This window comes from Muscardinus avellanarius (assembly GCF_963383645.1).
Source record: "Muscardinus avellanarius genome assembly, chromosome: 14".
Classification (NCBI taxonomy): domain Eukaryota; kingdom Metazoa; phylum Chordata; class Mammalia; order Rodentia; family Gliridae; genus Muscardinus; species Muscardinus avellanarius.
Window position 1 is genome coordinate 69,102,362 of NC_137800.1, and position 72,089 is coordinate 69,174,450.

The 72,089-nt window shown below is 40.6% G+C and overlaps 1 protein-coding gene across 1 annotated transcript; it reads left to right on the plus strand.

The window, feature by feature from the left end:
* Window positions 1-25,496: 25,496 nt before the first annotated feature.
* SMIM13 (small integral membrane protein 13) lies at window positions 25,497-48,664 on the plus strand (the record flags this gene model as incomplete). The annotated part of the gene is made up of 2 exons (XM_080710810.1): window positions 25,497-25,572; window positions 48,477-48,664. 2 exons carry the CDS (start codon window positions 25,497-25,499, stop codon window positions 48,662-48,664), a joined length of 264 nt encoding a protein of 87 aa, XP_080566936.1.
* Between the last annotated feature and the right edge of the window lie 23,425 nt (window positions 48,665-72,089).

The following is a 72,089-nucleotide window of genomic DNA, read 5'->3' on the forward strand; positions in this document are numbered from 1 at the left end:
TAATAGAAAACAGGGAAGAGATGGAAAACCACGTCATTCTAATTCCAAAGTCTATGTTCTTAACCTCCAGGCTCTATCATCTGAGTAAGTGCATTCAGAGAAATTAATATAATGCTGAGTGAGCACTGTCGTACTCACAACCAGACATGGATTGAGCAACCTCTGTGTACATGGAACTGTGTGGAATCCGCAAATAAACCACATTTGATCACTGCTCCTCAAATTCACAAACCCTGGAGACTGGGGTGAGGCGACAGACAGCTGAGCTAATAAAAATCGAGCTGTGGGGAGTGCCAGAATGGTGCTACACATCACTAATGACAGTGGCTAAAGAAGGGAACACTAATCTGGGGAGTTAGGGAAGGTCTTTTTCTTTTGGAGAATGGGAGCTGCAAAGCCATTGAATGATGAATAGGATTATTGAAAAGATATGTTTGGAGCTGGAGACTGAATCCAGGTGTATTCTACCTCCAACTTACATCCCCATCCCCCCTTTTTGAAAAATTTGAAACACAGTCAAAATTTTTTTTTATTTTTTTAACAGAATAAAAGACGAAACCACCTGATCCTCTTAATAGATGCAGAAAAAGCATTAAAAATACCATACCCTTTCATACTAAAAAAAAAAAAAAAAAAAAAAAAAACAACACTGAAGAAACCAGGCATAGAAGGAAATTTTTGAAGAACCCAAAGCTAATATCATACTGAATGGAGAAAAAAATGAAAGAATCTCCAGTAAAATCAGGAATAAGATGAAGATGTCCACTATCACCACTGCTATCCAGCATAGTGCTCCAAATTCTAACTAGAGCAATACGTCAAGAGAAGGAATCGAGAGGAATACAAATAGAGAAAAAAGAAGTGAAATTATCTGTATTTGCTGATGATATCTCATACTTAGAAGACTCAATAAAATCAAGTAAAAAAGCCGCGAGAGTTAATAAGCAGACTCAGCAGCTATGTAGCTGCTACAAAAAACCAATAATATACCAATCATGAATCCACTGAAAAATAAATATGGAAAAAAATCCATTCATGATACCTTCAGAAAGAATAAAATACTTACGTGTAAATCTAAGCAAAGAAATAAAAGACCTTATGATGAAAATGATATAAAACTGAAAAAACAAATAAAAGATCTCAGAAGATGGAAAGAAAGACTTCGCCTATTCCTGGAGAGGCAGAATAAACCTCAAAATGGCTGTATTACCAAAAGCGATATACAGATTCAGTGAAATTCCTGTTAAAATACCATCATCATTCTTCACAGATATAGAAAATAAAACACTCCTAAAATTCATATGGAGAGCCAGGCGTGGTGGCACACGCTTGTAATCCCAGCATTCGGGAGGCAGGGACCAGAGGATCACGATTGGACAGCCTCAGCTACTTAGTGAGGCCCTCTGCAACTCAGTGAGAACTGGTTTCAAAATAAAGAATAAAAAATAGGGCAGGGGTTGTAGCCCAGAGGTTGAATGCCCCGGGGTTCCATCCCTAGACCCACAAAAATAAAAAATAAAAAAGACTGAAAAATAGGACTAGAGGTGTAACAATGTCCCTGGGTTCCATCCCTGGTGCTGAAAAAAAAAATTCATATGGCAAACAAAAAAGACCCATAATAGCCAAAGCAATTTGAGTGTGAGTGTGGTACTGGGGATTTCCAGGGGCATTCTACCTTAATGCTACACCCCCAGCCCTATTTTACTTTATTTTTTTGAAATAGGCTCTCTCTAGGTTGGTGAGAGTCTCACTACTTGCTGAGCCTGTCCTCAAGCCTGCAATCCTCCTGTCGCAGCTTCTAAAAGTACTGGGGTTACAAGCATGCACCACCACACTGGGCTATAGCCAAAGCAATTTTTTTTTGTGGTACTGGGTTTTCTGGAAACCCTTCTACCTCCAGGCTACACTCCCAGACGTATTTTATATTTTTATTTGGAAACAGGGTCTCTTAAACCAGCGTAGCTGGCTTCGAACCTGTGTGACCCTCCTGTCTCCGCCTCCCAAGCTCGGGGATTACAAGCGTGCGCCACCACGCCCCGTAACCAAAGCAATATTTAGGAACAAAAATCACTCTGGAGACATCATAATACCTGACTTCAAACTATACTACAAAGCTATAGTAATAAAAACAGCATTCTATTGGCACAAAAACAGACGCACGGATCAATGGAACAGAATTTTTTTATCTTTGACAAAGAGGTCAAAAACAGATTCTGGAGAAAATATAGCCTTTTTAGAAACAAATGATTCTGGGAAAACTGGTTAGTCATATTTATAAAAATTGAACTAAACCCCAACCTCTCACCCTGCATGAGAATCAACTCAAGGTGCATAAAAGATTTAGAAAATACACCAGAGTCTTTACAACTATTAGAAGAGGGCATAGGACCAATTCTCCAAAACACAGGTACCAGTAAAGACTTTCTCAGTAAGACTTCCAAAGCCCAAGAAATAAAAAAGAAAACCAATAAATGGGATTGCATAAGATTAAAAAGCTTCTGTGCAGCAAAGGAAAGTACTGAGAACCTAAAGAGAGAGCTTACAGAATGGGAGAAAATCTTTGCAAGCTACTCCTCAAACAGGAGATTAATATCTAGAATATATAAAGAATTTTATTATTAGTAGTATTATTATTATTATTATTATTAGTAGTAGTAGTAGTAGTAGCTGTTGTTGTTGTACTAGTGATTGAACCCAGGGGCATTCTACCTCTGAGTTGCACCCCAAACCCTTTTACATTTTTATTTTGAAACATGGTCTCACTAAATTGCAAAGGGCCTCACTAAGTAGTTGAGTCTGGCTATGAACCTGTGATCCTCCTATCTTACTCTCCCAAATACTGGGATTACAAGCATATGCCACCATGCCTGGTTTAGAAAGAACTTCAAAAACTCAATGCTAAAAAAAAAGAACTCAATAAAATATAGGCAACACATCTGAATAAAACACTTTTCAAAAGAAGAAATAGAAATGAACTGGGTGTGGTGGTGCACACTTATAGTTCCAGCATTTAGAAGGTTGAGATGGGAGGATCACCATTCGAGGACAGCCTCAGCTACTTAGTGAGGCCCTTTGCAACTCAGTGAGACCCTGTTTCAAATGAAAGAATAAAAAATAGGGCTGGGACTGTAGCTCAGAGGTGGAATGTCCCCGGGTTCTATCCCCAGTACTGAAAAAAAAAAAAGAAAGAAAGAAATGGCCAATAAATATATGGAAAAATGTCCAACACCATTAGCAACCAGGGAAATGCAAATCAAAACATCACTGACAGCTGGGCATGGTGGCACAGGCTTGTAATCCCCACGCTTGGGAGGCTGAAACAGGAGGATCACACAAGTTCAAAGCCAATCTCAGCTACTTAGTGAGGCTCTCAGCAACTTAGTGAGACCCTGTTTCCAAATAAAATATAAAATAGGTCTGGGAGTATAGCCTGGAGGTAGAAAGCCCCTGGGTTCCACCCTCAGTACCACACACAAAAAAAATTCACTGACATTCTATCTAACCCCAATTAGAATGGAAATCATCAAGAATACAAAAAAAAAAAACAAACAATAAATGCTGGCAAGGATGTGGGGAAATAGAAACTCTTATATACCATTGGGAGGATTGCAAATTAGTGCAGCAGCTGCTATGGAGATCAGTATGGAGATCCCTTAAAAGACTGGGAATAAACCCACCATACAATCCAGCCATATCACTTTTGAGATTTTCCCAAAGGAAGTGAAATCAGATTGCTAAAGGGATACATGCATTTCCATATTTATAGCAGCTCAATTCATGATAACCAAACTATGGAACCAGCCTAGGTATTTATCAACAGACAAATGGATTATAAAATCATTACAAATGATGGAATTGTACTCAGACATTAAAAAATAACAATTATGCTATTTGCAGGAAAACGGGTGGAGTCAAGAATATTATGCTTAGTGAGTTGAGCCAGTTACAAAAAGTGAAGGGCCAGTTTTTCACTCATACGTGGAAGCTAGAGAGAATCTGAGAAACAGAAGACCTTGGATGAATAAGGGAAACACGAGTGGAAGGGAGAGGGGGATGTAGGGAGAGAAGTGGGGAAGGGAGAGGAAGAGGGAGAATCTGATGATAACTATTCAAACAATCCTTTGTTCATACATGAAGTTACTTGCATTGATGTGAAGACTATCTTACTGGAAGGAGGCAGCGGGTGGGAACTGGAGGGAAACGAATACAGCATGTATGTATGTATCCCTCTGAACCTCACTATGACGTATGTAATTATAATTCATCAATAAAATAGATGTATAGTTTTTGGAACTGGGGATTGTATTCATAGACATTCCACCTCCAAGCTATACCCTCACCTCCTTTGTTTTGTTTTGAAAGAGTCTTGCTAAGTTGCTGAGCGAGGGTCTAATTTGCTGAGGCTGGTCTCTAGGCTGGGATCCTCTGGTCTCAGCCTGGGATCACAGGTATGTGCCACCACGCCCAGCAATGAGTAGGATGTTACCAAACAAGATTTAGGTGACCACATTATAATACAGTTCATTTGGGGCTTCAGGTTGTCCCTCTTGACTATATGGAAACACATAGTAGCTTATGTGTGATGTAAGGATAGCTGCATTTTGAGGCTTTTTTTTTTTTATGAGCCAGGCACCATGGTGCTTGTTATAGTTTGGATCTAAAATGTTCCCCAAAGATTCACATGTTAAAGACTTGGTCCTTCATGCACCAGTTGCAGCTGCCTCCAAAAATTGGCAATTGCAACAGAGGCAGAGGTTGCTATCCCTGACCTTGCCTTCAGGCCGTCCTGCGGAGTCCAGGTTAAGGTCATAATGCCAGTCCATGTCAACTGCCATTGTCTTTTCACCAGTCCCTTAAAAAGAGCCTGGGATTGCCTTTGGCTCAGCAGTAGCAGGGGTCAACAGCCTTTGACCTCTGTTGCCATTTATCTCACCATGTGCTGACATCACACATCCTCTGGCTCTGTTTAGGTTAGGCATTTTGCCAGCTCAAGCTTGGCAGATGAGCCCCAGTTCCCAAGATAACCAGTTTTGCACCTCTCTGATTACACCCTGATCACAGCCCTGAGTTGTTCCTGGTGAGCAAAGAGCCACTATTACGGCAGGAGGCAGCCCTGCCCTGTGCTCAGTGGCAGGCCCAGATGAGGCTCCTTGTAGTCTGTTCCACTAATAAGCCAAACATGAAAAGGAGGGAGGAGGGAAGAAATGGGACAGGAATTGGGTAAGTGCTAACTGGATGATGTGTGCATGTATGCCTCTACCATTTTGTACTCCAGTAAGATGTATGACTACAATGCACCAAAAAAAAAAAAAAAGTAACAAACTCAAGCCGAGCGTGGCGGCGCACGCTTGTAATCCCAGCATTAGGGAGGCTGAGACAGGAGGATCGCGGTTCACGGACAGCCTCAGCTACTTAGTGAGGCCCTTTGCAACTCAGTGAGACCCTGTTTCAAAATAAAGAACAAAAATAGGTCTGGGAGTGTAGCCCATGGGAGTGTATCCCAGAGGCAGAAGGGCTTCCAGGAACCCCAGTACCACCAAAATAATAATAATAATAATAATAATAATAATAATAATAAGAAGAAGAAGAAGAAGAACAAAAATTAGAGCTGGGCATGTAGCTCAGAGATAGAATGCTCCTGGGTTACATCTCCAGTACCACAAAAAAGAAAAGAAAAGAAAGAAAGAAAGAAAGAAAGAAAAGAAAGAAGGAAAGAAAGAAAAAGAAACAAAGCTCAGCCAGGCATGGGGGTGCACATCTGTTATTTCAGTACTTGGGAGACTGAGACATGAGGATCACAGGTTTGAGGACAGCCTCAGCAAGTATTGAGACTCTCATCAACCTAGTGAGATCCTGTTTCAAAATAACAATAAAATAGGGCTGGGGGTATAGCTCCAAGGTAGAATGCCCCTGAGTTCAGTCCCCAGTCACACACAGACACACATACATACAGACACACAGACACACACACACACACCCCTCCTTTCCAGTACTTAGGAGGACCACTTTATTTTATATCTCTTTGAGAGAATCCTGCTACTTTGGCTATATGAAACTAAACAAAGAGAATGCACCGCGCAGCAAACTTTACAATTCTGTTTTGTCAATCGTCAGCACAGAAGCTTAGACTCACGCTTTGGGACCCCTCTCCCCAGCCGACTGTCCCCTCCCACTGCCTCTGCCTCTTCCAGCCCACAGTGACTGTGCTTTCAGTAACAACAAGCAGCTTTTAACACTAGTCAGAGCAAAATGCAAGTCAAGAAGCCAATCTACCCTTCCCTCCAAACTATACGTAGCAACGAATATAAAAGTCATAAGCAAAATATCTTAATATCCATGCTAGTGATTCTGGTATTAAGCGCGAGCATTGATTTAATAATATAGCCTGCAGGCCTTTACTTTGAAAATAACTTCAAAATCGCCGGTGCTATACCATCTCAAATTAAATTACTTTTTATGTTGACATTTACTATCATTATTATGTTCTTAGCATGTGCTATCCATCGAATATATTTCTGGTTTTCCTCTCAGGTGCTCAATAGTACTGAATTTACTGACCTCTGATTTGGTATAGCCATGCAATTTGCTTTCATTAAGACAATGTAGCTGGGTGTGATGGCACACACCTGTAATCCCAGCTACTGAGGAGGCTAAGACAAGAGAATTGCAAGTTCCTGGCTAGTTAGGCAAGTGAGCAAGATCCTGTCTCAAAAGAGGAAGAAGAAGGAAGAGGAGGAGGAGGAGGAGGAGGAAGTGGAGGAGGAGGAGGAGGAGGAAGAGGAGGAGGAGGAGGAGGAGGAGGAGGAGGAGGACATGTCACCTGAGCCCAGCCTTTAAGAGGAAAGCTTTGCTTTCCCTTGCCAAGATGCTAGTAACTCTCCAGTGATGGACACTCCCTCCCCTGTTGATGACCACGTGGGAAAGAGCCCTGGGCAACCGCTATATGATGTACACACAGCAAGAGCTAGAAAAAAATTTTAATGTTTGAAGTTTTGGAAGCTTTGAAGTGGATAAAGTGGGTGGAGCTCGTGGCAAAACAAACTCTGGCAGTAAAAACAGAGAGAAAAAAAAAGGATGACAACAGCCTGTGGATAGCCTTTAACATAATGCCAGAAAAAGATAATTGGCCTGTTGAGTATAACAAAAACACTCACTCTCTACAAATTAGAACTAATAATAATTGTGCCAATCTTTTTCAAATGGCTTACTTTTCAGTCCCCTGGTGTGTGGTGGCAGATGCCTATAATCCATTACTTAGGAGACTGAAACAGGAGCATCCAGGTTTGAAGCCAGCCTCAGCAACTTAGCAAGACCCTCGGGCACTTAGTGAGACCATGTTTCAAAACAAAAAAAATAAAAATAAAAATAAAAAATGGCGAGAGGTACAGCTCGGATGTAGAATGCCCTGAATTCAACCCCCAATACAAATAATAGTAATAATACATAAGTGGCAAGAACATTGGAGACCATTACCTTTGAATTTAAGATTTAAAACTTCCCATTTTTAAACTTTGCTTCTAAGATCTCTTCTGCCCATGTTCTACAAAACTAACCCTCTTTGCATACATTTTATGTAAGAAGCTAACAAGGCTGAACTGACTTCAAGTATTCAACAAACTTATACCAAGCTTCACAGTGTCAAACTTACATTTTAGCACCCTCTGCTGGAGATATAATGTATATTTCATATAGGTGAATTCCTGAAGGCAGTTTTTGACTTGTGCCTTTTAAATAAAGGCTCTTGAGGAAGTTATTTAAAATCTGTGCTAGAACTAGGTGTGGTGGGAGTGATGCATGCTTGTAATTACAGTCCTTGAGAAGCTGAGAAAGGAGGATCACAGGTTCACGATCAGCCTCAGCAACATAGTGAGACCCTTTTTTCAGAAACTAAGAAATAAGCCGGGCGTGGTGGTACATGCCTGTAATCCTGGTACTTGTAACGCTGAGACAGGTAGAGGATTGAAGATTCAAGCCCTGCCTCATCAACTTAGTGAGACCTTGTTTCAAAAAGTAAAAAAGAAAATAGGAGTGGCAGCGTAACTCGGAGGCAAAATACCCCCTCCCAAATAAATAAAATTACTGCTACAAGTCTCTCCTTTAAACAAATGTCTTTATCACAAACGATCCACACACCAAAAGTATTTGTTTCCTACGGATACCATAGAAAAAGAAAATGAGATGCACATATAGTTGTTAATGTGTGCATAATTTTCACATTTGAAAAGTAGGAATGTAGCTGGACGTGGTGGCGCACGCTTGTAATCCCAGCATTTGGGAGGCTGAGACAGGAGGATCATGGTTCAAAGACAGCCTCAGCTATACTTAGTGAGGCCCTTTGCAATTCAGTGAGACCCTGTTTCAAACTAAAGAATAAAAAATAAGGCTCAGAGGTAGAATGCCCCTGGGTTCCATCCCCAGTACCACACACACACACACACACACACACACACACACACACACACACACACAAACACAAATTTTTTTAAGAAATCAGTGTTTATTTGGGGAAAAAAAACTTAACACTAAAATACCAACCTGATTGAAAAATTGGCAATTGAACTGAATAGTTACTTCTCAAAAGAAGAAATACAAATAACCAATAAGTATATAAAATGATCAACATCATTAGCAATCAGGGAAATGCAAACCAAAACTACACTGAGATTCCCTCTAACTCCATTTAGAATACCTAGAAGTGGTATTGCTGGATCATATGGTAGGTTCATTCTCATTTTTCTGAGGATCTCTGTACTATTATTCCAAAGAGGTTGCACTCATTTGCAGTTTCACCAACAATGTATTGGAATTCCCACTTCCCCACATCCTTGCCAGCATTTATTGTTGTTTGTGTTTTGAATGATTGCCATTATGCTTGGAGCTAGGTGAAATCTCAGGGTAGTTTTGATTTGCATCTCTCTGATTGCTAATGATGTTGAGCATTTTTTCATACATTTATTGACCATTTGATGTCTTCTTTAGTGAAGTGTCTAATTCACTTGCCCATTTTTTTTTTTTTTTTGGTGGTACTGGGGTTCCTGGAAGCCCTTCTACCTCCGGGATACACTCCCAGACCTATTTTTACATTTTTATTTGGAAACAGGGTCTCCTAAGCCAGCACGCGGCTGGCTTCGAACCCGCGCGATCCTCCTGTCTCTGCCTCCCAAGCGCGGGGATTACAAGCGTGCGCCACCACGCCCGGCCCACTTGCCCATTTTTTGATTGGGTTATTTGTCTTCTTAGTGATGAGTTTGTTGAGTTCTCTATATAATCTAGATATTAGTGCTCTATTGGAGGAATATTTGGCAAAAACCTTCTCCCATTCCGTTGACTCTTTGTTGAAGTTCTTGCTAGTTTCCTTTGCTTTACAGAAGCTCTTCAATTTAATGCAATCCCATGCATTGATCTGCCTTTTAGTTTCTTGTGCCTTTGAGGTTAGTGTTAGGTTTGTTAAGTACTTTGTATATTCACTTTATGTAATTGAACGTGATATCAGTAGAATAGTGGATGGAAATTAGGGGAGGAACATAGGGAAGGTAAGAAGGAGATTTGATGAAAGAAACAGTTCAAATAATGCCATGTGCATATACAAAGTTATCAAAAGCACTCAATAATATGTATGAGGAAGGGTAGAGATCAGGGTGGCATTTGAAGGAAATAGACCAAGCACTGTGTGCATGTGTATTTCTATCACTCTGACCCTCATTATGATATATAATTATGATGCACCAATAAACATACATTTAAAAAGGTAGAAAACTAAAAATGCACTTAGTGAAAATGAGAAGTTTGTACTGTTATGCTTTTCTCCCTCACAGCACCCCCTGCCCTACACATCTTGCACAAGCATTTGTACACACTTATCAGCTTCCAACCTTTCTGCAGTGTCTTCTGATTGATCTGTTAAGTCTCAGTCCAAATTATGTTATCGTCACTCATTCATTCACGGTGATAGACACCGTGCTAAGTGTTGAGAATTCCATTTTGAATGAAAGAGATATTACCATTGTCCTCAGGGACTTTACCATCTTATTGGAAAGCAGATTTGCCAAGTGAAGAGATTAATAATACTTAACTAGGAACCTCACATGTCCCTCACTGCTCTGTGACCTTGTAACAGGAAGTCCTAACTTAGGGAGGCCGAGTCAGAAGGCAGGATTGGGCTGAGATGAACGGAACTCAGTCCAGGGTTCTAATGGGCTCACAAGGCAGGTGGGCAGAGAAGGAGGAGCCTCCAGGATGAGAGACCAGCAGTTGCACCCGTCTGCACCCATAGAGAGCTCAGATAGTTCAACCTAGTAAAGACTAACAAGGTTCCAGAAGAAGGAGACCCAGAAGAAGGGGGAAGGGACAGACTCAGGGGACATGTAGGTCACAGTAGGGAACTTTGCTCTTTCATGTAAAACTAATGGAAAGTGGTAAAAAGGAGGATGCCTGTTTAGGGGAGGACACTATCAGGGCTGTGTTTGAAAACAAAATTACTCTTGCTGTGTCTTGGAGATGAAAGATCTAACCGGTAGTAACAAGAGAGGCTGAACGGATCTTACTGCTGAGTGTGACATTTCATTTTCTTTAAGTAGGCTCTGTCTTTCCAAATTCATCCTTCCATGTACTCTATCTTTCTATGAATACGTGTTCTCTGAGGACCTGGCCCACCATGCTCATTTGAAGTATTTTTGTTGTTGTTTTTCTTCTCTCTTCTCTGTGCACCTATGGAAATGCCATTCATTATTTTAAAATGTCAATGCAAAACCACCTCCTTTGGGAAGCTTTTCATGAATCCCCACTAAAAATAAATTCTGCTTCTACTTCTATACTTTTATAATACAAGATCTGCACTTCTATTGCAAGACATTTCCTACTTCTATTGCAAGACATTTCCTACTTCTCTCTCTTATGAGATTGTAAAGCATATGACAGTGTGCTCTTCATCGCCATAAATACCTCCCCCATATTCCCTAGATCATGCCTTAAACTCAATATATGCATTATACATTTTATCATACCCCCTTGATGCAAATTTCTAAGGACATGTTCACACACAGAAGATATTCATTTAGATATACACTCCTAAAAGAAGAATGAGCAAGAGGGTAAGGTTTTTTTTTTTTTTTTTTTGAGAGAAAGAGAGGAGTAGAAAGTAGATGTGGGGATACATAAGGAGGTGAGTTAGAGTGAGTGGCGAGTAGTGATAGGGTGAGTCATAGTGAGATAACCAGAAGACAACCATGTCCATAACCACACTGATTTGTAACTGAAGGCTCATTTCAGAGGACCTGTGTCTCCCACCACATTTAGAATAAGGGTTGCAAAAACACATACACAATAGTCACTAACAGATAAACTAATAGTCAGCCATCTCTTGGTATCCATGAAGAATTGGTTTCAAGATCCCCTCAGATTCCCAAATCCTTGGATACTCAACTTTATATAAAATAGTATAGTATTTGCATATAACTTAGGGACATCTTCTCTTAGTCTTTAACCACAAGAGGAAATTCTGTGCCTGACTTCATGTAATAAGTTGCAGTGAAGGCTGAGGTGCAATAAAAAAAAATATGGTATAAATAACCTGCATGTGCTGTGTATAAGGTATATATGAAACAAAACCAAATTTTATATTTAAACTTGGGACCCATTAAATACCTTGCTATGACTATGCAATATTACAAAATTGAAAAAAAAAATCTGAGTTCCAAAACTTTTCTGGTCCCAAGAATTTTATATAAAGAATACTCTGTGGGATGTAACTTGGAGGTGGAATGCCCCTGAGTCTAATTCCCAGTGCCACAAAAAATAAATCAAAAATTAAAAATAAATAAGGACACTCACACCTGGCTTTGTGGTGCATGCCTGTAATGCCAGTTACAGGCATAGGAGACTGAGACAGGGGGATTGCAGATTCAAGGACAGCCTCGGCAATATAGTAAGATTCTCAACAACCTAGCAAGACCCTGTTTTAAAACAAAAATTAAAATTTTTAAGAAGGATTGAGGGTTTAGGCTTGGAGGTGGAATGCCCTGGGTTCAATCCTCACTACCATTAAAAAAAAAAAAGAAAAAAAAACCCCAATACTCAGCCTATACCATAGGTAGCTGTTTAAATTGCCATGAGGAAATATGTTCAAAGCCTAACTATACATAACCAAACTGTGTGTGTGTGTGTGTGTGTGTGTGTGTGTGTGTGTGTGTGTGTGTGTGTTTGGGACCTTCTACTTCTGGGCTACACTCCCAGCACTATTCTATTTATTTATTTCAAAACAGAGTCTCAGTAGGTTGTGGAAGGCCTCACTAAATTCCTGAGAGTGGCCACAAATCTATGATCCTCCTGTCTCAGCTTCCCGAGTACGGGGATTACAGGTGTACGCCACCACGGCCAAACAACTTGAACCAACAAAGCTTTGTATTTATATGGATTTCCATGAAGTTAGAATGGGAGGAGAAAACAGAGTATTTGAAATAAGGATCTTTTGGGCTGGGCATGGTGGTGGTGCACGCTTGTAATCTCAGCATTCGGGAGGCTGAGACCGGAGGATCATGGTTCGCAGACAGTAAGGCCCTCTGCAACTCAATGAGACTTGGTTTGAAAATAAAGAATAAAAAATAGGGCAGGGGGTGTAGCTTGGAGGTCAAATGCCCCTGAGTTCTGTCCTCAGACCCGCAAAAAAAAAAAAAGGTTTTTTTTTTTTCCAAATAAGGTCTGGTTGTCATATTTCTGTTACTGTGATGAAATACCTAAGATAATCAACTTTTAAAAAGGAAAAGCTTTTTTGGACTCTGTGTTTCAGAGGCTTTAGTCTGTGGTCCCCGGGCTCTGTTGCATTGGCAGGAACACCTTGGAGTATAAACCTCCTATACTTATAAACCATGGGCTGCCACCTTCCCCTCCTTAGTTTTCATAATTTGTTAGAGAAGCTTATGAAACTCTGGGAAACATTTTATTTTTATTTGCTGGTTTATTAGAAAGGATATGAATGAATAGCCAAGTGGAAAAGTATGCAGAGCGAGGTCCAGAAGGGTCCTGAGCACAGTAGCTTCTATCCACAGAGTTGGGGTATGACATTCTCCTGGGTCATGGGTGTGTCCACCAATCTGGAAGCTCTCCAAACCCTACAGGGATTGTGGGGGTTTCATCCCACAGATATGATTGATGATTAACCCCATCTCTAGCCCTTCTCTCCTCCCCATGGGATGGGGATGGGGAGTGGGGCTGAATGTTCCAAACTTCTAACCATGGCTCTTCCTTCAGTTGACCGGCTCTAATCAGAAGCCCACCAAGAGTCATCTCATTAGGACAAAAAATGCTTTTATAATCAGGGAAATCCCAAGCCACGAAGAGCTCTGTTTTTGGAAGATAAAAAACTTAAAAACTTAGGACAAAAGATGTTCCTCGCACTTCTACTACTCAGGAAACTTCAGGAGCTTTTTAGGACTTTTATGTCAGAAACTAGAGGCAGAGACCAGTTATAAAGTTCTTATTTTGTCACAAATATCTTTTTAAATTCTGACAAACATTTAAGTATTAAGGTAAGTATAAATCATTGAACTGCTGAACCTCAGAGTAGCCATCATTTTCAAAAGATTTTTTTTAAAGCAATAAAGACTGGCGATGGATTATAGGTCAAATTGTGTCCCGCATAAAGATGATTCCTAGTATTTTGGAATGAACTTATTTGGGAACAAGATCATTGTAGATATAATTCGTTCAATTAAGATGAGGTCATAAGGGTGGACCCTTATTTAATCTTATATGATTGGTGTCCTTATAATAAGAAGAGGAGGAAGAGACACACAGGGAAGAGGACAGGTAAACAGCGGGGGGAAGACTAGGCTACCAGAAGGTAGAAGAGACAAGGGAGGTTCTTCCCCTACAGCCTTCAGAGGGAACAGGGATCTTGCTGGCACTTCAGTTTTGGACAGTCAGCCTCAAGAAAAATGCAAATTAATTTCTGTTGTTGTGGTAAGCGGGGTTGGTGGTGCAGGCTTGTAATCCCAGCATTTGGGAGGCTGTGACAGGAGGATTTCAGTTCGTGGACAGCCTTAGCTACTTAGTGAGGCCCTTTGCAACTCAGTGACACCTGTTACAAAATAAAGAATAAAAAATTGGGTTGGGGGTGTAACTTGGAGGTAGAATGCCCCTGGGTTCCATCCTCAGTACCACACAGACAAAAATAAATAAATAAATAAATTAATTAATTAATTAAATAAAGTGATTTGTAGTGCATTGTACCTTGTGGTTCTATCAAACTAATACGATACTAAACATTTCCCCTGTCATTCAAGATTCAAATTTAAGCTGGGTGTGGTGGTGCACACTTGTAATCTCAGTAGTTGAGAGGCTGAGACAGTCAGATCACAGGTTCATGGCCAGCCTCAGCTACTTAGTGAGGCCCTCAGCAACTTAGTGGGACCCTGTTTCAAAATAAAGAATAAAAATATAGGACTGGGGGTGTAGCTCAGAGGTAGAAAGCCCCTGGGTTCAATACCTAATAACACGCACACACAAAAAAAATTGAGTATGTGTTGTAAGTCATGTTTGAAAAATTATTTGCAGAAATAATGTAAGACCTAGGATGGTAAGTTTCTTCATTTGTCTGTGCCTTGCCCCAGGGATGTACTAATCCTGGATTTCCTTAATCCAATTTCAGAATTTGAATTTTTCTGGGTCACTGGGATCAGACAGAGCATCCCCAGGCTGCAGGTTTATTCTAGGTGCCCCTTATTCCGGTCCTGCTGCCCTTGGCAGCTCTGGTCACGTGATCCTTTGTCTCCCTGCGCTCTGGCCGGCTCCGCTTTGTCCTTGGTCCCCAGAGCAGGAAGCGCTGTTCAGTATTGCTGGGAAAAGAGCCCACCAGCCTTGCTCTCGCTTCTCCACTTCCCTTCCTACCTTCTCCCCAGCCTTGGCCCACTCGCTCCTCATTACCTTATTGGCTGCTTGAGATTTATGGAAAAATGTGTTTTCACACTGATTTTTGTGCTTTTTTTTTTCTCTCATTGTTCTGTGGTACTGGAAATTGAACCCAGGGAGATTCTTCCTCTGAGCTTCACTTTCAGCCCTTTTTATGTTTTATTTTGAAACAGAGACTCCCTAGGCTGCCAAGAATCTCACGATATTGCTGAAGTTGGCCTCAAACCTGTGATCCTACTGTCTCAGCCTCCCAAGTACTGGGAATGACAGGTATGTGTCACCACATCTAGTTTCATTCTGATTTTTAAATTGTATTCTGCCAGAAGGTTGGCCCAATTTATCAAGCATACCTTAACCCAAAGCATAATCCATTTAAAGGACACTAGCTTAGGTTGGGCATGGTGGTACACTCTTGTAATCCCAGCGCTTGGGAAACTGAGACAGGAGGATCTCACAGGTTCAATGCCAGCCCTCAGCTGCTTAATGAGGCTCTCAGCAACTTAGTGAGACCCTGTTTCAAAATAAAATATAAAATAGGTCTGGGAGTATAGCCCAGATGTTTTAAAAAAAAGCCCCTGGGTTCTACCCCCAGAAAGCCCCTGGGTTCTACCCCCAGTACCATAATAATAATAGGAACAATAATAATGATAAGGGCCACTAGCATAGACTATGCCTGCCTTTTATCTCTTAAATAAATTTTAGTCTTTTCTCACTCCCAATCTCTTCTCCAGTTTACAATCAGTTCAGTGTTTTAGAAATTCAAAATTTTATTTATTTATTTTTGCAGTGCTGGGGCCCAGTCCATGCTAAGCAAATGTTCTACCACTGAGCTACTCTCCAACCCTTAATTTAATTTTTATTTTATTTTATTGTTATTATTATTTTTTGTATTAGGGATTGAACCAGGGAATTCTACCCCAAGCTACACCCCAAGCCCTATTTTATTTTTTATCTTGAAATAGAGTCTCACTAAATTGCTGATGGTTTCACTGAGACTGACCTAGTACTTGCAATCCTTGTTTCATCTTCCCAAATATACCCACTCCTTAATTTATTTTTGATTGACTCATAATTTTACCTATTTATAGAGTATAATGTGATGTTTTGCAATATAGGTACATTGCGTAGTGATCAAATTAAGGAAATCAATGTATCTATTACTTTAAATATTTATAACTACTAGGGATGGAACCCAGGCGGCATTCTACCTCCGAGTTACCCCCCCATGACTATTTTTTATTCTTTTTGTTTTGAAACAAGGTCTCACTGAGTTGCAAAGGGCCTCACTAAGTAGCTGAGGCTGTCCGCGAACCGCGATCCTCCTGTCCCAGCCTCCCAAATGCTGGGATTACAAGCGTGCTCCACCATGCCTGGCTTAAATATTTATAATTTCTTTGTGATAAGAACACCCAAAATCTTCTCCTCTGGCTCTCTTGTATATACAATACAATATTGGGGTTTTTTTGTTTGTTTGGTTTTGGCACTGGGGATTGAACCCAGAGGGATTCTACCTCTGAGCTACACCCCTAGCCTTATTTTATTTTTATTTTTGAAACAAGGTCTCACTAGGTTGATGAGAGTCTCACTACTTGCTGAGTTTCCCAAGTACTGAGATTACAGGCATGCACCACCACACCTGACTTTACAATACATTGTTAACTGTTGTCTGTCTAGTGTGAAGTAAAACACCAGAATGCATTCCAGAACGGATTCCTTCTCTGACATGCTGGTTGGTCCACCCATCTCCATCCCCTTTTCTCTCTACTCTTCTTAGACTCTGGTAACCACTATTCTATTCTTAACTTCTATGAGATTTACTTGTTTAAATTACACATGAGTGAGATCATGTCTCATCTTGGTTCATTTTGCTTAATATAATGGCCTCTGGATTCATTTCTGGCTGCAAAGGATAGGATTTCTTTCTTTTTTAAAGCTGAATAATATTCCATGTGTGTTCACCCCCGACTTTCTTTATCCACTCATTCACTAATAGAATCTTAGGCTGATTCATTATCTTGGCTATTGTGAACTGTATCACAAAATACATAGGGAAGCAGATGCTTCTTCAGCATACTGACATCACACCTTTTGGATGTGTACCCAGAAATAGGATTGTTGGATCATATGGCAATTTTATTTTTAATTTTTTAGGAACTACCATATAGTTTTTCTAAATCAATATTTTTAAACTTGTCAGGTATAGTGGCACATGCTTGTAATCCCAGGACTTGGGAGGCTGAGACAGGAGGATCACAGGTTCATGGCCAGTCTCAGCTATTTAGTGAGGCTCTCAGCAACTTAGTGAGACCCTGTTTCAAAATTAAGAATAAAAAATAGGGCTGGATGTGTTCAATCTCCAGTTCCAGAAAAAATAAATAAATAAAAACTTAAACACAATCCTGCTTGAAAATAGATAAGTAGCATAATATAAAATAAAAATCTTCTGGGTGAGGTAGTATGAGATTCTATCCTAAAATAAAACATTTTTTTTTAAAGAGCTGGGGATGAGACTGGCATGGTGACACACACTTGTAATCCCAGCATTTGGGAGGCTAAAACAAGAAGATCACATTTGAGGAACAGCCTCAGCTACTTAGTGAGGCCCTTTGCAACTCAGTGAGACCCTGTTTCAAAGTACAGAATAAAAAATAGGGCTGGGGGTGTAGCTTGGAGGTAGAATGACCCTGGGTTCCATCCTCAGCACTGCAATAAAAGGGGGGCTGGGGATATAGCGTAGTGATAGAGCACACGCAGGAGCCCCTTGGGTTCAGTCTATAATACTGCAAAACAAACAAACAAAAAACCCAGTAACAACAAAAATCTCTCAATGATCTCACTGTGTGATCAGTCTGTACTTTGTCAATTTAGCAAAGCTGGAAATTCCCAGAGTTTCCTTTCCTGTATTGTTATGGGTGGCCTCCAGAGAAAAACATCCAGACTTAGTTTAAGCTGAATAGAAAGTCTTTATTAGCTACACTGCAAGGTGTTTAGTCCAGAGTGCAACTCCGTTTCTCAGGGCTCCTTTAATATGTCAAAAGCACAAGCTCAGAAGTAGGGTGTGGTGGCGCACGCTTATAGTCCCAGCACCCGGGAGGCTGAGACAGGAAGGATAGTGGTTCTTGGACAGCCTCAGCTACTTAGTGAGGCCCTTTGCAACTCAGTGAGACTCTGTTTCAAAATAAAGAGTAAAATATAGGGCTGGGGGTGTCACTCAGAGGTAGAAGGATCCTGGGTTCCATCCTCAGTACAACAAAACAAAACAAAACAAAAAACAGAACCCCCCACAAGCTCAGGGGTGAAGAGTTTAGGTTCCCACAGAACAGACAATCAACAGTTTCTTTTAATGGGTGAGCAAGTCAAGCAGAAAGTACAGAAACCATGAACAACATTGTGCAGGTGGTCAACTACCCATGTCAGTTCTTTCTATTGTCCACCTTTTGATTGTTTTAAGGATAGAAAGTTCCTAATAGCCTTTGTTTTGTTTTTTGTTTTTTTTGTTTTGTTTTGTTTTTGTAGATGCAAGCTAAGCAGGAGTTACAGAAGCCTAGCAAGGAACATTGGTTCTCAGGCTGATAAACATTAGTACCTTGGGGTCACCTAGGGTAACATCATGGTGTTACTGAACCTAAGGCCTAGGCTCACTTTATTACAGTATATGTATGTGGTTCAGTGTTGGATGATATCTGGGAGGTAGGTATAGCCTGTCAGGCACATTGTTGCTGATCTATAGCATCTCACTGATATGGGGGAGCACCCCAAATAATAGATCTTCCATGTACTGGGTTGAGTAGTGATGTTCCACCAAAGTCACATGCTTTAGCAACCTCAGAATACAACCTTATTTATACTGGATTAGAGTGGCCCTAAATCCAAGACTGGTGTCCTTCTAAGAAGATCAGGTGAACTGGGTGCGGCAGCACACGCCTATAACTCCACATTTGGTTGGCTGAGATAGGAGGATTACAGATTCAAGGCTACAGCAGTAATTCAGCAAAACCTTGTCTCAAAATTAAAAAAAATAAATAAATAAAAAGGGCTAAGAGTATACCGTGGGGTTAGAATGTCCCTGGATTTAATCCCCAGTACCAACCAACCAACCAAACAAACAAACAAAAAAGGGAAGGCCTTGTGAAGACATAGACACACGAGGAAGAAGAATGCCACATGCAGGCAGAGGTGGACATTGGGGGGATGCTACTTGGTCAAGTTATGTTAAAGATGGATGGCAGCCACAAGAATCCAGGAATAATTCTCCCCTAGAGCTCTCAGGGGGAGCATGGCCTGGCCACAACTTTGATTTTAGACTATTTCCGTTGTTTTAAATCACCATTTTTGTGGTACTTTGTTATTGCAGCCTTAGGAAATGAGTATGCTCCAGTTCCTGTCCCATCGCTTCCAGCTTCTCCTACGCATTACCTGCGGCAGGGAGGTAGCAGGTGGGGAGAGGCAGAGGTGGGTTTCAGTCAGTCTTTGCAGGGCAGGGTTGCCTTCATTAGTCCTATGTTGCCCTTACCTCTTCCACATACAACTTTCCTTCCCAACTCTTAATATAGGAGCTTTAGGCTCAATGCTAGAGACAGGAGCAGCAGCCTCCATGGGCTGACCCATAGACTTTCAGGAGTGCTTAGAATTTCACTTTTTTTTGTTTTATTTTTTGGTACATAGGATTTAATCCAGGAGAATTCTACTTCCGAGATATACCCTCAATCCTTTTTATTTATTTTTATTCTGCAACAGGGTCTTGCTAAGTTGCTGAGGCTGGCCTTGAACCTACAAATCCTCCTGTTTTAGCCGCTCAAGTATTGAGATTACAAGTATATATGCCACCACTCCCAGCTAAGATTTAATTCTTGAAGTAAATATCATTTCATACTACTCATAGGGTTCTGTTCATGGAGTTTCTGATTAAACCCTCACATGTTCTTCCAAAGGAAAGATGAACCGAAACCACGTCTATGCAGTTTCTCCCATTATATTAGAATATAAGACAAATAACTAGAAGTTATCAAAGGCCCAAGTGCAGAGTGCCCTTTATATATCTCATTAAATTCTCAATGCAATCGTGTAGAGAAGGTCCTACTATTATCCCTATTTTACAAATGTAGATATCAGAGATTAGAGAGATGAAGTGGTTCAACCAAGGCAGAATTTGAACCCAGAGTCATATTACCAAATAAGAATTCTCAACTGCTATATTAAATCTCTACTCCAAATTCCTTAGAACTGAAAGAAATTGCCTTTTTTCTGGAATCTTGAAGACCTTCATAACCCTCTGCGATGCTGTGGATACGCACTTCCGAGGTCCACGTGCTACCAGCTTGGTCCCCAGTGTGGCACTAATGGGAGATGGTGGAACCCTGGAGAGGTGGAGCCTATTGGGAGGATTTTAGGTCATTGGGGACCTGTCCTCAGAAGGGATTGTGGGACCTTAGCCCTTTCCTCTTCCTCTTTTGGCTCTGTGGCTTATGATGTGTTTTTGCTCTACCACACACTTTTGCCATGATGTGTTGTTTCCTCACAGGCCCAGGACAATGAGGCCAATTGATCATGGATATTAATCATAGTGGAACCCCTCCAACACTGTGAGCCAAGATAAAGTTTTTCTTTTGATAAGTTAATTACCTTAGGTATTTTGTTACAGTGATAGAAAGCTCACCTGTCCCCTGCCCCATGTACCTTTCAGTCTTTGCTCATGTCCCTTCTCTTAATCTTCCCTTTCCCCAAGAGCATGCCACTGTCACCTGTTTTGTGGTAAAATAGAAACAAAATCTCCTTTTAAGTCATATGACGTGGATTTGGCTGTCAGATCTATTCAGTACCTAATACCAGCTTTTTAATCTCTTAGCTTTGACCTCATCTATAAAATCTTATCTCATACATATGAAAGAATTTTAATACAGTCAGTTAGATATGTATTTGGCTTCCCTTTCTATAACCGAAGGTAAGAGTATCTTTTGTGTTGAAACTCAATGTTTTCTTTCTCCCTTACTCTTTTTTCTCTCTCTTTCATACACATGTGCCAAATAAATGCACAGACCAGGCATTTATACAGGTCATGCCTATAATTCTAGTACTTATAAGGCTGAGACAGAATTGCAGGTTCAAGGATAGCCACAACAATGTAGTGAGATTTTCAGCAATTTACTGAGACCCTGGTTAAAAAATAAATAAATAAAAAGGACTAGGAGTATAGCTTGCAGATAGAATGTCCCTGGATTCAATCTCCAGTAGACACACACACACACACACACACACACACACACACACACGTGTACATGCACACACGCATCCATATATACACAAATAACTGAAATAAATAAAAAAGTTTTTTGAATAATAGTTTCTACCCTTAATACTTGTGATATACATTGATGTCTTCTGTGCTGTTTCTAAGTATTGGCTACGATTCACTGAATTGACTTCATGACCCACAGATGGGTCAACATTGAAAAATACTGAGATTCATTGGGTTATTTTAGATCAGGAAGCATATTTTATTTTTTATTGCTACTGGAAAACGTGCCATGCACAAAGTAGGTGTCTTGGGAAATAGTTTTCCTAAGACTGGAGTTTTTTTGAGGGCAGGAATCTTGTCTTTGTACCTTGCATTTGGGGTGGAACTCAAGGGGCATTTGGCCTCTGAGCTACACTCCCTGTCCTATTTTGTATTCTTTATTTTGAAACAGGTTGCAAAGGACCTCACTGAGTAGCTGAGGCAGTCCGAGAACCATGATCCTCCAGTCTCAGACTCCCAAATGCTATGATTACAAGTGTGTACCAGCATGCCAGGCTAATTTTTGTTTGTTTGTTTCTTGAGGTGCTGGAGATGGAACCCAGGGGCATTCTACCTTCGAGCTATACTCTCAGCCCTATTTTTTATTCTTTATTTTGAAACAGGGTCTCATCGAGTTGCAAAAGGCCTCACTAAGTAGCTGAGGCTGTCCACAAACCACAATCTTCCTATCTCAGCCTCCCAAATGCTGGGATTACAAGCAGTTGCTACCACGCCCGGCTTACTTTGCACATTATGCTACCCATATGTAGCATAATTTTTTCCATAATACTTAAGAAAGCAAATTACTAAAATTTAGATCCATTTCCAGGCTATAGATATCAAACATTTGGTCAATATCTGACAGTAACCTGCTATATACCAATATATAAATGCAGAATTTATGTTTTCTTTCTCTATTTTAAAAACAGTATGAGATTATGATGAACGATCTTGCCAAGCTTACAAAATAAAAACAGGTGTGACATATGGAGGCCAAAATATAACCTTTATTAATAATAAAATCTATGTTAGAGAATTTATGATAATGCAAGAACAAGCGAGGCCTGTTAATTAATCCTTAAGTTGAAGTGACTAGGGTGGACTCCCTAGGCTGATGGCCTCCGTGGATAAGGCAGCTCAAATCCAATAGGAACCTGGGAGGAGTAAAGCTCAGGAGCCCAGTTTATTTCTCTTCAATGCACCAGTGACAGAAGCCATTTCTCTTTTGATTAGAGGCAGAGAATAAATGAGAAATTATGAGAATAGATGAGCATAGAAAGACCAGATATAAACCAGGTACAGTGGTACCAGGTACTCCAAGTAATCCCAGTACTTGGGAGGCCGAGACAGGAGGATTGCAGGCTAGCCTCAGCAATTTAGCGAAAGCCTGTATGTATGTATAATACATTTTATCCACTCATCAACTCAGGTTGATTTCATATCTTGGCTATCGTAAATAGTCCTGCAAATAAACACAGAAGTACAGGTGATGGGTATTTCTTTGCTTTTATTGATGTATACAGGGTTGCTGAATCATATTGTAGTTCTATTTTTAATATTATGAGAAGCCTCCATAGTTTTGCAAAATGGTGTTATTTACATTCCCGCCAACAATGTATAAGAGTGCCCTTTTCCCCACATTCAAGAGTTATTTTTGACTCTTTTTCTTATTGGCCTTACGTCTAATCCATTAATTAACCTGAAGATTTTCTTTCCAAAATATGTTACATATTTGTCCTTTTTCTTTTTTTCAATTCAAGGGATGGCCACCCTAATCCAAGCCACAACTTTTATGCAGATTACCATAAGGTTTTTGGATTCAGTAGGATTGGGGCATTTCTAGTAGGTTCTCCAGTATCTGGCTGAAGGAGTTTATTCTTTGGAAACCACATGAGTGGACATTAGAATCACCTGGGAGCTTTTAAAAACCAACGTACTTGGCCGGGCTGGTGATGCACGCTTGTAATCCCTGCGCTTGGGAGGAGGAGACAGGAGGATCGCGCAGGGCGCAGGTAAAAAGCAAGCCGCGCTGGCTTAAGAGACCCTGTTTCCAAATTAAAAAAAAAAAAAGTATAAAAATAGGTCTGGGAGTGTAGCCCGGAGGTAGAAGGGCTTCCAGGTACCCCAGTACCACCAAAATAAATAAATAAATAAACAAATAATAAATAAATAAATAAATAAATAAATAAAATAAAAACCGACGTACTTGGGCCCTACCTCCAGAGATTCCAATTTATTCAACCTGGGAACGAGATTGGCCATTTGTAATTTTTAAGTTTCCCTAGGCCATTCCTAGGCCATTCCTAGGCCATTCCTGTTGAGAAACCCTGCCAAGCCTCGGAGGAGCCGCCGATTTTGTTTTGCACACATTGCTCCTATTACCTGCTACTCTTCTCTAGGTCTTTCCATGTCTGGATCCTTCCTGTCCTTTAGGACTCAGATAGAATGTAGGCTCCTCGGGTAGGCGTTCTCTGATCCAATCTAAGATAGCACTTCCTGTCTTCATCACACTGTCCTATTCCTCTTCACTACGGAAACTTGTAAATTCTGCAAGATCCCTATGTAATGCATTATCAATCTTTCAACTGGAATATAGCATCTTGAGCATAGGCATCTTGTCTCTTTCATTGCTGTATCTCCACCACCTAGAACGTGCCTGGCACCGTTATTCAATATATGTGAACGAAAGAGAAGACAAAATCTTTCAACTTCAAGTTCTTCTTTCTTTTCAACCAGATTTTAATAAAAATGTGCCTTATTTATGCAATAGATTCGAATCATCCATGGAAAAGCATATTTTTTTTTCTAACTATATCTTAGATGCACTGGGTTCACTTTCTCTTCACAGATAATCTATATTAAATCTTCTGCAAAGGAAGAAATCATCTCTTACTGTATTTTCATATACAGTATTTGTTTACAATGCTGCCTCTTGGGAAATACAGCTCACACAGTGTGGCAGCCACGGCTAGGATATATTTACTAAATCAGGGGATTTCTGCCTAGGCTTTGGAGACAGAAGAGAAGGAACAGGAACTTGTAGACGGGTATAAAGATATAGCAGTGAGCAACAGTCACAAGAAAATATGAAGGCTCCGATTCCTTCTAAGAGAGGTATACATCCCTTTGTTTTCTGGGGGCACCACTTTCACGGATGAATCATCTGACAGAACCGTGTTGTCTTAATTTCAATGGAGGTAGGGTTACACACAAGTATCTTGTTTCACCAAAGTATGTTCAAGCCAGTGCTGAAAAATGTTCATCTGTGGGTCCTATGCTACTTGGTTTCAAGGAGGCAAACGAATCAAACTTCCATCTCAGGTAGGTGAATTAAGGGCACAGTAGACGGCCTTAAAATCACCCGTCGATCACTTTTGAAAAAATTACCTGTAAAAACGCATAACACAATTCTGTTGCTGGGGGAAAGATTCCATGACTCTGACCCCTTTAGCTGTCAGGGGCTCGGATACTTCCTCCAAAGTACCAAGGATCCAGCCTTCGCCCCTGGCAACAGGGCTGGGTTCAAGTGCAACCAGTTTTTCAAGCAACCGCCTCCCCTCTCCTCTCTCTGGTTACTGAAAACAAAGGACTCTGTGCAAGGAGCCGCGGTGGAAATCTCAGCGGCGTCTCCGCACAGCGCGGTAGGGGGCAGCCAACTACACCCGGGCAGAGGACAGCAGCCCAGAGCCCGCGGACAGAAGCTGCGGCTCCAGAGACTGCAGAGTCTGAGGGGACGCGGGGAGGGCGGGGGAGCTCCTGTCGCGGTGCACTCTGGGAGTTGTAGTCCTCGTGGGCCGCGCGCCTCGGCCTCAGCCCGGCTGCGCACTCCATTTCCCGTCGGCCCGCGCGGCTTGGCGGAGGCGAGCAGAGGGGGCGCTCGGTGATGAGCTGCCGCAGCGGGCCGGGGCTCGGGGCCGGGGCGCCGCAGCGGAGAGACGTTGACATCTGGGGACCCAGGGGACCCAGGGATCCTCGGACAGGCGGCGACAGCGGCCTAGTGGCCGCCGCGCGTCCTCGTGCTCGCCGTCTCCCTTGTCCTTAGACGCGCGGCGTCCGCCATGGAAGCGCATCCGGCCGCCGCCGGGGTCACCGGGCGCCGCGGCCCCGGCTGTCCGGAGCGATGACGGGATAGCGGCGCCCGCGGCCCACCTCCCGCCCGCGACCCCAGCGCCCCCCGCGAGAAGGAGGTCGGCGGCGCGCCCGCCTCCGCGCCGGCCCGCCCCCGGGGGGCGCTGCCGAGCGGCCCCGCAGCCCATGCCGCCCCGGCCCGCCGCGCCCCGCGCCCGCCGCTGAAGCCCGGCGCCCGCCGCCGCCCAAGATGTGGCACAACGTCGGGCTGACCCTGCTGGTGTTCGTGGCCACGCTGCTGATCGTGCTGCTGCTGATGGTGTGCGGTGAGTGCGGCCGAGGGGCGCGTCCACCCGGGCTCGGCTCCGCTCGGGGGCCACCTGCGAGGCCGGTGAGGTCCAGCCAGCCCACAGAAAAGGCGAGGACGGACGAGGGTCTGGTGGTCTCAGGACTGAGCGCAGGGGCTGTGTCCGCGGGCATCCCGGGGAAGCGGAGGGCGGGCTTCGGGCTGGGCGTCCAGGCTCTAGGTTAAACCAGACCCTGCTTCGCCGCCAGCGACCGCCCTCGATTGCCTTTCTGTTCTGGCCTGCTTTCCAAGGTGAAGTGATTGGCCAACCCCCACCCCCCTTTTATTTTAAATTTAATATAGGTTTTGACCTTAATGATAATGAGAGGTTTCACTCAGAACCAAGAAATTGTTTACTTCGAGTTCAGGCTTCAACTAAGTTCCAGTCAGAGATGTTGAGAATAGGCAGAAACGTCAAAACACGGGCTGCAGTTAAACTTCCAGGGTTAGGTAATCTAATTCTTAGCTCTTCTTAGTGGTGCTGTTTTGTGTGCTATGGGTATTTTCCTTTTGGGAATGAGAGGGCATTCAACTTTCTTCCCAAGGTAATGTTAGTGCAATTTTAGATTTTTTTTTCCCCCCTTAATACACTAACCACAGGTCTCAGCAATGAGGCTGGGCAGTTGTGAAAATCTGAAAAGTAAATGTGAGTTTATTATATTTAAAAAAACTAAAGTATGGGTTCGGGTTGATGCAGTAATTGGTCAGAATTCATAATACTACAGTTTATTTATTATGCAATTAATGTTTGATATTAGAGTTATGCTTGGAGTTATCTGCACTAATGTATTTATAAGTATTTAATTTTTTAAGTGATTCCGGGGATCAAATCCAGGGACTCACAAATGCTAAACACATACTCTACCATTGAGTTACACCCTCTAATTTTCTTTGGTTATTGTTGGTCTTCTTGTCACACCAGAGCTAAAGCTTCCAACTTAACATCTTCTTTTTTCTTTTTCTTTTTCTTTTTCTTTGGGGGGGGGTACTAGGGATTGAATCCAGAGGCATTCTACCTCTGAGTTACATGCCCAGCCCGATTTTTCTATTTCTTATTTGGAAATAGGGTTTCACTAGGTTGTTGAGGTCTCAATAAGTTGTAGAGGATGGATTTGAATCTGTGATCCTCCCGTCTCAGCCTCCCAAGTACCTGGATTACAAGTGTGTGGCTCCACACCCAGTACAGCTTTTTTTCTGATGAGATAAAGCATTTATCTCAATTTTCTGCTTGCGGTGCCTGCGTTTTGAGCTAACTGTAGATGTATAAGGTCCTTGAAGTAAGGAAAGCCAGATCCTTATGATTTGTTTGGGTGTGGTAAAGAAGGAAAGTACCTGTTATCCATTCGCATTTGAACACAGAAGCTGCCTGGACACTGGGATATGACATACACAGCATACCACACCTTGAATAGAATATTTACCAAGCTTCCTTTGAGACATAGAACTCCTAGTTGCTTTGCTGTCTCTCGATAGCTACTTTCATTCATTTTTCTCAAAGTGCCTTGCCTTTAGTTAACATGTAATAAGAGAAGTGAGGTCTAACACCTTATTTTGGTTGGAATGGTCAAGAACTAATAGCTTGAAGAAGTAATCAAAACTTTTTTTGTGGTTGGGAGAGCTAGTGATGCGGTAGGGTAGCCTCATGTTTCGACTAGAATAGAGCTGAGGCATAAGGAGAGGAGAGAAGGACCAGACTAGACTTGAGACAGAAACCAGGGACTGTATTAGTTTGCTACAGCTGCCATAGCAAATTACCATAGACTTTGTGGCTTAATCAACAAATTTATTTTCTCAGTTCCAGAGGCTTGAGTCTAAAATCAAGATGTTAGCAGGTTGCTTTTCTTCTGAGGGCTCTCTTCTTGGCCTCTTGATGACCTTCCTGTGTCTTAGGTGATCTTTGGTGTCAGTCTTAATCTTTATAAAGATCAACAGTTACTGGATTAGAGGCCTCACCCTAAGACCTTATTTACCTCTTTAAAGGCCTTATCTCCAAATCCTAACTTTGAGAGTTAGGATTACACCCTATGGATTTGATGGGTGAGGGAGGGAACACAGTTCTGTTCATAACCAGCACCTAGTCTGCTGCACTGGCTGGAATGTAAGAGTAGTTGGATAGTTTAGGCTTGTGTGCTTAAAACGATTGTTCTTAGCTGGTATGGTGTTGATGCAGGCCTATAATCCCACTATTTGAGAGGCTAAGACAGGAGGGTCAAGGTTCAAAACCAGCCTCAGCAATTTAGACTCTCAGTAACCTAGCAAGAGCCTGTTTTTTTTTTTTTTTTTTTTTGTGGTACTGGGGATGGAATTCAGGGCCATTCTATCTCCGAGCTACACTCACAGCCCTATTTTTTTTATTCTTTATTGGGAAACAGGATCTCACTGAGTTGCAAAGGTCCTCACTAAGTAGCTGAGGCTGACTGCGAACCACCATCCTCCGGTCTCAGCCTCCCAAATGCTGGGATTACAAGCGTGCGCCACCACCATCTCTAGACACCATCTCTGGCCTGCAAGAGCCTGTTTAAAAAAAAAAAATTGTTCTTACCTTTCTGGTGGTCATAATTCCCCTCTCCCCTTTATTTTGATATTGGAGATTGAACTCAGGTACATTCTATCTCCATACTCCAGCCCCAGCCCTTTTTATATTTAATTCATTTATTTATTTATTTATCTATCTTTTGTGGTGCTAGGGTTGAACTCAAGGGCATTCTACCTCTGAGCTACACCCTCACCCCTTTTTATTGTATTTATTTTTATTTTGTAAATTGCTGAGGCTGGTCTTCAATCCTGTCTCAGCCTCCCAAGTACTGGGATTACAGGCATGTACTACCACACCTGGTTTAGGTTTTATTTTGAAACAGTCTCACTAGGTTGCCAAGGGTCTTGCTAAATTTCTGAGGCTATCCCTGAACTTGAGATCCTCCTTTCTCAGCCTGTCAAATTCTGGGATTACAGGTCTGTGATACCACACCCAGCTCTCAATCCCTTTTGAAGTCCTTGGATACTGTAGGCATAGAGCTTTTATTCTTTAGTTGGGTTTTCTGTTTTCTGACTGAGTGTTCAGTCCGTTCTAGTACATACTAGACTACTGGAAACACTGAATGTTTGATGGGGCCTGTCCCAAGGAATCATAGTTTAGCTTGTTATAAAACTTTGACAGGGTTGTACACAGTGGCACATGTCCGTAATCCTAGTACTTTGGCGGCTGAGACAGGAGGATCCCAGGTTTTGGGATAGCCTTAGGAGGTAGTGAGACTTTCATCGTCAACTTAGCAAGACCCTGTTTCAAAATAAAAAGTAAAATAGGGCTGGGGTATAGTTCATAGCTCAGAGGTAGAATATGGCATTCAGAGGTGCCGTAGGAAAAAGAGAAAATAACTTTGACAGGCTCTTTCATATCATGAATATCTTTTTCTGCTTGTCATGACCTAGACTTTATTAACTTTTTTAACCACAGTTAAATATGTACAGATATGTCTCTATTTTTTGTGCGTGTTCTTTCCTTATGATATCCAATCCTAAAGATTTAAATACCAGCTATAGATAATGACTCTAGAATTTGTCTCCAACTTTTACTTCTCCCTTGAGCACTAGGCACTTGATTCAAACTTTTGTTCCAGCTGCACTTGCAGTTCTAAGAAGCATATCAAATTTAAATCTGATTTGCATCTAAAACATAACTCTTGATTTCCCCCACCTGTTTATTCCCCCAGTTTTGCCCATCTGAAATGTTTCACTCAGTGGTTCAAGCCAAGAACTTAGGTTTCATCCTTGATTTTGCTTTTTCTCTTATTCCTACTCCCCTCTCCCTATGCACATCAACCCTCTGTGAAAATCTGAAATATGTTCTTTTCTATTCTCAATGCTATTAGTACTGTCACTACTGTCATCTTGAATAAGAAAATATTTTATCAAAAATTCTTAACAGAAGAAATGCAGTTTCAGAAGTCAGTAGTAATTACAGAAAGGTACTTCAACCCTGTTTCACTTTCCTTCGAGAGAGAGAGAGAGAGAGAGAGAGAGAGAGAGAGTGTGTGTGTGTGTGTGTGTGTGTGTGTGTGTGTGTGTTGTATGGTATTGGGAATTGATCCCAGGGACATTTTATCTCTGAACTCTACCCCGTTTTTATTTTGAAACAGGATCTCCCTAAGTGGCAGAGGGCCTTGCTACTTTGCAGAGGCTTTCTTCAGACCATCCTTCTGTCTCATCCTGCCAAGAACTGGGTTTATAGGCAAGTGCTACCATACCCAACTTCCTCTTAGTTACTTCTATGTTTCTAGATAATATGTTCTTTGTCACCTCTGGAATTTTTAGTTTTAGACATAATTAGCTGAGCTAGAGTCTGCATTTCTTTCCCCAATTTCCATTAATAACATAATTTTTAGCTAATTTAAGTCAGGATTTATATTTTGGCCATGTAAGTATTATTTTCTGCTAGTCAAATGATATAATATGACCATACCTAGTTTCTTGTATAGTTCTCCATTTTTTCTTGAAGTTAATTATTGTCTTTAATTTACCTAGTATTACTTTTTTTATATGTGCCCATTGTTATTTGTCTCTCCTTTCAGTGTTTCATAATCTCTCAGATATGTTTATGAGTAATATTTTCCATATGTTTAAAGTAAATTGCTCTTCTGATCTTTTCCCACGCAGTACCAGAGTTCTTCCTTTTTAACAGCTGTCATTTGTACTTATTTTCACTATTAAGCTTGATAGTTGTAAACATTTGAGTTTGCAAATAGTTTTCACCTGAAAAAAAAAATTTTTTTTTTGTAGTGCTAGACACTAAACCCAAGGGCATTCTACCTAGCCTTAGTTTTCTTTTCTTTTTTTCGTGTGTGTGTGTGTGTGTGTGTGTGTGTGTGTGTGTGTGTGTGTGTAATGTTGGGGTTGGAACCCATGGACATTCTACCTCTGAGCTATATCATCAGCCCTGTTATATTTTTTTATTTTGAAACAGAGTCTCACTAAGTTGTGTAAGGCCTAAATTCCTGAGGCTGGCCAGGGAGTGGCAATCCTTCTATCTCACCCTCTCAAGTACTGTGATTAGGAACATGTACCACTGTGCCCAGCTTGTTTTTCATTTTGAAACAAGGTCTCACTGGGTTTCTGAGGCTGGCTCAAACCTGTGATTCTCCTGCCTAAGTGGGATTACAGGCATGTGCCACTATGTCAGGCTTGATTATTTATTTGTATTCTGAAATGTCATAACAATAATTGTGATATCTATTCCTTTAATTTTTGGACCCACTCAGATTTTTTTCTTCATTTTATTTTTTTATTTTTTTATTTTGAGACATGGTTGTGCTAAGTTGCTGAAGGTCCTCCTAAATTGCTAACCTGAGATCTTCCTATCTTTCCCAAACACTGGGATTATGGGGATGTACCACCACACCCAATATAGCTGTACATTTTTTTTTTTTTTTTTTTTTTTTTGGTGGTACTGGTGTTCCTGGAAACCCTTCTACCTCCGGGCTACACTCCTAGACCTATTTTTTATACTTTTTTATTTGGAAATGGGGTCTCTTAAGCCAGCATGGCTGGCTTCAAACCTGCTCCTCCTGTCTCTGCCTCCCAATCGCGGGGATTACAAGCATGTGCTACCACGCCCGGCAGATATGCAGCATTTAATCTCTATAAAAATGTTTGTTGTGCATCTGTCTACACACACACACACACACACACACACACACACACACACACGTAAAACGTATCTTGCATTGTTTTCTGCTTATCTGCTTTGGACTCTTCTATTCTTTGCAGTACAGGGGATTGAACCCACGGCCTTATATATGCTGGGCAAGCATCCTGCCACTGAGCTACATCCTTAGCCCTTTTTTGTGGTTGTTGGTTTGAAACAGGATCTTGCTGAGTTGCCTAGGCTGGCCTAGTACTTGTAATCTTACTGCCTCAGCCTCTGAAGTAGATGGAGTTACAGTTATGTAATCCATGTCCATTCTGGATTCTTTCCTTGGTTGGAGGTTTTCTGTAGATGTTTAATGATCTGGTCTCTGTTCACACTTAAGGATGAAGTAGTAAAAGGTGATTCTGAATTCTGTGTCCATTCTAGGCATATGACAAGGTGATTGGGCAGTGACTTTGCCTCTACATTAGGGTTATTCCCAGTTATGAGTATCTGGAGATCTATTCTTTGTGGTTGTTTTATTTCTCCCAAGCAGAATTCTCTTATTTCCTCTTCTTGCGTATCAAATGTGCCTGTGTGAGTAGACTTTCAACCAAAGTGTCTTCCTCCCTTCTACCATAATAATGGCCCTTCATTGTATTTTGGTTCTAACTGGTATTTCCCTCTTTCCATCTAGATTTTTTTTTACTCTGCTTTCTCAGTTGCTGCTTTGTCTTAAGAAATCTTATTTATTATTATTTTTTTGTGATACTAGGAATTGAACCCAGGGACATTCTACCTCTGAGCGGCACCCCTAGCTCTATTTTGTATTCTTTATTTTGAAACAGGGTCTCAATGAGTTGCAGAGGGCCTCACTAAGTAGCTGAGGCTGTCTGTGAACTGTGATCTTTCTATCTCAGTCTCTCAAATGCTGGGATTACAAGCGTGTGCCACCATGCCCAACTTTATTCTTTATTTTGAAATAGGATCTCACTGAGTTGTGGAGGGCCTAAGTAGCTGAGCTAATGGTTGGCGGTGAACCTGTGATCTCCTGTCTTAACCTCTTAAGTACCAGGATTGCAAATGTGTGCCACTACACCCAGCTCTCAGTAATTTTTTAAAAATAACTTATTCATCCTTGTTTAAGACCTTTTCTCAGTGGCTTCCCATTTGCCTGAAATACTATCCAAATTTCTTACAGGGCGGTCAATAAAAGATCCTTGTGATGTAGCCCTACCTGCCTCTCTGACTTCATCTTTATTCTCTCTGCTACTAGCATTCCAGGATGGGCCGGTCTTGTACCTTATGCAGGGCTTTTGTCCCCAGTCATTTATGGCTCTTGGTATGGCTGGTTCCTTATCATTCAGTGTTCATATCTACTGTCATCCCAGAGAGACCTTCCCTGGCCGCCTGTGGAGCCCACCAGCCACTTTGTCTCTTTTACCCCTTGTTTTCATTGCACTTGCTACTGTCTGACTGAAATTAGCTATTTCATGTGCCTGTTTTGTCTGTCAGAGAACAAAATTACAACCACTTAGTTTAATGATCTATTAAACCAAAACTCTTGAGACCCAAGTTTTCTCTGAAATAAAAAGGTGGATTAGGCTGTTACAGATGCTAGCTTAAAAAGGACGAGGTTCTGGGGCAAGCTTTGCATCTATAAGTAGTAAGGCTAAATGGCACTCGGAAGTATGTCCACCAGGCCTACAAACTGAGAGCATTTTTACAAGGAAAAAATGAGAAGGAAAGCATATTTACTGCAAACTTACATTGGCTATAGATAGAAGGGGAAGAATAACACAAAGTGGGGAAAGTTTTGAAACAGAAGGATTGTCCATAAGAAATAGTACTTGTTGATTTTGGGTTGGTTGTGATAGTTCAAAAAGTTTATATGCAAATAGGAGACTGTAGCAGGGGAGATGGGAAATACTTGTTGGGTTTTTTGTTTTTTTTGTGGGGGTTGGGTACTCAATATTGAACTCAGGGGCATTCTACCTTGAGCCACACCCTTTTTATTTTTTATATTTATTTATTCTGTGGTACTGGGGGTTGAACCAGGGGGTATTCTACCTCTGAGCTACACCCCCAGCCCTATTTTTTCTTTCATTCTTTATTTTGAAGCAGGGTCTCACTAAGTTGTGGCATCTGAGGTAGCTGAGGCTGGCCTTGAACCTGCGATCCTCCTGTCTCAGCCTCCCAAGTACTGGGATTACAAGCATATGCCACCATGCCTGGCTTTTATTTTTTATTTTGATACAGGTCTTGCCAGGTTGCTAAGGATCTGGATAAGTTGGTGAGGCTGTCCTTGAACCAGTGATCCTCTTATTAACCTTCCAAGTACTGGGATCCTAGGTGTGTGCCACTGTGACTAGCAGCTGCTAAAGGTTTAAAGTCTAGATTTTAACATACAATTTTGAAATGAAATAATCTTACTGGTTTCAGTCCATACCTTTTTTTTTTTACAGTAACTGGGGGTGGAATCTAGGGGCATTCTACCCCCGAGCTATACCTCTAGCCCTATTTTTTATTCTTACTTTGAAACAGGTTCTCACTGAGTTGCAAAAGGCCTCACTAAGTAGTTGCGGCTGTCTTCGAACCATGATCCTTCTGTCTCAGCCTCCCAAGCCCATATCTTTTAACATACTAGTTTCCCTTATTTATTTTCTACTCCATCCTCTCAGACTTTGTAATTAAATTTAGGATACCTTGGAATTTTTCTTTTATCACATTTTTTTAAAACTGCATAATCAGTTAAAGATTTGGTTTAGGCATCAGCAATGGTGGCTTCAGAAGGACTATGCGAGCGAGTCAACTAGTCACTTGTGTATTCTCACCTGAAAAGGATCCTGTGTCTTAGAACTTCTATCATAAGCTATCTTTCTTGCGGTGATTCTCAAAGCCTTTGCAGACATTGGCACTGATCTTTTCACTTTTAGGCCCTTTTGCTATTGCCACCTGTGATTTCATGGGTCTTTTTCTGGTTCCTTTAAAAGCCATCGCTATGGCATGGCTTCTTGACTTGTTTCTTGGCAAGAGAGAACAGCAGAATCAGGATCCAGAGCTAACGGATCTCTGCTGCACCTACAGCTCTATCTCCCTCAGAAAGATTTATCAGATCTTAATTGGTTTTTATTTCTTGAATGAGGCAGCACCTTACTCCATAAAATCCAATAAATGTTCTGGTGGGCAGAGTAAAAGAGGTTGGTTTTATAGACAGAGAAAGGCTGAAGAAAGAAATTAAAGAGCAACAGCAGATTGGTCATTTCAGAGTTAATTTCCTTGCAAAGCGTGGGGGGGGGTCGTTGAGAGACAGAACAGTAGAGAAATAACTGGTTAACATCAGCTTACTTCAGATTACCTTTTTTTGTGTGTGTAAGGATTAAGGCAGAAGGAACTTTGTTATCATGCCAGTTCAAAGTGACCTGCTTGGGGACTTTTAGTGCTCTCTCTCTCTAATCCTAACTTGTTGAAAGGTCAGATAAACAGCTAAGTTTCAACTTGGGGAAATGAAACTTTAGCTTGAGTGACTCCATCTTGATTTTTAGCCTGGTCTGTCCAGCAGATTAGTCCAAAACAATAGCCTCTGTAATTTCTTTTTAACACTACCAATTAAAGTGTGAGTTCTGTGAAGCCAGGCATCTCATCTGGTTTGTTTACTACTCTATCCTCGTATCCCTGAGTGTGCCTGACACATAATATAGAAGACTTGTCTGTGTAAGAGTGAAGGAAAATTCCTTAGTAGAAATTATTAAATTCCTATTACAAATAAGTCTTCATTGTCAAAAAAACCAGGTTGCTTCAAGATAGATAACCTTACATTATTTAGTTGAACTCTTATGTTCATTTGTTTTAGGTGGTAGTCATGAATGTCTAAAAATTAATAAAGCATGTTCTTTGCTGTTGAGGACCCTGTAATCCAGTAAGGAGGACACTCATACAACAGTATTGATAAAAGTTTCTTTTTTCTTTTTTTTTTTTTTGTACTGATAATTTAATCCAGGGGCACTCTATCTCCGAGCTATACCCTGAGCCCTATTTTATTTTCTCTTTGAAACAGGGAGGGTCTCACTAGGTTGTATGAATGTCCTCCTTACCAAAAGTCTCAGTATTGCTAAGGCTCTCCTCAAACCTGTGATCCTCCTGTCTTTGGGATTACAGGCATGTGCCACCCCACCAAAGGGATGCTTTCCCCTCTCCCTCCTTCCCCTCCTTCCTTCCTTTCTTCTTTCTTTGTACTGGTGATTTAAACCAGGACATTCTACCTTTGAGCTACACCCGTAGGCAAAACATATATATAATTTTTTTTTTTTTTTTTTTTTTTTTTTTTGCGGGTCTGGGGATGGAATCCAGAGGCATTGTATCTCTGAGCTATACCTCCTGCCCAGTTTTTTCTTCTTTATTTTGAAACAGGGCCTCACTAAGTAGCTGAGGCTGTCCACGAACTGCAATCCTCCGGTCTCAGCCTCCCAAATGCTGGGATTACAGGTGTGCGCCACCACGCCCAACTTTTTTTTTTTCTTTTTTTCTTTTTTCTATTTTGAAACAGGGTCCTCACTAAGTTGTAGAGGAGCTCACTCAGTTGCTGAGGCTGGACACAAACCTGCAATCTTTCTGTCACAGCCTCTCAAATACTGGGATTATAGGTGTGCATCACCACATTTGGTTGATTAAAGTTTGAACTGAGATAACAGTGGTAGAGTCTGGGAATGGCTGCAGCCTGATTGTAGGGTGACCCAGCAACAATGATGTCACTTCTGTCTTGTCTCTATAAAGACCATGTGGGATTTGAAATTTGGAGACAAAATTAGAATCCAGAATAAGTCCTCGAAGATCAGCGTGTGGGCCTGTTTTAAGATAGAAAAGTAGTTATCAATCTACCATCAGACCCATCTTTCTCCAGAGGTTGGCTTAGTTGGTTCCCCCTAGTTCAAACTGGCCTGAAAGACCCTGGGCAGACTACTAGCAGTCTTAGTGTAGTACCCAGTCCCAGGTTCCTGCTGTACGTAGCAAACTGACCCATGACTATGTGATCAAGTCACAGCTTCACAGCCACTTACCAGCTTTCTGACTTGAACAGAAATTCTCTAGTTTTAGCAAAGATAAGGGAATCTGGGAATACTGAGGTTTAGTATGTTTCTGATTATCTAACATTAGAGTAGAGATGAGTAAATATGAATTAATGGATATTTAAAGATGGACTTTCAAAGACTAAAGTCTGGTTTTAGTAATTTAAATGATTCTTAGTTTAATATGGTTTTACTTAGAATAACATCCATTTTAAAGATAATTGTGTTGATTGAAGAAAAGCATGAAGAGAGTTTTCAGATTGTCTAGTTCATTGGTTTTTATTTTTTATTTTTATTTATTTTTATTTTTTGGTGGTGCTGGGGTTCCTGGAAGCCCTTGTGCCTCCGGGCTACACTCCCAGACCTATTTTTACATTTTTATTTGGAAACAGGGTCTCCTAAGCCAGCGCGCACGGCTGGGTTCGAACCTGCTCAATCCTCCTGTCTCTGCCTCCCAAGCGCGGGGATTACAAGCGTGTGCCACCATGCCCTGCTAAGTTCATTGGTTTTTATGACATTCTGCAGAGACATTAGAAGATAAATCTAGGCACCTTAACATTTTAAACAGTTTGAGCAAACTGATTCATAAATCAGGCAGCAGCAAACTGCAAGCTGTTGGGTTTCTACTAATTAATGGCATATAAGGGGAAAGGTTCATGGCAGTGAGATAGAAGGAAAATATTTGATTAAAGTGGAATGCTTTAGTTAGATGGCTAGTTGGTGGAGTCTAATTAGTTAAGCTTTAGACTTTGCTGTTTATACCAAGTTCAGTTTTGCTTTGCTTGTGTAGGTACCTGAAGTACTGGAACCATCCCAACCTAATGGCCTATCAGTTATTATAAAGGTGTGTTAGAAGTCTGACAGATCATTTCTATATATGATTTTAAGTCAACTTTACTGAATTGTAATTAACACATCATATTGATATTACCAGTGTGTTTTGAGTGGGATGTTTTGTACATATCACATCAGCTTGGGTGACAGTATTGTTCAGTATCTCTGCGAAAGGACACCAGCAGCTCTCACCATACACTAGCTACTATATTATGGAATAGGAACCTTCCAGGCTGACCTTGAGCTCTGAAATGGGTCAGTTGGTGGACATCATTAAATCTTTAAATTCATGGATAGCTTTTAAAAAATTTTTTTTTGTGGTACTGGAGGTGGAACCTGGGGGCATTCTACCTCCAAGCTACACCCCCAGCCCTATTTTTTATTCTTTATTTTGAGACAGGGTCTCACTGAATTGCAGAGGGGCTCACTAGTAGCTGAGGATCCTTCTGTCTCAGCCTCCCAAATGCTGGGATTACAAGTGTGCACCACCACGCCCGGCTGGTGGATAGCTTTTGTGGGGGAGATGGGATCAGGCAAGATGGAGGTTGGTCGATTGGTTTTGAGTATCTACTCTGTGCCAATACCATTTTTAAAGCATAGAGAGCACAGTGAAACCTGATTAAACCCTACATTTCCTTCCTTAAGAAACCTGTATCTCATGGAGAAGGCAATCAGTATTAATGGCAGATGAAAGTGAGCATGAGATACTAAAGCAAACAGACTAGAGAGCTCATTGAAGAAATAGCATTTTAGTAGGATTTTAAAATCATGTGTTAATGATGCTTAAGATTCTCTGTGACCTAGTGGTGGCCTCATGTTTGTGTGGTTTGTCCCAGAGGGGAAGAAGTGGGAGCCAAGGTGATAGAAACCATGCTGATGCTTGATGAGAGTTTATTGCAGGTTAAGCATTCTTTCTAGATTGTTACACATAGAACCTTTTAATTACCAATTGACTCTAGGAACTACTGTTATCTCCATCTTATTGAAGAAGAAGCTGAGGCCCAAAAGGTTAACTTGCCCAAGTTGCAAGTCTGTTCAGTTAGGATTTATGGCAGAGCAGTGTGGTTTTAATGGGTCTCTGAGAGATAAAATAATTAAGATAAAACTGGTGATGACCCAGTTGATGGGTAGTAAGGATTGACAGAACAGAGAGTGGCACTAGGAATGTAGAGAAGAAAATAGATGGAGAGGATTTATTAAGGTAGAATCTACCACACTAGGATTAAGTAAGGGAGGAACAATAAGCTGAAGAGAAACTACCAGAGAGATAGGCAGAGGATAACGTACATTTAAGGTACTGCTAGATAGACACATACACACTTTTTTTCAGATGACTTCAAGTCAGCCAGGTAGACAGAGATTCTCTTCTGGAACTTAAGAAAGGTGGAAAATATAGATGAAAAATTGGCCATCTATGATGAGATAATATTTGGATCAGTAGGAAGGTTGCAGTTACCAAAGGGAGAAGAGAACAGAGAGAGAGAGGGGTTTAGGGTTACTTTTTAATAATTCTTAAGTTTATTGGATAAACGAGTTTTGGATATGTAGGTAATTGTATTATAATTTAGTATTATATTTAGTATTATATTTAGTATTAAATTAGTATTATAATTTAGAATTGTGTAGATTGAGTAGTAGTAGCTCTAGGAGCTTCTTTCTTTGCCCACTATGTCATTGAAAAGGGGGTGTACAGCAGAAGGGGGAGCATAGTAGAGCCGAAAGAGCTTGACTCTCTTTGGTATAGCCTTCATGTGGACTTGAACATATATTTTACAAGTGAGCCTTAGATGCCTTCTGAGTAAAGTAGAGATAAGTCATAAGATTAGAAATGAACAAAATCCGGGCGTGGTGGCGCACTCTGTGCCAATACCATTTTTAAAGCACGATTGGGAGGCAGAGACAGGAGGATTCGCACAGGTTTGAAGCCAGCCCCGCATGCTGGCTTAGGAGACACTGTTTCCAAATAAAAATGTAAAAAATAGGTCTGGGAGTGTAGCCCGGAGGTAGAAGGGCTTCCAGGAACCCCAGTACCACACACACACAAAAAGAAATGAACAAAAGCTTTATAAATATGTAAGATTTGTATTGAGCCACCCATTTAGCCACTTAGAAACTTTTGTATATGGTACTGGGGATTGAACCCAGGGGCGTTGTATCTCCATGCTACACCCCTAGCCCTATATATTTTTAAATTTTCATTTTTTAAAATTTATTTATTTTTTATTGGTGCAATGTATTCATACATCATAATGGTATAAATAAATATAATAAAATAAAAAATGGTATAAATAAATATAATGGTATAAAGAAAATACTTTTGTAGACATACATGCACACATCTCCCAGTTAGCCCCTACCCGTTCCCCACCCCGATCCCTCCCCATCCCTCCTTCCGATGCTTGGCTTAGTGGTTGACATCTAGTTTTATAGCAATTTATCCAATATTAACGATGATAATCTCACAAAACAGTTTCATTTGTCTGATACCAAGCTTTTGATGACTAAAAGATAACAGTTCAATATTTCTTTTTGCTTTCTTTCTTACCAGAGAATATTCTTTTCTTTTCTTTTTTTTTTTTAGGTGAAGTTATCATACATTTATTTATTTATTTTTCAGAAGAAATCTATCCTGATATGGAATATGGACTCTAGATACCCAAAACAATCTTGAAGAAGAACAAAGCTAGAAGATGTATATTTTCTGATTTCAAACCATATAAAGCTACAATAATTGAAACAGTGTAGTACTGTTCTAAAGGCAGATATATAAACCATTGGAGTTAAATAAAAGCTTAGAGATAAATTCTTCCATATATTGTCAAGTTATTTTTGACAAGGTTTCCATGAACATTTGGTGGAGGAAATAATAATCTTTTAACTAAATATTGTTGAAAAATAATAATTACATGAAAAATAATAAAATTGGACCCTTACCTAACACATATACAAATATTAACTCAAAATAGATAAAAGACATAAATATAAATCTTAAGACTATAAACTTTTAGAAGAAAATCTGGGTCATAAAACCTCACAACATTGAAATTGGCAGTGATTTCTTGGATATGATTTCAATGGCACAGGCAACAGAAGAGTATACAAACTCCCTAAAAAATAAAAAAAATATTGTATATCCAAAGACACTGTAAACAGAGTTAAAAGTTACTGATAGAATGGGATAAAATATTTCCAAATGCTATATATGAAGGTATATTAATATTCCAACTAGAAATCCTAAAAATTAGCAACAATAAAAGCAAACAGTACAATTTAGAGATAGGTAAAAGACTAACATAAATAATGAATCTCCACAGATAACCAATCTTAGTTGTCTGTTGGATGGAAAATCTTATTTCTCTGGTTCTGGTGTGTGTTACCTATTTCTTCTTTGTAGTTAATCTCTTTGAGTATTTTCTCTAGCGCTGGTTTTGAAGACATAAATTCCTTCAGTTTCTGTTTGTCGTGGAAGCTTCTTATTTCCCCATCTAATTTGATAGAAAGTTTTGCTGGGTAGGAAATTTTTGGCCGGAAGTTGTTTTCTTTCAGAGTTTGGAATATGTTACTCCAAGCCCTTCTGGCTCTCATGACTTGTTTTGGGAAGTCTGGAGTGATTCTAATTGGTTTGCCTCTGAATGTCACTTGGCCCTTTGTTTTTGTTGTCTTTAAGATTCTCTGCTTGGCTTCCACAGTGGTCATTTTGACAATTATGTGGCATGGGGATCCTCTTTTCTGATCCTCTCTAACGGGGGTTCTATAAGTTTCCTGGACCTGTGTATCAACCTCTTGCTCTATGTTTGGAAAATTTTCTGCTATTATTTCCTTGAAAAGATTATTAATCCCTTTGGTTTCACCTTCTTTTCACTCCTCTATTCCAATTATTCTTAGGTTAGCTCTCTTAAAATGGGCCCATATTTCTTCAATGTCAGATTCCTGCTGTCGGATTTTTTTTTCTAAATTAGAAACTATGCGTTCATTTTTTGAATGATCATCTTCTAGGAGTGAGATTCTATTCTCCATGTGGTCTAATCTGTTGTTTGTACTTTGAATTGAGGCCTTTACTTCATTAATTGCATCCTTTATCTCTTTTTGACTCTCTCTGAATTCTTTTCGAAACACCTCTATTATTTCTACAGTTATTTTCCTGATTTGATCTTCTATAAATCCCTGAATTTCTGTTTTATCGGGTTCTGATGTTGTGGGGTTGTGGGCATTCATTGCTCCATTGTTATTCCTCTTTCCCATGATTTCGGAAGTTTGTGCCTTCTCTGGGTTCTTCCCTAGGTTACTACGACTTCACTTAAGGTGCTGTGGATCTCGAGTCTGTAGTATCTCAGTCCCCACTACTCCTTTACTGGGTTGTATCGCAGAGTCTCAGACCCAGGGAGTCAATTGAGGCTGCTTTAGACCATGGGGGGTGCCAGGTTGAGCGTTCTCCTATGGTGTAATATCTCTGCCACCACCACGCCCCCACTGGTTCAAGTCCCTGGGAGTACAGTACTGGGATTTCTCCTCTAGGGGCCGCAATTTGACTCACTGTTGAGTGCACAGATGGAGCTGTCGTGAACTCGGTGAATTCACTGCTGCTGCAGCCGGTAGCAATATGGCACTGCTGCCACACCCTCGGCCGTGAGGCTGGCGTATTTCTTTTCTGTTTTTGAACTCCACTCTGAGTTCCTGCAGGGTGCGCTGAGCCCAGCCCCTGGGAGCTTTAGCTGCTCTCTGCGCGGAGAAATCTGCCGAATCCCGCCCGGCTGTTCCGCAGCGGCTCACCTCGGCTCGCTGTCCGCCACTCCTCTCTGGAGCTTGGTGGGCTTTTGAGTGCGTTGGTATGGTGCCGTCCAGTGAACTCGCTGCTGCCGCCAGCAGTAAGGCGTTCTCGGGCGTGAGGCTGGCATATCTCCTCTCTGGTTTCTGAGCTCCGTTATCTAAATTTTCATTTTGAGACAGGGTCTGACTAGGTTCATGAGAATCTCACTATTTGCTCAGGCTCATTGAACCTGCGATCCTCCTGTCTCAACCTCCACGTACCGGGATTACAAGAGTTCGCCACCACACTTGGCTCTGTACTAAAACAGTCTTGAGAAGTGTCTCAGTTTCTTTGGTCTGACATAGCAGAATACCATTGCCTGGGTGGCTCATAAATAACAGAAATTTATTTGTCATGGTTCTGGAAGGATAGGAAGTCTAAGATCATTGAACTGGCAAATTTAGTGACTGGTTCATAAATGGCAGGTTTTTCACTGTGCCCTCACATGGTGGAAGGCAAAGGGGTGAAGGTGCTTTCTGGGGTTTCTTTTATAAATGTACAGATTCTACTCATGAGGACTCTACCCAGTAACTAATCATTTCTTGAAATCTCCACCTCCAAATACCATCACCGTAAGGATTAAGTTTTATTATATGAATTTTGGAGAAAACATTCAGTCTACATTAGGTAGTGAAATCATACTGTCAGTCTTTATAGGGTGTTTTGTGTTTTAGCCTTACTTTCACAATGAAAATCTGAGAAATTTGATATGCTGTTAAAATTCATTTCTCTGTCATAGGTAGCTGCTGTGTTCAATAGCTGTGAGTCACTTTGAACCTTTATTTTCTAATTTAGAAATTGGAATAATGAAGCTGATTGTGGTGGCACACACTTGTAATCCCAGTACTTGGAAGGCTGAGACAGGATTGCAAGTTCGTGGCTAGCCTCAGGTACTTAGGCCTGCAGCTTAGTGAGACACTGTTTCAAAATAAAAGAATAAAAAAAATAGGATTGGGGTGTAGCTCAGAGATAGAACACCCCTGGGTTCCATCCCCAGTACCACAAAAAAGAAAAGAAAGGAAAAGAAATTGGAATAATGGTTCCTGTCTTAACCAATTAAGAGGAATTATGAGGATTAAATGAAATGTTGACTATAAACACACTTGTGAATTGAAAATCATAAAATTGAAAGTGCAATTAAAGTTACTTGCCTGGGTTTATGGTATATCGCCAGCAGTGGTTCATCATTCAAGTTCATTTGCCATTATTACCCTTCCGCTGCCAGTACATTTATCTTGCATAGAAAAACAGTGCACAGTGTTTCATTAATTTTATCTTTTGGCCTGTGTTTAGTTATTGGGCTACACAAGTGAGTGTTCCTTTGGTTATCCTAGATAACCAAAAGGAGCACTGTATTGCCAGCCAATTGTTCTGACCTAGAGCACTTATCAGTGTGAGACTGGAGCAAGTCGCAAACTTACCTTTCAACTGTAAAGAACTGCTGTAACTTTGAACAGTCAACCTTAAATTTTTATTATATTTCTGACTATGGGCGATCCTTTTCTTCTCACCACCTCTTTCCTTTCTCTGTCCCTCCAGTCTCTCTCTAAATCGCAGAACATGGTACATGTCCATAGAATAGGAGTAGGTAAGAAGTTTCTGATGTGTGCATATGAGGTTCGAGGGGGAAGAATCCAAAAGATGTGCTCTGCTGTAGGCATGCAAGGCACAAAGGGTAAGCCTTTTCAGAAAAAAGTAGCCTGGGGGGTTTCTTCTGTCCTTCTCCTCCCCAAAGTCCTCTGCCCAGTTGGGAGGAGTTAGTACCCCCAGGGCTTATAGTCCAAATGAGGCTAGTTTGGTGGTCGTTCTGCCCCCTTGTGTCTGGTGCCTCTCCCTGTGCAACACACAAACTTAAATACACCCTTCTCTCCTATAGTTTGGTGTTCTCTTCTCACCAGTAATATGTAAAGGTTGATGCCTCATTTTATATTAAGAAAATTTCCACTTGTTTTCTTTTACATTCATAGTATATAAGAAATTGAACTCTGAATACATACATGATACATTGAACCATTCTATTAACTAGACAATAAAATTTTACTTAGAGCAGAGATATGCTCTTTTTTAATGTGTCTACTCTCTGCCTTAGTCTGTTTTCTGTTGTTACAGAATACCACAACTGGGTAAATTATCAAACTAAAAACAGAGTTTTATTTGGCTCACAGTCCTACAGGTTAGAGAGTCCAGGAGAATGGTGCTGGCATCTGGTTGAGGGCCTTTGCATCATAACATGGGGGAAGGTCTGGCAAGCACAGGGCAAGACATTCTGATACTTAACCAATTCCTATAATAATGGCATTAATTCATTAATGAAGGCTGAGTCCTCATGACCTAGTCACCTTGTAAAGGCCTCTTAATACTGGCAAACATGACACATTTCAACAAATTTTGCAGGGAGCATTCAGACATGGTGTGGTCCATGGCATCATTCATCATATGCATGATCCTCCTGTGGCAGCACCGCACTCATGAGGTGTCTCATGACGCACTCACACTCTTCCTGTCCCACTAGTAAATACTAGAGTGGCTCTTGTTTCCTTTTCTCAAGGGGAGTCTCTTCCAGCATGCTCTCTGGTCTGCTATTGTCCAACTCTTCAGCCCAGGCACAAATAAAATGATATAGATCAGAGCCTTGTTAGTCAGCTATAAAAAGTGTGACATACCAGAGTATATGAATGGGACACATTAGATGGTATATGCAAAGCTGTTCTTCATAGTACCTGTCCCCAGAGGTATTTTTTTTTTTATGAGCTATTATTCCCATGTCTAAATAAAGTAGCCATTGAATATATTATTAGCAGTTTTTTTTTTTTAATCTGGCACTATCGTTCCTCTCTTAGTTTCTTTGCTAAATCATGCTTTTCCTGGTATATACTCATTAGGTATTTTTATTTTTATTTTTTGTAGTACTGCAGATAGAACCCAGGGGCATGCTCCCTGAGCTACACCCCCAGCCCTTTTTTATTTTTTGTTTTGAAGCAAGGCCTTGCATGGTTGCTGAGAGTCTTGCTGTGTGGCTGAGGCTGTCCTTGAATCTGTGACTCTTCTGTCTCATTATAGGATATGTGTCACCACACATAGCCCATTGGGGTTTTATAATGGCTCTTTTTCCAAAATAAATGTTCTGGCTAGTTACTTTTCCTCCAATCTTGCTGGCATTTTTTTTAGCGTCACTCTTTGTTTAAATTATTAGCATTCTTGATAAATACTGTGTTGTACATAGAAGATTAGATGTTACCAATCCTAGGTGCTGTGTTGTAGAGACACCCCCTTCCAATTCCCATTCTTCTCAAAATTACAGTTCTGTAAAAACTTACTCACTTTACTCAGACAACAACTTGTTGAACTTCCTTCAATTTAGTGAGTACCACTGCAATTCTTATCAACACTGTAATTTATCTCTTTCCTTTGCACTCCCCACCCTGTCATTACAGTAGTCCTTGTGAAAAACCAGCATATTCTTTTTGGCTGCCCAGCAGATGAACTCACAGTCTCATGTTTTTGTGTGTGTGTGTGTGTGGCAAGCGTTGTCACTATCCACATCCTTTCCTGCAAACCTCACACAGAATATACCCAGACAGAATAGCACACTTTCTGTTTGCATATCTTCAGCTTTGAGGATAAGAATCCCAGAAGCCTGGAGTCTGCATGGTTTGGCTGATGTAGGTGGGAGGAGACGGGGGAGAGTAGACATAGCAGTCATAACTGCCATAACCTACTGCTACAAACCTTGGAGTTTTTCTCACTGGAACCACCTGAATATTTTTTTCTTTTCGTACTGGGGATTAAACCCGAGGGGCATACTACCTCTGAGCTATACTCCAGCCTTTTTTTTTTTTTTTTAAGTATTTTGTTTTGAGACAGGGTCTCTGAGTTGCTGAGTGCTTCACTAAGTTGCTGAGGCTGGCCTCAAACTTGCAGCCACCCAAATACTGGGATTACAAGTGTGCACTATCACACCTAGCTCACCTTTTGGATTCTGAATTGGGATTGAATCTCTTATATTAATTGGTTCCTGGCAAATTTAAAATTTTTTTGAGGAGGTTCGTTTTGTTAAAATTGGAGAAGAGAATCTATAATCTAGTGGAATGCTCTTATATCCCAACACTCAAACAGCTATTGCAACACAATCTTGAAAAAGAACAAGGTTGGTAGATATATATGTTCATTTTTATGGTCGATTTGTGTGTGTATGTGTGGTCCTGGGGATAGAACCCAGGGGCATTCTACCTCTGAGCTATACCCCCAGCCCAAATTTTTATTTATTTTGAAACAGGGTCTCACTAAGTTGCAAAGGGCCTCACTAAGTAGCTGAGGCTGGCTTCAAACCTGTGATCCTCCTGACTCAGTCTCCGAAGAATTGGAATTATAAGCATGTGCCACCAAGCCTATCTATGGTTGATTTTTTTTTTTTTTTTTTTTTTTTTGTGGTACTGGGATTGAACCTAGGGGTTTTCTTCCTCCAAGCTACACCCATCCCAAGTACTGGGATTACAGGCATGTGCCACCATGCCCCGTGTGTATGGTTGATTTTTTGACAAAGGTGCCAATACAGTGTACTGAGAACGTATTAATTTGGAACATAATTAAGATATTTTACAAAGTTAGATACTTTACACAAATACACACTTGACCAAAAATATTTATTGTGTGATTCGGTTATTACTCAGCACTCAGAGTAAAAACTTGAGAAATAGATCAATTCAGAACTCTGAAGCTTAGTCCATTGGAGTCCAGGGTATGTTAAACTTGTTTTTGTTTAAAAGATTCTGAGAAACAAATAACATTCAGAGTTTCCCCTAAAGTGTCCATTATCTTGGCCTAGGTTTTTTTTTGGGGGGGGGCAGTACTGGAGATGGAACCCAGGGACATTCTACCTCAGAGCACCCCCAGCCCTATTTTTTATTCTTTATTTTGAAACAAAGTCTCACTAAGTTGCTAAGAGCCTCACTAAGTAACTGAGGCTGGCTTTGAACTTGTGTGATCCTCCTGTCTCAGCCTCCCAAGTACTGGGATTACAAGCGTGCTCCACCATCCCCGGCTGGCCTAATTTTTTAATTTTTTTAATATTTATTTATTTATTTATTTATTTATTTATTTAGGTGGTACTGGGGTTCCTGGAAGCCCTTCTCCGGGCTATACTCCCAGACCTATTTTCGTTTTATTTTTGGAAACAGGGTCTCTTAAGCTAGTGAGGCTGGCTTCAAACTAGCGCGATCCTCCTGTCTCAGCCTCCCAAGTGTGGGGATTACAAGTGTGCGCCACCACGCCCGGCTAGTTTTTTTAAACACAGGTATAAAAGCCAGTTGGATTTTGTTTTCACAAAATGCCGGCCACCAGAATTTACTGCTGTTCATTGCTTCTCAGTGAAACTAGTGTTTAAGTAGAGGGCATCAAGAGGACACATTAGAATAAAAACTCTTTACAGTGATTAACTTTGTTTATTTTATGCTCTTAACATCTCAGAGTCACTACGCATGGGTTTAGAGGTTTTATCCTATTTGTTCTTTTACTGATTGATGTTTGTTGCTTAATGTTTTTCGTATGAAGATGCCACATTTGTGTGTGTGTGTGTGTGTGTGTGTGTGTGTGTGTGTGTGTGTGTGTTACTGGAGATTGAATCTAGGGGCATTCTACCTCTGAGATATAACCCCAGCCATACTTTTTATTCTTTTTATTTTGAAACAGTCTTACTAAGTTGCAGAGTCTAAATGTCTTAAGTCACTAGCCAAATAGATGATTGTGGTCCCCCCCTCCCCCAGATAATCATCTCAAAAAGTGACTTTAAGCCGGGTGTGGTGGTGCACACTTGTAATCCCAGAATTAGAGAGGCTGAGACCGGAGGATCGTGGCTTGTGGACAGCCTCAGCTACTTAGTGAGGCCCTCTGCAATTCAGTGAGACCCGGTTTCAAAATAAAGAATAAAAAATAGGACAGGGGGTATAGCTCGGAGGTCGAATGCCCTGGGTTCCATCTCCAGACCCGCAAAAAAAAAAAAAAAAAAAAAAAAAAATGACTTTAGAGCTAGGCCTGGTGGCTCATGCTTGTACGCCTGTAATCCCAGTACTTTGAATACTGAGACAGAAGGATCATAGGTTCACAGCCAGCCTCAGCTACTTAGTGAGGCTCCTTGCAACTTAATGAGACCCTGTTTTAAAACAAATATAAAAAATAGGGCTGGGGGTATAGCTCAGAGGAAGAATACCTCTGGGCTCGATCCCCACTACAGCAAAAAAAAAAAAAAAAAAAAAAAGACTTTAATCAATCTTTTTACTTGGATATTATAATCTTGTAATTTTAACATAGATTCTCCAAGCTTTGGTTCTGAATTTCATGAAAAGTGAAACTGATTTTGCCATTACTGTGTAGTCTCAGTTTATCTTTATGCCATGTACATAAGTGCTTAATATTATTATATAAATATATATTATAATCACAGTTGTACTTATTTGTATTATATATACAGTTTCACAGTATAACCCAGTTAGCTATGATTTTCTAAATTGGTAAAATCGTGTGTAATGGTGGTTCTTAATGTTTTTGTCTTTCTTTAGGCTGGTATTTTGTATGGCATCTGTTTCTATCTAAATTCAAGTTTCTACGGGAACTGGTAGGAGACACAGGATCCCAGGAAGGAGATCATGAGCCTTCAGGGTCTGAAACTGAAGAAGACGCTTCATCCTCTCCACACAGGATAAGATCCGCTCGCCAAAGAAGGGCGCCTGCTGATGAAGGCCACTGACCCCAACATAGTCCTTGATTAGTAAATGATAAAAGGCTGTCACGAGTCTGTCTGCAGTGACTTGGCTTTGAAATTTACTAAATGACTGAAGAACACTTGTTCTTGGATTTTATATCCAGTTTAAAAATTTAAATGTAAGCCATATAGTAATAAAGGGAATTAAAACCAAATTGGACCGTTGCAAGTTTCATCCTAAAGATAATATTTTGTTTTATTAGCTTTCTACCTAACATACTTATTCCTTGGTTCCTGGGATTCTCCTCCCCGCCCCCCACTGATGAGAATCTGGTAAACATTTCAGGCTTGAAAAAAATGTATTTTATTAGTCATAAAATATACTCTTGACTTTTTAACTTGTCTGAAATTGGGGTGCATCTCATTACTGTTGACCAGGCGATAGTCATGTAAGTATCCTAGCTTGTGCACATGTGAGTTTACAGTTTAGAATAGTGTCATCACCTTAGCAGATGTGTATGTTGTTGATATCAAATGTGTCAGGTTTAATTGGCATTTAAAAATGTCTTTAGAAAGATTACATTATGACTCAGTATTGAAACGCTAAATTGTATAAGAGAGAAGCATGGTAAGAGAATGGTGAGTCATACATTTGATATTAGCAAAGCAAATGTCCATCATTAGAGGAATGATGGAAATTCCATATTTCCTTGCAAAGCCACCACAAAATGTTTTCCAGGACCTAAGAAAGGACATACCCACAAGTAGATGAAGCCGTACTACATTTTGTCAGTGAGGCATGTGCAAAAGGATTGCCTGTCATCCAGCAAGTAGTGCGGCTGAAGGCAGGAGAAATTGCCAAACAACAGACATGGAGCTGGACTGTCAGGAAGGCATCAAACATTGTTTTGTTCAGAGCTGCTCCCCAGCGTTAGACAGAAGACAGCGGTGGGACACTTCAGGTGCTGCATCACCACTATCCTTGAAGACCCCAGGGCCACGGCACGCGGGAAAATGCAGGCTTTGGGGACTGTGATGTGGAAAGTGATTCAGGAGGGCTGGACTTAGAATATGAAGTTAGAGTTATAACTTAGCCAGTTTATTTTACATACACATTACATATACAAGGCTAATGTGATAAAAATCTGTTTAAAAGCACTGTTTAAGTAAATATGACAAATATGTTCTGTGATATGAGGTTGTGTCAGCTTAACAGGCAGTGTTTTTTCTGAGTGACACATGGTGCATTTTAACAGCTGATATCAGATTCAGTAAAATGGTGATTGTAAATTTATTTTTCTTTTGAAGATAGCATTTTATTTATTGGGGAACTTAACTCTGATCTTAAAATGTTGAAGTACTATCTTCTGTGAAATACATTCTAGGGGGTAACCTATCTAAGATTTTATAGTAGTAACTTCTACTTTAGGAAGAGTAGAATTAGTTCCTCCCTTTATATGGGAGAACTTTATGCTCCAGACATGCACTGTGGAGTAAATAATTCTCCACAAAACACAATTCAGTTAAGACCTCAGACATTGGGTGTTGAAAAAATAGTGGGTGAAAATACCTGCTTTACTGTAAAGTGATTCTTGCCAGGTTTCCATGTTTGTCTTAACTGAACTTTGGACTGTTTACTGGGGAGGCGAAATATGGATTAAAGAGCCTTTCTGTTTAATGCTTTCTACTTTGTATAAGAATGAAATGCAACGCCAACTTATTTTGTTAATGAGTCATTTTTATGTTTTTAGCCTTTATTTCTCAAGAACTAGTCACCACCTCTTATATGGTGATGTGTGATTAAGTTTGATACCTCATTCTTCATGCTAACAGTTTTGTTTATCACTAACTCTTCCCCAAGTTGTATTCTTGATGAACACCTCTTTTATGGTTTTGTAGCCCTTTGGATATATGAAAAGGGAATTCACAGGGCATAACTTTATATATTTGTTGGGGGAAGATTCCCAGTAGCCAAGAGTGGAACACAATCATTCTGTCTTTGTTTCCTTATTGGCTCTGTGACTGTAGGGCATAAAAAAAAAAAAAGCAGTGACAGTTTCTAGCATTAAATTTAGTATTTCATATATTAGCTAAATATCACATTAAGATGGTTTTCAGAAAAAACTAATGTCACTGTGGTACTGGGAGGATATTTAAATTAGTCTTCATATTTGAATGTTTTGGGCTCTGGATTCTGTTTCATGTTTATTTATATTTTGTGGTAGATACCTAAGGCTTAAATTAGAGTAGCTGCTGAAAAAGTTGAAGGAGCTGGTGAGCTTCCTGTTGTCAGTATTAAAAAATGATAGCTGATGTAACCCTCCCCTCAAAAATCTATAGGCACATTCAAATTAATACAAATTAACCCATGTAAAGCAATATATGTTGGACATTATTTATTGGCATTTATGGTTTTTATTCTTTGGAATTTTAAGAAATGTTCTGCCTAACTCACTTGAGAAATGTACCTACACGCATATTAGTAGCTCACACTTGTCATATTTTAACTCACTTAGGGAGAGCAAGAGGAAATTACTGACCAATATGAGCAGTCGACAAGATACTCTTTTGTTTAAAGCTCTTTTCATGCACCTCACTTACCACTTAATACATATCTCTAAGGCCACTAAGACAAAAAAGGAAGAAAAGTAATTGTTAACATGTTCCTGTTTTGTTGTAATGTTTTTGTAGTTGAACTTGCCAGAACTTCATCACGATTGCATTTTCAGGCTCTCACTGAAAATGGGTCAGTGAGAAGTGGATTGGCCTGTGGTTAATTTTAAAGTTTAAAAGGTTAGGAGCATTACAAACATGTAAAAATACTAGAATCTTACCTGAACTCTCCCAAAAAATGATGATGATTGAGCCATCTTTTTGAGGATTAATTGTAAAATTGAGGACTTTGGTAAATTGCTTCTGAAGTAACCATTCCCAGATCATTCTTCTTTTGCCTCTGAAACTTGTGAAAATTGCCCGTTTGGTAGCATTACTCAGATTTACATGCCAAAAACACTAAAAAATATTTGTAAAGTACTGTGAATGAGGTTTTAAATATTTGTATCAAGTTAAATATAGACAGCACTTCATGGATTTTTCTAAGAGGAAACAAATATTGTTATGTATTGGATAGTCATTCATAAACATGCTGACTCATTTCTTTATATGTTTAAATTTAATAACCACTTCAAAATATTTACTGGATAGTTGAAATATAAAAATTAACCAATTCACACAATATGACATCTTGAAAGAGGTTGAAAGATTTAAACATAGTGTATTTCTTTGAAGAATTAACAATTTTTGAAGTGATTGTAAGTCAATGATGCAGTCTTTTTTAAAGTTAGCTTTTCTCAACAGGTATGTGTTAATGTAACATGTAATCAATGTAATTGTAGGTATTGACTGGTAAACTAAGTGCTTTTATATTTGAAGTTGACTTTTAAAAGCCAATGAGCAGTCCTCAAAGGTTATAGACTCTCAAGCAAGTAATAGAATAGTGTTTGGTCTTGGAGTCTAGAATTTAAGCACCTTGTATTGTCTGCTTTTAAAGTGTCCCAGAGTCTTTAAAGCATAAAGAATAACACTTTATCTAAAAGTCACATTTTTCATTTTTTACTGTACATGTGCTACCTGTTTGATGAGGAATGTTTAATACCATCCTCAAAGTCAGTTCTATGCATAATCATTCACCAAATATTGCTGCTGTGGTTTCTCAAAGGAGATATTCTGTGCTGTGCTATGAATTGTCATTTTGCTGCTTGACAGGTGTATAAGGAATTAGAATTGCTTGTTAATAGAACCTCTGTATAACAAGATGTAAAATTAAAGAGGAGGAATGTGCGCTAATGATCATTCAGTGCTTTTTAAAAAAAATCGGTCAGTACTATATCTAAAGCTTCTGTGGTTTGTATAATGTTTTAACTTTCACTTTAAACTGCACAGAATAAATTAAATTGAAAACCAACAAGTTGTATATGTCTCATTGATAGAGAATAAGTACGAAGAGTATCTTGGACATAATGGATTTGGAAACAGCTATTTTTACTATTTTTACTAATGGCCCATCCTTCATTTTTCAAACTTGAAAAATCAGTAACAATGGAGAAGATAGCAATGTTATTTCAGTTTGGAGCATAGATATTGACTTTGAGATTGTTTCTTAACAATTAGGTAGAAATAGCCAGTTGTAAAACTAGTCTGAGCAGCCTCAGTTGAGAACACAAAATCAGTGACTGTGGCTATAGTGGAAACAATAGGCAAAAATAGGATCCCCCAGGTGAGAGGTGGAAGAGAAGCAAGGGGTGGCATGCTCTGGTGTAGAGGTTTTGTCTCTTCTACAATTTGTGTGTTGCAAACTTAATCCCCACGGTGACAGGTGGTGGGCCTTTGGGTGTGTTTAGGTCATGACCACTCTGCCCTCAGGAATGGATTAATGCCACTGTGACATGGGTTTGCATTGTGTAGGTTAGCTCTCTTGCTTTTCTGCCTCATGAGTATCCAGTGCTCCTCTTTTTCAGAAGACACAGCAAGGAGACAATTATTTCTCCCCTGTACTGCAAATTGAACCCAGGGACTCTACTACTGAGCTATCTATCTTTGGCCCTTAAAAAATATAAAATAAAAAGACAGGGTCTTGCTAAATTGAACCAGGCTAGCCTTGAATCCTCAGCCTCCCCATTAATTGAGATTACAGGTGTGTGCCACCACACCTGGTCGAAGGCACCTTTTGAGAATAGACATGGAATCGGCCAATGCCTTGATCTTAGGCTCCCCATCCTCTTGAGCTTTGAGAGAAAAACAATTTTTTTTTGTTCTTCACAAATTATTTAGTCTTAAGTGTCCTGTAATAGCAATACAAAACAGACAGGTCCTAAAGAATATCAATATTTAAGAGGTTGGTAAAAGAAAAAACCCATTAAGGACAAGGTGAGAGACTCAGGACTAAACCTAGAGGAGAGTAATGTGGGAGAAGAAAAATTTAGAACTTGAACTAGTATTTCAACAATGTTGCTCAGACCTGACTATGAAGAAACTGGTGATGGGAAACTTACAGTCGTCCATGCCAAAGATGATGTGACTCTGTGCACAGCTGGTGGTATCTTGAGGACAAGTTGAAGAGATTTTGATGGGTCAATTGGACAGGGTTTGGTGATTGATTAAATGCTAAGGACAAGGATGAGCCAGTGTGTGTCACTGGTGAAGGACACTGGGACAGGACATGTCTTGAGACAGTTTGGGGATAAGCCCAGCTGTGTGTAAGAGAATTGAACTGGCCAATATGAATATTAGGATAAAGGTCAGGAGAACTGAGATCGTGCCCAAATGCTATAAGTTGGTAGTTGGCAATTTATTTAACCTCTCTGATTGCTGGCCTGCTAAATAGGAATGATAATATCTACTTGTATAGGATTGTTTTTTAAGAAATACCCATTGGGCATAGCGGCATATAGGAAGCAACCAGTAACTTACCCACTATCCTTTCCTCTGTGTCAACCTTTGTAACTCTAGTCTTTCTCATGACAGCGTGGACCAGGGGCTGCTCAGCTCATTGGAAAAAGGCAGTTGAAAAGAAGACTCACAGAAACATGTACATTTATCACACTTGATTTCTAGATGAGGCCAAAGTTTTCCCTCTCCACTGAATAGAGACTCAGAATTGCATCTCATTTTCCTTCTTTTGTATGTGTGTGTGGGGGGATACTGGGGATTGAAACCAGAGGCAATCCGTGAGCTACACCTTGGGCCTTTCTATCTTTTGTTTTGAAAGAGGTTCTTACTAAGTTTCTGAAACTTGTCTTGGACCTCAAGTCCTCCTGTCTTGGCTTCCCAAACACTGGGATTATGAGCATGTACCACCAGGCTTGGCTTGAATCACATTTTCTTTGCAAAAGTTAAGCATAATTCTATGATTAATAGTTTTGTTCTCTCAAAATTAGAACAAGAACAGGACTTTGCAGATTTTACTATTGATATAATAATATATCTTACAGTATTAAAGTGAACATATTTTATAGTTAAAAATTGTAAATATGTATTTTATAGTTGCCTCATTGTACATAGATGGACAGCATCTTTAGTATCTTGCCCCTATCAAATTTTCCTAAAGTTTTGAAAGAAGTTCTCATAGAAACAGCACCTCTCTTTGCCCTCATTATTTCATTATAATATTAAACTATATAATTAGAATATCAGAGACACCTGGAATAAGTAGGTTTAGGAACAATTTTGGATAACCATAGAAGTCATTTGGTGAGGACAGAACCATGCAAGCATGCCAGGTGCTCATCCTTTGTCTTTGACTGTGCACCCTACTTTGCCTTGGACTGGACATCTTAACTCAGCCAATTGAAACCTCAACCGAAATCCATTTGCCCTGCTCCAGAGCAATCTCACCTGTCTGCATCTATCCCAACCCTCTCCTTCCTGCCTGGAGCGTTGAGGACTGGCCCCTCTGCCTATCTCAAATGGTTCCCTTCCTATGGAGTGTTGGATTCCATCTCCTCCCAGCTTCTCAGCAAATGATACCATCAGTGGCTTCCTTTATATATTCAGTATATTCAGTCACTCCCTATCAGCTCAGTGGCAACACTTGAACGTATTCATTAGACATTCCCTCCTCCTCCTCCTCCTCCTCCTCCTCCTCCTCCTCCTCCTCCTCCTCCTCTTCCTCCTCCTCCTTTTTCTTCTCTCTCTCTTTCTCTCTCTTTATAGTACTGGGGATGGAACCCAGGGGGATTCTACCTCCAAGCTACACCCCCAGACCTTTTTTTTATTCTTGCAGGGTCTCACAGAGTTGCAAAGGGCCTCACTAAGTAGCTGAGGCTGTCCATGAACCAGGATCCTCCTGTCTCAGCCTCTCGCCTGAGATTACAAGAGTGCGCCACCACGCCCGGCCTTCTCTTTCTCTCCCCTTCACACAGTACCCTGGTAAGTGGTCTTCTCTGTGACTCCACTGACGCTGAACCTGAAGGACATTCTCCAGTCCACGACTTTGCCTGAGCTTTGCCTTGGTCACTCATTTCTTGAAACAAACCTTTTTTTGGCTTTTATGACCTGAAAATTTTCCTGGTTGCGCTGATTTTATTCCTGGCTGGCTGGTCACACCTTCATCTCATTTATAGGCTTAGCTTGCAACTACACACCAGAGTTTTCTGAGCCTAAGTTCCGGCCCTCTCTGTGCGGTGTCTTCAGGCAATTCTCTTTGTGACTTCAGCTCTCAGCCTTGCCCCAGTAGGACCCACATTCCTCCTGAGCCAACTGCCTCATCAGTATCTCATCTTGGCTTTCCTAAATACTGGTCAAACTCAACATCTGCAAGGTCAAATTTATTTTTTTAATTTTTATTTTGGAGGCACTGGGGATTGAACCCAGAGGCATTTTGCTTCTGAGATAAATCCCCAGCCTCATTTTATTTATTTAGAAACAAGGTCTCACTAAGTTTTGGAGGGCCTCGCTAAGTTGTTAAGGCTGGCTTCAAACCTGTGATCCTCCTGTCTCAGCCTCCCAAGTACTGGGATTACAAGCGTGCGCCACCTCGCCTGGCTAAGCAAGGTCAAATTTATAACCCGACAAATGTGGCTTTTTCCATTGTTTTTGTACAGTTGCTTAAGTAGCAACCTAGATATCATCTTGACACCTTACAGTTTCATGTATCCAAACATCATCAGGCCTTGATGTTACTTCTGAAATAGTTCTTGAAACCATATAGTTATCTTCATATTCTTATTACCACCTGTAGGTGATGCCATGTAGTAGTATTACAAGAATAATGCATATTTTATGGGGTTTCTACGCATTAAATGAGTCAATAGAGATGATGCATTTAATATATGCTGAGTGGTTCTTACCATTATAATGCTTACTGTTGGCTGTGTGGGTGACAATGGTCCATCTCTGGTCTTTTCTCGTCATCATCATCACTGCTGGAATTTTTTTTTAACTCAGTTTTGTTGCCTCTTTGCTTATCACAATGGCTTCCCCTTGCTGTTAGTAAAAGGCTGGGAAATCTTGACCATGCCCTGTGTCTCACTGCGTGATTGCATTTCCAGCCTTTCCAGCATCAGCACACCCTCTCGCTCTCCACACACAGCTGTGAGTCACCTCGGTCACACAGACACAAGGTCCTCACTGGGACACCCACCTTCCATTGCTGTGTCCATCCCCTGGCTGGGAGCCTTGGCTTCCTCTCTTATCTTCTAGTCATTCTTCAGATTTGAGCCTACAAATCACTGCCTCAGGGAAGTTTCCTTGAATATCTCCACCCTTCCTTTCCTTCAGTGGCCTGCTCTCAGACAAGGATTAAACATGTTTGTTGATGGGTTTATTTGATTAAATGCCATCATCCTCACTATGTTAAGCTCATCAATATTTTAATATTGGTATACTTACATTATAATATACAATATAATAACATAATTGTAATATAATACAATACAAAGTAGCACTTACATTGAAATAATATTTTAGCCTGTAAGCTGTTTGCTTGAATTAAATCTTCTCATTAAAATCTGAGGAAATATACCGAGTGCTATGAATCTCACTCTCATGAGTAATTACATTGCACCAATAAACTTTTTCTTTTGGGTGTTACTGGGGTTCCTGGAAGCCCTTGTACCTCGGGCTACACTCCCAGACCTATTTTATACTTTTTTATTTTTTGAAACAGGGTCTGTTAAGCCAGCGTGGCTGGCTTCGAACCTGCGCGATCCTCCTGTCTCCGCCTCCCAAGCGCGGGGATTACAAGCCTGCGCCATCACGCCCGGCCATTAAAAGTATTTTTAAAAATTTGAGTCAAAAATCAAAGAGGCCGAATTCCTGCCTTATCAATATTCCCTGAAAATGGTTGCCATTTTTTTTGTCAACAAACACAAAATGGCATGTTAGTGAGATGCCTATTTTTAAGCCTCTATTTCTTTCTGCATCTTCTGGTCCATTTCACTTTTTATCCTGTCTGCAAAGATCCAGGGAGTCTATCCCATGTGGGAGAACAGCAGCCTTTGACCACGAGGTGGCGACAGTTCTCCAGAGTTAGCAGGTGAGTAATTTCTATTCTTGTCTGGACTGGAGTGTGTATTTAAAAAGGGTTGATGGGTGGAGGTTGGTAATTATAGGCATCTTGCTCTCGTTCATAAGCATATTATTTAATCCTCTTTACCCAAAGCAGCTAGGGTGAACATATAAATCATTGATCAAAGTGGAGCATTTTGAGTGGAGGGGAGGAGGGCAGATTATACATCTTTAGCCAGGACAACCGAATAAAACCAGGACTGTTCTGCCACCTGGGCATGCTTTTTCTTCTCCATCAAAAGCTGGAGCGGCACTATTTATGTCTCTGACTTCCACTGATGAGGGCCTGGAGTCTGAAAAAAAGGAGCATCCCCCAGTACGTTCAAGTTTTGCCTCACAGTGTAGGACCCCAGAGACAGACACTGGAACAGGGTGCTCCATCTAAAGGCCCTCGGAGACGCCTGTGGGAGTGTCGTGGGGATAGCAGGACTTTATGCTGAATGGTGTCTTCAGTTTGCAAAATGTTTTTTTGAATATTGCCTACACTGAGCCCCACAGCTTTGCGATAGGTGAGGAAGGCCAGGAAAGTATCACCCTCCCTTTACAGGCAAGAGGTAAAGTAGCTTGGCCAGGGACGTGGCATGTGCCAGATTCTGGGGCATCTGCCTTGTTGCCTAGAGAAGGGAGAAATATTTTCTTTTTTATTGGAACCTTCCAGGTCACTTTAAATCTTTTGGCACAAAGGAAAACAATGCACATTCAAATGCAAACACAAGATGAAGCCTTGATTTATGAGAGCTTACAAACAAGAATCAACTAACCAAGAGAGCCACGGTGTTCATTTTCTTTTGTACCATCCCTAACCTCCAAATAGAGCAGTCAGCCTTTGTGTCTACCAGTGCTGCCTTTCCCTCATACCAAGGGGCTCAACAGGCTTGGGCTCAGTGATCTGGATTGCCCAGCAAGCAGAAAGACTTGCAGAGGCCTGGGAGAAAGAGGCTTGTAAGAAGAACAAAAAAGCCGGGCGTGGTGGCGCACGCTTGTAATCCTTGCGTTTGGGAGATGGAGACAGGAGAATCGCACTGGTTGGTTTCCAGGAGCCCCAGTACCACCAAAAAGAAGAAGAAAAGAAGAAGAAGAAGAAGAAGAAGAAGAAGAAGAAGAAGAAGAAGAAGAAGAAGAAGAAGAAGAAGAAGAAGAAGAAGAATGAAAAAGCTGGATGTGGTGGCTCATGCTTGTAATCCTAGTACTTGGGAGGCTGAGACAGGAGGATTGAAGTTGAGGTTCGAGGCCAATCTCAGCAATTTAGTGAGGCCCTGTTTCAAAAACCATAAAATAAATGAAAATAGGGCTGGGAGATATAACTCAGAGGTAGAATACCCCTGAGTTCAATCCCCAGTATTGCCCCCTCCCCCCACACGAGTGCGCGCGCACACACACACACACACACACTAGAGTGAACCAGTGGCTTATGGGTAGTTTGGTTGGACTGCTAAGGACTGATAGCAGAAACCCATACCCTGAGTCAGTGTAGCCCATGAGGGTGGCAGGGTTGTATTGTGGTGGTTTACAGACACTTGGAATTCAAATACTACTTGTCTTAGAAACTGCAGCCACCTTTTCTGCAGCCATATCTGTCCCTGGGGGTGATGCCCTGAATGGTAGGCAGCTCCTCTTCTAGTGGATCTCCCGGGGCCGAATGCTGAGTGAGGGTCGCAGCCACAGCCCCAGTGGCCCGAAGAGCGAAGGCTTTTGCTAAGTCTTCTGGGTTGTGTGGGACCCTCTGGGCTCTTGGGGAAGGAGGCATGTTCACAGGTAATCACTAATATTGAATGTCGCACCAACCTCAGTGAGTAGACTCAGAGTCACATTTAATTTGAGTTAGAAACAAAGCAAAACAAAATATACACCAAGTCTTGCACTGAATATGGTTGAGTTAATTCATTTGCTTAAATTATTTCATGTAGAAACTAGCCTCTAGTTCTCCTCCCGAGACCAGGAAGCAAAACACAGAAACAAGCCCAGCTCCCAGCCTGCTTCCTCCCTCTCATACAGTATCCATTCTTCTGCACTGCCAAGCACAGCGGGGCTGGGGAGGGGCTGCTGCTGCAAATGCCGGTCACCTCTCACCTTTAATTCAAGGGCCACTTCTTCCATGCAGCCATCCCTGTACCCCTGAGATTCTGTGGCCTCTATTGGTATCTTAAGGAAACCACTTCCATTGGTCTACTAAACCAGGTTGTTTTCAACAAGCAGAATTACCTGGAGTCCTCACTAAATTCAGGATCTTAGTCCTTTCTTACTGCAGTTCCCTGAATCAGAATCTTGGGAGGTCAGGCCTGAGAATTCCCCAGGTGACTGCCATCTTTTCTTTACCCCCTATACTGGCTTTTATAGTGTCCTCCCAAGATTAATGTCTGTTTAGACGGTGATATGAATGTGACTTTATTTGGAAACAGCGTGTTTGCAGATGTAATCACACTTAGATAAAGTCATTCGATTGAGGCCCACCCCAATCTAAAGAGAGGGGAATTCACAGACTTGGGGGTGCAGAACAGTAGCACCATGTGGTCACAGAGCGAGAGGCTGGAGTGATGTGTCTTAAAGCCAAAGGGTTTCCAGCAACCCCGAGAAGCCAGGAGAGAGGAGAGCAGAGTCCCCTCTGAGCCTCCAGAGAGGAGTCAAGTCTTTCAATACAACACCTTGACTTCTGATTACTAGTCTTCAGGCTGTGAGAGAACAAGGTTCTGTTTGTCTTTGGTTTGGTTTGGAATAGGGGAAAGAAAAAAGGGGCATTCTGTCTCTGAGCTATACCCCCAGGTCTTTTTACTTTTTAATTTGAAACAGGGTCTCCCTAAGTTGTGGAGGCTGGCCTCAAATCTGCGATCTTCCTCAGCTTCCCAAGTACTGGGATTACAGGTGTGTATCCCCACACTGGGCAAAATCCTATTGTTTTAAGCCACCAGGTTTGTGGTACTTTGTTACGGCAGCCCTAAGAAATGAATACCACCCCCACCTCTATCTTTTCCTATCTTCTACCGTCTTGATTATCTTTTTTTTTTATACTTTTGTTGGTACAATGTAATTGTACAGCATAATGAGATTCAAAGTGATAACAGGCATTCATCACTTGGCATATTTCCTTCTGTATCTTGATTGTCTTTATTTCCCCTTCCCTCTACAGGAAGTTATCCTTCTAATTTAAATTATGTTAATCCTGTAGCATACATTTGTCAGTTTTTTTTGGTGGTCCATTAGATAATCTCTTTAGGGACATTTTTCTGTTTTCTTTGTTTTGAAGCTGAGCCCCTGCCTCTAAATAAAGGTGAGAAAATTTCAGACTTTTCCTTCCTCTAGTTGCAGTTCAGGAGCCAGGCAAGCATGTCACTCGCCACCTCCCTCCCCCACACAAGCCACAGGCACACCCAACACCAAGGTGAGTTGAAGCTGATGGCCCCAAGGACACTGTTCCAGGGGTCAGTGGTGTTGTACATCTGTAATCCCAGTACTTGGGAGTGTGAGACAGGAGAATCACAGGTTCAAGACCAGCCTCAGCAACTTCAAAAGGCCCTCTGGAACTTAGTGAAAGCCTGTTTTAAATAAATTAATTAATTAAAAGTGAAAAAGGGCTGGGAGTATGGCTTGGAGGTAAAGTACTCTTGGGTTGCCCTGAGGCATGCTCCAGTACCAAAAAAAAATAAAAAAAAATTGGGGCCCTGGATATTTTTCAATTTGTCGCCTGTCTGTACTACCTTTTACTTGATTTTTTAATATTTACCTTTTAGAATAGTCTCTCATATGTTCAGTTGGTTTAACCCATCCCATCGAGTTTCATTTGCACTTTTGTTTCTTTATATGTTTATATACATACACACAATTACAGTTTTGTATTAATTCCTATGTGGTCTTAGAACATACAGCGAGTGTGTATAATCTTTTTATCTCGGCTTCTTCTAGTTCTCCGCTCACTGTAGCCTCTCCTTATCCCGAGAACCTCATGTTAAGATAGAACCTCATGTTAAGATAGTGTATATTCTCCCACATTTTTATTTTGCTCATATAATCTTAAACTAACACTACACACAATACATAGGAAATATGGTTTCAGTTATTTTTTTCCTCTAAAATAGAACCATATACATAATCTTTTATAAAATATTCAAAGATGTCTCATGGAAATCCTTCCAAATCAACAGGTAAAACAACTCATTGCTTTTAGAACTTCTTATTCCATATTGTGGATATATTATAATGTATTCAAACTTTTTTTTTTTTTTTGCAGTACTGGGGATGGAACCCAGAGGCATTCTAACTCCGAGTTACACCCCCAGCCCTACTTTTTATCCTTTATTTTGAAACAGGTTCTCACAAAGTTGTGGAGGGCCTCACTAAACAGCAGAGGCTGGCTGTGAACTTGCGATCTTCCTGTCTCAGCCTCCCAAGCGTGGGGATAAGCGTGTGCCACCATGCCCGGCAATATTATGAATTTTTGGGGTATTGGGGAATGAACCCAGGAACATTCTACCCAATTTTTTATTCTTTTTTTTTTGTGTGTGTGGGTCTGGGGATGGAACCCAGGGGCATTTCACCTCCGAGCTACACCCCCTGCCCTATTTTTTATTCTTTATTTTGAAACCGGTTCTCACTGAGTTGCAGAGGGCCTCACTAAGTAGCTGAGGCTGTCCGCGAACCATGATCTTCCAGGTCTCAGCCTCCCGAATGCTGGGATTACAAATGTGCATCACCACGCCCGGCAATTTTTTATTCTTTATTTTGAAACAGGGTCACACTAAGTTGCAGAGGGCCTCACTAAATATCTGAGGCTGCTCTCAAACCTGTGATCCTCATATCTCAGCCTCTCAAGTACTGGGATCGCAAGCGTGTGCCACCATGCCCGGCTTTTATGAATATTTTTAATTTGCCGATCTGATTGGTAGAGTGATAGCTCACTCAAATTTAATTTGCATTTTCACTGTTAATAAATTCGCTTATTGCCGGGCGTGGTTGCGCACGCTTGTAATCCCCGCGCTTGGGAGGTGGAGACAGGAGGATTGCGCAGGTTCGAAGCCAGCCACGCTGGCTTAAGAGACCCTGTTTCCAAATAAAAAAATAATATAAAAATAGGTCTGGGAGTATAGCCCTAAGTTAGAAGGGCTTCCAGGAACCCCAGAACCACAAAAATAAATAAATAAATAAATAAATAAATAAATAAATAAATTCACCTATCTTCTCATGTATTTGTTGGTGATTTTAATTTTTGGCATCTGTGAGTGGCCTTCACATTCTTTGTCAATTTCCTGATTTTTGTTCTCTTCAGTTAAGGAATATTTGTATATTCCAGATACTAACCCTTTCTCTAGTCTCTGCATTAATACTATTTTTTGAATCTTTTTGTCTATTAATTTTGTTTATAATACCTTTTTAAAATTTTTGTGGTGCTGGGAATTGAACGAACTCAGAGGTATTTTATTATTTTATTTCTGAGCCACACCCCCAGCCCTATTTTATTTTCTTATTTGGAAACTGAGTCTCCTTAAGTTGCTGAGAGCCTCGTTAATTTGCTGAGGCTGGTCTCAAACCTGCAATCCTCCTGTCTCAGCATTCGGGAGGCAGAAACCGGAGGATCGAGGTTCGCAGACAGCCTCAGCTACTTAGTGAGGCCCTTAGCAACTCAGTGAGACCCTGTTTCAAAAATAAAAAGACTAAAAAAATAGGGCTTGGGGTATAGCTCAGAGGTAGAATGTCCCTGGGTTCCATCCCCAGTACTGCCAAAAAAAAAAAAAAAAGTTATTTATAGAGTCAAATATGAGCAATATCTTTTAAACAGCTCTTGGCTTCCCAGTCTCAGTTAAGGTGTCTGACATCTTTAGACAGAACACATAGCTGCCTAGATTTTCTTGCAGAATTTAAACTTTATTTTCATATTTCAGCCTTTATTCCATTTTTAGCTTATTTTTATGTAATGCAAGATAGCGATCTGGGTTTGTATTTTTTCATATCCACACATGGCAGATGCCTGAGATTTTAATTTTAGTTGGGGGTGATTTTCCCCTATCCTAGTCTCTGCCAATGACTACATTTTTTGTCTCTTTCCTGGGCCAATGTGTGGAAATTTCTAGTCCCTCTCTTATAAACGAGGCTCCGTGATTCTTGCCAGGGCTGGGCTCCAGTTCCTCTGCCTCCCGGAGTGAGGAGGCTACATCTCCTCTCCATGTGGGGCGTTAATACTCCACACCCCAGTGGGACCCAGCCTTTTGGGGCTCTGGGTTTGATCTCTATGTCTGGCCCCTGATCATCTTCTATCTTTTCTTTTTTTAGCTTGGTTATGAAGACTGTAATAAAGTTCTGCCATTACAACCAGCTCTCCCATGTGTTTGAGGTGGGAGAGAAGGCCTGTATCACCTTAGTCTGTGGTGTTGCTTAGAGAAATCCCTAATAATGGATATGTATTTCTGGGCATTAAAAACCAAATATACACCTCTGAGCCCTGCATGAAACGATTCTCCTCCCCGTCGTTGGCCCGCCCTGGTGCTCTGCTCTGGCTCCCCCAGGTGCTGCCTCAGCACTGCCAGTTCTTATTAAATGTCAGATCCAGTTCCAATTATATTAGCCAACCTCCTGCCCCAGGGACTCATGATCGTCAGGGTTGTTGCTTTTTAAACTGGAACAAAAGTAGGTAGTTTAGATTCTTAAGTACTGTTATTAAACCTATGAGGCGTGCTTCTGAGTGAACTTTGTATGCACAAAAGAAATCAGGTTGAGAAACCTGGGGGTGAGTCCGCGCAAGTGATAGACCAGTCAACAGCGCTTACATCACATTGTATTTGCTATGTTCCCCTCCCTTCCCTCGCCTTTTCTTTGTGCTGGGGGATGAACCAGGGGCATTCTGCCTCCAAGGTACCTCCCCAGCCCTATTTTGTATTCTTTATTTTGAAGCAAGGTCTTACTAAGTTACAGAAGGCCTCACTAAGTAGCTGAGGCTGGCTGCGAACCTCGATCCTCCTGTCTCAGCCTCCCAAATGCTGGGATTACAAGTGTGCGCCACCACACCAGGCTGCTAATGTTATTTTTAAATTGTTGTTTCCAGCCAGGCAAGGTGGTACATGCTTGTAATCCCCGTACTTGGGAGGCCAAGGATCGTAGGTTCGAGGACAGACTTAGCAAGTAGTGAGACTCTCATCAACCAAGTGAGACCTTCTTTCAAAATAAAAATAAAATAGGGATGAAGGTGTAGCTCAGAGGTAGAATGCCACTAGGTTCAATTTCCAGTACCACAAACAAACAGTTGTCTCCATGTAAGAGTTCCTTTTTTGGAAAGGGAGGACTAGGTAATGCAGAAAAACTCTCTTGTTAAAGATGATTTTAGTAAAAGCCAGGCATGGTGGTGCATGCTTGTAATCCCTGCGCTTGGGAGACAGAGACAGGAGGATCGCGCAGGTTCGAAGCCAGCCGTGCGCACTGGCTTAGGAGACCCTGTTTCCAAATAAAAATGTAAAAATAGGTCTGGGAGTGTAGCCCGGAGGTAGAAGGGCTTCCAGGAACCCCAGTACCACCAAAAAAAAAAGAGATGATTTTAGTAAATCGAGATGTACGATAATTATATTTTGTATGCCTGGGAGGAGAATGTTCATCTGGGTTTAGGCTTTGACCATGGGACAAGATGAGATTCCCAGGACTGGGCCAGGTGTTGGCCAGGAGGATTTTTTAGTGCTTCTACTTGGAAGCTGAGATTCTAATTGCCCACTTGCACCTTAACCCACCCCTAATCCAGTGTTTAAATGGCCGGAAGGAGCCCAAAGGACTCCTATGGTGTGGTTGAATTTAATAAGATATTACAGTCCTACCTAGTCCAGCCACACCTTATTCAGAAGCATTTCCCCTTCTCTTTCTTTGTGAATAATTATGGCAAGGTAAAAGTAGGAAAGGAGCTTTAGGGGAGCTGGAAGGCCCCTTTCCAAGGTTTTAGAGAAGAGAGAGAGAGAGAGAGAGAGAGAGAGAGAGAGAGAGAGAGAGAGTAGGATGATCAGAATGAATAGAGGAAACAAATATTAAGGACTAAAGCAGGCATGGGAATGTATAGGCCAAGATGTGAGAGTTGATGGAGATCAAAGCATGGATCCTGGTACTGGGGCTACTTTTGCCTGGGAGAAACCTGCAGATCTCGGGATGGTAATTCAAAGATTGAGCTGTAATTCTCAAAACTCCTTGGGGCTAGGGAGAAAAAGCTTATCCCAGACCTGTCAAGGCTGGCAGTCTTGGAGTGTACCCTACAATTGAGGGGTTGGAGCCCTGAAGAGTTGTCTGTAGAGTCAGGGTGGATGTGGTTGATATGGTTCAGAGCCTCTCTTCAAGTGATTCAGCAGGACTAGAAAATCTAAAACTCCAAGATTAGAATAGGGAGGATCTGAATTGCCAATAGTGCCCCTAAGATTATGCTATAATTAGGAAGAATCCTCTCTTGGAGCAAGATACATCATCCTGGGCCTCAAATTATTTCTACAAAGAATTTTTCAAAAAGAAATGGTTTGCGTGCAATTAAAGAAATGGCATGGTACTACTTTTTTGTTGTTGTTATTGTTGTTAGTTTTTTAGTTTTATTTTGAAACGGGTCTTGCCAAGTGGCCAAGAGCCTCAATAAATTGCTGAGGCTGGCTTCAAACCAGAAATTCTCCTGTCTCAGTCTCCAAAATACTGGGATTACAGGCATGCACCACCACATCTGGCTGGCACTAATTCTTCAGCCTTTAATGTGTGTGTGTGTGTGTGTGTGTGTGTGTGTGTGTCTGTCTGTCTGTCTGTCTGTCTGTCTGTGTTCATGCCTGTGTCTGTGTATCAACCTAAAGCCAGTCTCATATTTAATCTTCAAATGTTAAAAACATAAGGGAAGAATTATCCTAAAGTCAGGAGTAAATCAAGGATGCCAGCTATCTCCATGGCTATTTAACATTGCATTGCAATGTTGGAGGCATAAGCATTGGAAAGAAGGAAGAAAATATCAACATATAAAATTAGCATACTGAAATTACATATATATATATATATATATATATATATATATATATATATGAGAACAGGAAGTAGTTTTAAGAAAAGGTTCCGTGTATAGTAGCAAAACTTTAACTCCCTAAGCATAAACCTAATAGGAGATAGGCAAAAATAATAGCAAAACTGTAAAACATTCTCAAAAGACTTAATTTGTCCATAATTTTGGACAAATTGAAAAGCACACTGTGTGTCATTGAATAGGAAAACTCGACATCACAAAGATGGTTCTCGTGCTAAGTTAGTTATAAATTTAAGGTACCAATAATAAAAACGTCCTCAAATTTTTTTCTCCCCTGGAACTAGACAAGTCGACTGTAAAGTTTATATGGAAGAATAAACAAGTGAGTAGAGCCAGGAGATACTTGGGAAGAAGAGCAGTGCAGTCCGTGGCTAATCCTGCTAGAATGTAGTAAAACACTGAACCCGCTCAGTTAAAGCAGTGAGATGCTGGCTCAGGAAAAGACTTACAGATCACTGCATCTGAGCAGCACAGCCAGAAATGTGTCTCAGAAAAATGTAGTCTACTGCAAAGCAAGCCCTGAAGTCAGAGCGGAAACGTTGGCTTTTAAACAGCGTACGGGTGACTGGTAAAGAGAGATATAAAATCAGTCTTTTTCTTAGTGTGTTCTCCAGGATGAATTGCAAATGCACCAGAGATCTAAATGAAAAACGGGCAAACCTGTGCAAATACCAGAAGAAAACACAAGTAAGTATTATTTTTATTATTATTATTATTATTATTATTATTATTATTATTATTATTTTGGTGGTACTGGGGATGGAACCCAGGGGCCTTCTACCTCTGGGATACCCTCCCAGACCTATTTTATATTTTTATTTGGAAACAGGGTCTCTTAAGCCAGCTGAGGCTGGCTTTGAAACCGCAGGATCCTACTGTCTCAGCCTCCCAAGTGTGGGGATTACAAGCGTGCGCCAACACGCCGGGCATGAGTCTTATGACTTTGACCAAAAAGATCTAGAATCAATAAAATAAGAGATAGATGGAGTTGACCACATTGTTAAAAACGGCAACAAAATGAGTAAAATCAGAAGATACAAATTAAAAAATTTTATAATTTTTACCACAAATTATTAATATCTTAATGTAATAAAGATTTCCTAAAAATTGAGAAGGAAAAGACTCCCCTCCCACACACACACAAATAGCAGATACGACTACTGAATTCACAGAAGAACATACTATGACCTTCATTCACAGTAAACTGGGCAACATGGTGTGTGCTGGTAATCCCAGTACTTGTGAGGTTGAGAAGACAGGAGGATGGTAGATTTGAGGCCTGCCTCAGCCATTTAGTAAGATCCTGTTTCAAAATAAAAAATAAAAGTAAAAAAGCTTTGGGGTGTATCTCAGAGGTAGAATGCCCTTGATTTCAATCCCTAGTGCCAAAAAAAAGAAGAAAATTGTATGTTAAAACTCTGATATATTATCTCTAATCTACCATATTGACAAGATGCTCAGTGTCTGACAATTAAAACTTTTGGTGAACCTGTGGGAATACAGGTATTTCATACACTGTAGCTGAGGATTAAAAAAAATGGCACAATCCTTATGAAAGGAAATTGGCAATATTTAGGAAAATGACATATGATTTTACCCTTATATCTAGTAACCATACTTCGAAGATTAGATGTAGTTGTAGAGAGAATTAACAAGCTAGACAGTAGGTTTTAAAAAGGAAAATCAAGGCCGGGTGTGGTGGCGCACGCTTGTAATCCCCGCACTTGGGAGGCGGAGACAGGAGAATTGCGCAGATTCGAAGCCAGCCATCCTGGCTTTACAGACCCTGTTTCCAAATAAAACCTATAAAATAGGTCTGGGAGTGTAGCCTGGAGGTAGATGGGCTTCCAGGAACCCCAGTACCACAAAAAAAAAAAAAAAAAAAAAAAAAGGAAAATCAGAGCTGGGTGTGGTGGCACGCGCTTGTAATCCTCATGCTTGAGAGGCAGAGACAGGAGGATCGTTCAGGTTAGAAGCCAGTCGCGCTGGCTTAAGAGACTCTGTTTCCATATAAAAAATAGATCTGGGAGTGTAGTCCGGAGGTAGAAGGGCTTCCAGAAACCCCAATACCACCACCAAAAAAAAAAAAAAAAAAAAAAAATAGAAGGAAAATCAGATAAAAAGATAAATGAGGGAGTAAGAAATATACATATTAAATGAAAATTTTGAATATACATTTAATTAAAAGAGAGAGAAACACACACACAGAGTCAGGGATGGAGACACACATTTTTACATAGAATGGCTACAAGGTCCTATATCCTTGGGGGCTGAGCCTGGCATTTTAGGTAAGTAGGATGGTCCATACACAAACAGATGAGTTAAGCTGGGCATGGTGGCACATGCCTGTAATTCTAGTAGTTGGAAGGTCAAAACTGGAGAATCACTGATTCTAGGCCAGCCTCTGCAACTTAGTGAGGCATTCAGCAATATAGTAAGACCCTGTTTCAAAATAAATAAATAAATAAATAAATAAATAAATAAATAAGTGGTAGGTATCACTTGGAGGTAGAATGCTTTTGGGTCAATCCCCACTACCAAAAACAAAAATAAAATAGATGAGTTGGTAGATTTTCTGAGGAGAGAAGATGAATCAGTCAGGATGGTGCTATTCTCAGAAAGACAGAGGCAGAGGTCTCAAGGCAGTACCCAGCTGCCTTGTGTCCTGGGATTTTTTAGGTCCTGGTTCTAGTCCCTGTGATGTCTGCCTGTATTTCCTATTTTTTGGTTTTCTGACTCTTTGCAATAAAGTCCCCTTCACTTTAGCTTCTTTTTTTGTCATTGTTTTAAATGTTTTTTTAAAGTTAAATCAACTTCCTTTAATTATTATTTTGCACTGGATAGACAAGTCTTATCTAGACTAGCCTTGTCTTGTGGAAAAGGCACTATTGTTTTAATAATACTGTGTGCTATTTGCTTTTGGTTACAGATTATGAAAACACCTATATCACTATACAAAGAATTTTTGTATGATGGAGATGGCTTTAAAATTTTATTGGATTAATAGAGATGATTATGTGGATTTTTATTTTTTGCTTCACGTTGTTTTGGGGATTGTTAACATAAACAGATTCACTGCCATGATACATGCCTTATCCAACTGGAATAAACTTTACTTGGGTATGGTATATGATTCTTCAAATGCATTTCAGACATATTATTCTTTTAATTTACTAGTATTCTGTTTAGGATATTTGCATTTGTTTCGTTAGACTATATCTCTTTACCCCACCCCCCTTTGTTGTTGAAAATAAGACAATGCAATCCTTTACAAAGTTAAATTATAAAGATCATCTTTTTCTATATTCTGGAACACTTTAACTTATATAGATATTACTTATATCTTTCTTAGGACTTTGATAAAACTATCTTTAAAATCTACCTTAATATAATATCTTATTTTAGGGGTCATTTTCTGAACACTTTTTAATTTTTTCCCCTAGAGGTTATCCATGTGGGTTTTTATTTGTTTTTGATATTTTCCCAGTGATTAAAATTTCTAGGAACTTTCAGATTTCCCCTAGATTTTTAAAACATTTTAGTATGAAGCTGTATGTAGTAGTCTCTTCTGTGTACTAAGATCATATCTCATCTTCATGTTCCAGATGCATGGTTGTTCTCTTTTTCTCCTACACACACTTGCTAAGAAATTATCTTTTTTGTTGTACTTTTAAAAGCAAAAACCTTGACTTTACCCATCAATTCTACTTTTTGTTTCCTAAAAATTTATTATTTTCTGCTTTTATTCCTCCTAACTCATTCTACTTCGTTTATTTTGTTGTTGGTTTTCTTACTTTTGAGTGAAACTTAATTGATAAAGTTTAGTTCTTTGATTTACAATTGCTTTTTTGGATGTTAGTCTAAATTCAAATATGAATATGATATTAGTTGCCTTCTTATAAGACCCGGTTCTTACTTTTAAGTTTCTAATTATTCCAGGTTCCAAATATGGCACTAAATGAATGATGTTATTCTAGTCAGGGAATCAATCTGGGATAATTCACATAAAATATAAAGTTAGATCTGCGAGAGAGAAAAATTTAGAGTTAGTCTTGTAAATTAAAAAGTTATCTTTCTATGAAAACATTAGAAAATATGGATGGACATGTTTCTCTTCTATTATTTCTACTTGAGCCTTGGCTCATTCAAATTCCATTTCCTAAAACTGCTAATTGGAAAAAAAGTATGTGCCCCAAGGAACATCTTTCTTTCCAAAACCTCATTCCACTTTCTAAAATCTTTCTTATTAAAACTATTTGACATCCCTCATTCCTCTTTGACCAACTCGTATTCCAAGTTTCACCCCCTTTGTTTAGAAACATTTAAATTTTTTTTATAATGTGGAAAATGTTTCATTTTAATTGAAGAGAGCTTGTTCAGAATTTCCAGAATGAAACTGGAGCTCAGACAAAGAGAGCTTCAGACGGAAAGGCTCATTTTTCATACCCCACTAAAAACAGGGGACATAAAATGGACATCTGTCTATGACCTTCGCATTTGTGGCCCCTGCCCTGAACTCAATGACCATTCTCCATTGTTGCTCTGTGACTCACTCCTTGTTTGTGAATACTTGTATAGAACAGAACCACACAGCAGGGCAATTCTTCACTAGTTTAAATTGTTTATAGTTCCTTTTGTGCCTATAATTCACAATTTAAACATTCCTCTCTGTGCATTTGTTTATATGTCAGTGGGGCGTCACACTGGGGCTTTTGAGTAGTTATGCACTAATATACTATGAGAGGTCTCCTGTCCATGGAAAAGCAGGGGTTTGGGGTTGCAGCTCTGACCTTCTGCCCTGAGAACATGTGCAAAGAAACTGGAATGACTGTGGGAATCTGGAGAAAGAAATGAGTCCTGCGACAACTGAATGAGACATCTGAAACAGGTGCTCCCATCTTGGGGTGAACCTACAGGCGCAAGGAGCCTGGGGTCAGGAGTTAGACAGAGGTGTGAGGGGTTTCAGGAATGACGAAGGAGCCTGAGGCCAGGGAGGCAGCTGGCAATAGTGTGCCAGGTGTGAGAAACAGCAGGAGCAAGGTTGGGAGGTATGAAGAGGCTCTGTGTGTGAGGAGGGGGTGCACACAAGCCTGGGGAAAGTGTAGACAGCACCCAATGCAGGAGACGGGCTCTAGTCACTAGGGAGGGCATTAGGGGTGTCCTGAGAGGTGGCGTGATCCCATTGCAATTGGGACAGGGAAGGGTGGGGCGCATGGAATCCGGACAGTTATGAAGCCCCTAGGGTTGTGCAGCTACCAGTGATTTCAACCCACATTAGAGGACTTGCCATGATAGTGATGAAGAATGAAGAGATACAGTGCTACTAGAGGCCAGCATCTATTATTCTTGGCCACTGGTTGGATATGGGGCCTGAAGGAATAGAAAGATTTGAGTTTCTGG